This window comes from Ornithorhynchus anatinus, chromosome 7 (genome assembly GCF_004115215.2).
Source record: "Ornithorhynchus anatinus isolate Pmale09 chromosome 7, mOrnAna1.pri.v4, whole genome shotgun sequence".
Classification (NCBI taxonomy): domain Eukaryota; kingdom Metazoa; phylum Chordata; class Mammalia; order Monotremata; family Ornithorhynchidae; genus Ornithorhynchus; species Ornithorhynchus anatinus.
In genome coordinates, this window is record NC_041734.1 from 16,405,654 (window position 1) to 16,477,742 (window position 72,089).

The 72,089-nt window shown below is 42.3% G+C and overlaps 1 protein-coding gene and 2 non-coding genes across 4 annotated transcripts; 2 read left to right on the plus strand and 1 right to left on the minus strand.

Moving 5' to 3' along the window:
• The first annotated feature begins 2,862 nt into the window (after nt 1-2,862).
• On the plus strand, nt 2,863-3,000 carry LOC114813556. The gene has a single exon (XR_003761273.1). It is a non-coding gene; the product is annotated as a small nucleolar RNA SNORA7 (small nucleolar RNA).
• A 14,444-nt stretch (nt 3,001-17,444) lies between these two features.
• Nucleotides 17,445-48,999, plus strand: LOC100084968 (desmocollin-2). Of its 2 annotated transcripts, XM_029069736.2 has the most exons (17): nt 17,445-17,889; nt 20,851-20,935; nt 23,525-23,724; nt 27,007-27,126; nt 27,765-27,920; nt 29,254-29,398; nt 32,492-32,658; nt 34,160-34,294; nt 35,686-35,871; nt 36,924-37,183; nt 38,673-38,815; nt 40,537-40,758; nt 42,467-42,703; nt 44,451-44,575; nt 45,589-45,900; nt 46,490-46,535; nt 46,616-46,706. In XM_029069736.2, exons 1-16 carry the CDS (start codon nt 17,764-17,766, stop codon nt 46,523-46,525), a joined length of 2,655 nt encoding a protein of 884 aa, XP_028925569.1. In that variant the 5' UTR covers nt 17,445-17,763; the 3' UTR covers nt 46,526-46,535; nt 46,616-46,706. The 2 variants fall into 2 exon arrangements, with proteins under 2 accessions (XP_028925569.1, XP_028925568.1); XM_029069735.2 differs by lacking the exon at nt 46,490-46,535 and having other exon boundaries at nt 46,616-48,999.
• Nucleotides 49,000-67,414: 18,415 nt separating this feature from the next.
• LOC114813447 lies at nt 67,415-67,549 on the minus strand. Its single transcript, XR_003761167.1, has one exon. It is a non-coding gene; the product is annotated as a small nucleolar RNA SNORA7 (small nucleolar RNA).
• Nucleotides 67,550-72,089: the final 4,540 nt, after the last annotated feature.

Below are 72,089 nucleotides of genomic sequence, written 5' to 3' on the forward strand. Positions count from 1 at the left end.
GCCCATGCTCTTTCCGCTGCGCCACGCTGCTTCTCTATCTTGACCTTGCAAAATATGGAGAGACAAAGTTAGAGTGCAATCATCCCCATTTTCCAGATGAGGAAACTGAGGTCCAGAGAAGCTAATTGTTTTGCAAAGATCACCCAGGAGGCAGATGGTGCAGTAGGGACTTGACCCTAAGTCCTGTGACTCCAAGACTCCCTTCACACTAATAGTGATGATGGTGTTCGTTAAGTGCTTAGTATGTGCCAAACACTGTTCTAGGTGCTGTTGTAGATACAAGGTAATCAGGTTGTCCCATGTGGGGCTCACAGTCTTAATTCCCATCTTACAGATGAGGTAACTGGGGCACAAAGAAGTTAAGTGACTTGCCCAAAGTCACCCAGCTGACAAGTGGCAGAGCCAAGATTGGAACCCATGACCTCTGACTCCCAAGCCCAAAGTACTGCTTCTCTAGGCCACTTCACTAGACCATGCTTCCTTCCGATCACTAGGCAGATGATGGAATTAGGAAGTGAAGTTTTTTTCAAGTTAATGACTCAGTGGTGTTTAAATTTTTTTCATAAGAGTGCTTAAATGACTAAAACAAAAATTGCACTGAAGTGGCCAGATGCTTCTTGGACCAGTAATGGCAAAAGAAATCTTCTCAAGATGATCATTTTCCTTAATGTGTGTACATATTCAAATGTGAAAAACAGAAATATAATTTTCTAAAATCAGAATGAAAGCCTCATCCTTTTCTACACCGACCTCTGCACTTGATTTGTTCATCAGTGAAGAGTTTTGGAAATCAACTTATAATAATAATAATAATAATAATAATAATGTTGGTATTTGTTAAGCGCTTACTATATGCAAAGCACTGTTCTAAGCGCTGGGGTAGATACAGGGTAATCAGGTTGTCCCATGTGAGGCTCACAGTTAATCCCCTTTTTATAGATGAGGTAACTGAGGCACAGAGAAGTTAAGTGACTTGCCACAGTCACACAGCTGACAAGTGGCGGAGCCTGGAGTCGAACCCATGAACTTATGACATAGGCAGACTCTTACTGATACCATCAATTTGAAAGAACACTTCAGTGTGCAATAAAGTGGATTCTGAAAGAATAAAAATAATTTTGAAAAAGTAATTTATTCTTTAAATTTTAGGGGCAAAAGGAAATAGAGACCAAAGGAAATGGAGGCCCATGGCTTTGTTTGGAGAAGCCTCATGGAATAAAATAATTATTTTACAAGGTTGTTTTATAGGAACACAGCATTTCTTTACCTGGACCCAGATAAACTGCACAGTAATATTGAGTCTTAATTATGAAGTCACAGTTGAATACTGCCTGGAGAATTTAAAGGAAAATATTAATTCTGGGAGCAAGCTGAAGTTTTCATTTTAGGAAGGGGCAGTCCTAACTAGGATTTTCACCAGAAAAGACGTGGCTAGCTAATTCCTACCGGCATTGCCCCAAACTGAATATTCACAGTTCAAAAAAGACATTTTTTGTTTCCTTTCTGCCTCCCCCAAGACCTAAAGAACATTCCTCAGCTGGGGGTGGGGGTCAGGGAGGGTCCAGTCAAGTAGGGGGAATGAGAAATTAGGTCCTAGAAGGACACCACCATGTCACAAGGATTGTGGTGTCAGGAAGCCTCCAGCTAGTTTAGAAAATTGTCACCTTCCCCTTGTCTTCCACTGTGCCGACCAAACCTCAGAAAGCCCTTCATTGCAGTCTGGCTAATCCCTTTTGTAGGTTGGTTGCTTTTTTTGAAGCGTTCTTTTTCCTGGGTGTGTCTCACCGAGGTATCATGGGTGAGGCTGGGACCTGTTACAACCAGCCGCATTCTGTTAGGCAACCAACTTGGCTTTGCTCTGACTGTTTCTGTATTCCCGTGTCAGTTTGGGAAAAAAAGGCGGAAGAGAAGGCAGGCGGACGATTAAATTGCCTTGAAGAAATGTGATTTAAACCCCAAATAATAATCACCTGCTCTGCCAAGACGGTCAGTTTTATCTTTTAGGCTAAACCTGTTTGATAAGTATCACACTTCCCGGAGAGGAGAGAGCCATTAGCTTGTGTACCAAGGCTCCTATCTCTGGATTTTAGTTCCCTTCCATTTGCAGTACCAGAAAGAGAAACTGAGTCCCAAAGCATCAGTGGAAAGGATGGTGATTTATGTCCCTTAGGAACAAGAAAAATGTGAAATCAACCCACTGGCCAAACCAACAACAATCTGTCTCAGGTCCCAGTCTACCTAATTTAAGGTCATATCTCTACCTGTCATTCATTCATTGAATCATACTGATTGAGTGCTTACTATGTATAGAGCACTGTACTGAGTGCTTGGGAGAGTAGGATATAACAATAAACAGACACATTCCCTGCCCACAACGAGCTTACGATCTAGAGGGGGAGGCAGGTATTAACAGAAATAAATTACAGATATGGACACAAGCGCCGTGGGGCTAGTGGGGGGGATGAATAAAGGGAGCAAGTCAGGTGACTCAGAAGAGAGGGGAGAAGAGGGAAGGGGGGCTTAGTTAGGGAAGGCCTCTCGAAGAAGTCGTGCCTGTTAGCTCAACTGATTCCTGACACTTTGTAACGTGCCTTTCTTAAAATAATATTTGAAAGACTCTTTGGCCAGGACTATACTGCCGAGTAGCTTGATAATTGAAGTCAACTTATATTTTGTTTGCTCTCAAATATCCAGGTAATTTACGATATTAAGGTGACCTTAGATTGGTTTAGATTTTTAAGATTTCTTAATAATAAGGATGGTATTTGTTAAGCGCTTACTAAACGCCAAGCACTGTTCTTAAACTGTGAGTCCCTTGAGGGCAAGGACCATGTCTAATTTCCAATGATGTATGCTTTCCCACCCCTCTCAGGGTCACACCTGGAGAGTTTCCAGTACTCTACCAGTCACGACTATAGGTGGGAAAATGAAGCAGAGGCCTATCCATTCCATTCCTGGCTTGGGCAGTGGCTAGTGAGTGGAAGGCAATCTCCTACAAGTCAAAACTCACCTGTGCTGGGCAGCAGCGGCATGGGAGAGAGTCAAAGGCAGAGATTCGTTTCTTGTTGTTACTGCGCGGATGGAAGCAATGGTAAACTAGTTCCGGATTTTTACGGAGAAAACTCTATGGATACGCTACCAAAACAATTGCAGACGGAGAGTGGGTCATTCTGGGAGAGAGAGATCTGTCTACGGAATCACTATGGGTTGTGTACGACTCGACAACATAAGATAACAACAACGCTTTCACAATGCTCAATATAGTACTCTGCACATAGGAGCACTTAATAAATACAATGACGACGATAACAATTATTACTTCTTCTATTACTACTGCATACTGCTACTGCTTAGACAATATGGTTTAGTTTGCTGGACCACTTCTGAATTTTGCCCTGTTCTTGCAGTGAGGAGGGGAGATATGATATCAACTGAAGATAAGGGGAAGAGAAACAACTTGGCCTAGTGGAGAGATAATGGGCCTGGGATTCAGAAGGACCTGGAAAAATAAATAAAAATAAATAAATGATAGTATTTATTAAGCACTTACTATGTTCTAAGCACTGTTCTAAACACTGGCATAGATGCAAGGTAATCAGGTTGCCCCGGGGGGGCTCACAGTCTTAATCCTCATTTTACGGATGAGTAACTGAGGCACAGAGAAGTTGAGTGACTTGCCCAAAGTCACACAGCAGACAAGTGGCAGAGCTGGGATTAGAACCCATGACCTCTGACTCCCAAACTCGGGCTCTTTCCACTAAGCCATGCCTAGAAGTCAGGGTGTCTGGGTTCTAATTCCGGCCCCGCCTCTTGTCTGCTATGTGATCTTGGGCAAATCACTTAATGTCTTTGTGCCTCAGTTCCTCATCTGTAAAATGGGGATTAAATCCTACTCCTTCCTACTTAATCTCTGAACCCCAAGTGGGACAGGGAGTGTTTGATATGAATGTGGTGTAGTTACTGTAGTTTGTTACGATCCTTGGCACATAGTAAGTCCTTAACAAACCCCATCATTATTTTTATCATCCATTATAAATCAAAGATATAATCCCTGCTCTAAAGGAGTTGACAGTCTAATGAGAAGATAAGCAGGGGCTGATTGCCAACATGCAATAGGTAAAAGAATGGGGCAGAAAATACCATAGAGCCTGAATGCAGATGTTAGAACAAAACTGAGTGATCACATAACCAAAGAAATAATTAAAATAAACAGATATTCAGAAGTGCAGAGGAAGCTGATGCAACTATTAGGCCACACAAAGGCTGCTTGGGAGGGGTTATATTAGATGTGCTGGAAGAGAAGCAAATGGCCTAATGGAAAGAGCCCCGACCAAGCAGTCAATAGTTCTAATCACGGCTCCTCCACATGTCTGATGTGAGACTTTGGGCAAGCCACAACTTCTCTGTGTCTCTGTTATCGCATCTATAAAATGGGGATTAAGACTAGAGCCTTATGTGGGACAGGGACTGTATTCAACCTGATTTGCTTGTATCTATCCCAGCGCTTAGTACTGGCAGCATATAATAAGTGAAGCAGTACAGCTCAGTGGAAAGAGCATGGGCTTGGGAGTCAGAGGTCTTGGGTTCTAATTCCCGCTCAGTCACTTGTCAGCTGTGTGACTTTAGGCAAGTTACTTCACTTCTCTGGGCCTCAGTTACCTCATTTGTAAAATGGGGATTAATAAAGTGAGCCCCAGATAGGACAACCTGATCTACCCCAGTGATCAGAGCAGTGCTTGGCCCATAGTAAGCACTTAATAAATATCATTATTATTATTATTAATATGCATTTTAAAACACCAATTTAAAAAACCAAAAAAAGGGACGGAAAAAGGGAGTGTGGGGCTTCAGCTGAACTCATGTACTTTCACCTCAGGTTTCTCTGTGGGGAGGATGGGTTTGAGATAACACACCTGAAGCTGATGCAGGGGTTTTTGCTGGAGATGGAATGGGGGTGTGGGGGAAAAAGGGTGGACTTTTGTGACATCAATAGTGAAAATACACAGTGTTTTCTTTGGAGAAGAAATATGCTTTTAACACCCCTACTCATGGAGGTTTCTCGTGTGGAGCTGAAAGCTACATTTCAGTCACTGTGACAGCCACCAAAGGTGAGTGAACAAAACAATCCTCACTGGCTTTGAAGCCAGAAAGGAATCATATTTCTCCCACAGATGAAACAAAAGATCATTCTTACTGAAATATGCCTGAGGCATATTAAACTTTTGAGAAGTTGTTTAAATTAGTCCTACCCTTATGTAATTTCACACAAATTCAGATAAATATAGTGCAAGAGTCCCTCCTTTAGCAGTCGTTACACATACATTTTTTAAATCATAATTTTAAATAGATCAAAGTATAATATTTTTCAACTTTCTTAAGGGGTCAACTCATCCTGAACAGGAACTGTTCTTCTACACATATTATAGATCATATCAAGTTCCTTTCCCTAATTTTTTTCTAAATTTTATGCACCTTTGAATCAAGCAATCAATCAGTGGTATTTATTGAGCACTTACTATGTGCAGAGCGCATAGTACAACAGAATTAGCGGACACATTCTCTGCCTATAATGATCTTACGGTCTAGCGTCTCAGTCTATGGTCTGATTTTATTGGACTTATTCACTCTTTTTCCTTATTCTTAGATTAATAATGTCTTCCTTATCATTTGATTATGAGCATTAACTGTGAGGTGCCCTACACAGAGTACACAATCAATAAATACAATTGATTGACTGACTGATCCTAAGTCTCTGGCTATTCTCTCTCTAGGCAGGGCTAGTCTGAAATACTGGGAATCTGGAATGAGAGGTAAAGTGTGAAATCAATTGATCAGTGGTATTTATTGAGCATTTGCATTTATAGGACTGTTGAGCTCTTGGGAGGGTACAGTAGAATTAGTCTTGCCTTTAAGGACCTTACGGTTAGTCTAGAGGGGGAGACAAATATTAAAATAAATTACAGGAAGGGGAAGAAATGCGGATAAGGATATGTATGTAAACACTGTGGGGGTTGGGGTGGAGTAAGTATCAAAGTGCTTAGGGGTAAAAAGATGATGCAGAAAGGAGGGAGAATAGGGTAGGGAGAGCAGAGTTTAATCAGGGAAGGCTTCTTGGAGGAGCTATGATTTTAGTAAGGCTTTGAAGATGGGGACAGTGGTCATCTGTCAGATGAAGTGCAGGAGGAGCATCCACTCAAGATGGAGGGCTTAAGTGCAGAGAAGGGGAACAGAACAAGATATATACTCTCATTAGAAACACCATTTCTGGACAGATTACTGTCAGGACCACTTACCTAAAACCCCACTGTAGATTGTAAGCTCCTTGTGGGCAGGGATCACATTTAGTAACTCTACTGTAATGTACCCTTCCAACTGCTTATTACAGTGCTCTGCACACAGTAAACAATAAATGACTGAATTATTCTCTCTCTAACAAGTGTCCCCAAAGCATTCTTACTGCTTGGTTGCCTTTCTTGATATCTTTATGGTTAGGCGTAGCCCTATTTCAATATGTTTATTGTTATATTGCACTCTCCCAAACACTTAGTACAGTGCCCTGCACACAGTAAGCACTCAATAAATATGATTGAATGAGCATTCCATCAATTCTCCTCCAATAACATTTCATAGCTCTCCCAGGCCCATATGTGCCGAACAACCTCTTGTACCTCTGAGAGTTTAGTCCTGAACAAGTTTATGTGGCTACAAATACAACACACTCACCACCCACTGCACGGAAAGGTGTTTTGTTTTATTTTTTTTCCTTCCCACCACCCGCTTTTAAGTTTCAAAAGATCTCCCCTCATCCCACTATTGTGAGATTTGGTGAATAGCCCATGTTTGCCCTCTCCTCATCCTTGATAAAGTATGTAAATTCTTTCATTCAGTCATATTTATTGAGTGCATATTGTGTGCAAAGCTCTGCACTGAGCGATTGGGAGAGTACAATATAACAATAAACACATTCTCTGCCTCAGCCATTTTCTTTCCAGAATGGAGTCAAAATTTTTCAGTCTTTTATCCAACGAAATGAACTCCATCTCTACGAATACTTCAGTTCCCTTCCTCTTTATTCCTACACCAGTTCTCTTATGTCCTCTATAAAAGCGGACTAGTAGAGCACTTAATATGGAAGCTGTGGACTACGTTGATTGAATATACTGGTAAAACAATAGCATTTTTAATGGTATTTGTCAAGTGCTTACTACTGAGCCTGAAACAGTACTAAGCGCTGGGGTAGGAATAAGCCCATCAGGTTGGACACAGTCCCTCTCTCGCTTAGGGCTCTCAGTCTTGATCCCCATTTTACGGCTGAGGTAACTGAGGCACGGAGAAGTGAAGTGACTTGCCCAAGGCTATAAAGCAGACAAGGGGCGGAGCTGGGATTAGAACCTAGGTCCTTCTGACACCTAGGCCTAAACTCTATCCATTAGGCCACTCTTTTGGTTCGTTTTGGTTATCTTTCCTGATGATACCACCAGGGAGCAGTGTGAAGCTGCTGCCTTGCACATGCTCAGACCTATTTTGTGTGTCACCAAAACTCAGCTGTTGAACATTCAGCTAGGATTACATGAGCCAGTGAGGCTTGAGTCAGAAGGACGAAGGGCAGAGGGAAGGGCAGCTTCCCTCGGCGCCCCTCCTTTGGCCTCCACGATCGTCCTTCCCAACAGTGGTGCCACTGAGGTGGTATTAATAGTATTTATTAAGCGTTTTCTGTGTGCAGTGCACTATGCTAAGCGCTTGGAGAGAATACACAGTTGGAATTAAGCATGGTTCCTGTCCCTTGTGAGGTTTATAATCTAAAAGAACTGAAAAACCCTTGGGGAATCCATGCCTAGAGTTGGAGGGTGGTGTGGGGTGTGTGCGTGTGTGCGTGTGTGTGTGTGTGTGCTCATATTCTAGTGAGGGGGAAGCTTTGTCTTGGAATGTTCCATTGTTTCCTAAACCCCATACCCACACCTTAATCTAACCCTGATTTCAACATAAGATTGGTAAATAGTTCTTCTGTGGGATTAATTTCCTTAGTTTCCTTCAGGAAACCTTCCAAACAAAGCTCCAGGAATTTTCATTAGGGAGGAGGAATGGTCAGTTATCTGGCAATAAACAAGAAGCCTGTGATTAGTAAGTGAGTGAGAAAGATAACTAGAAGAAGAGTCATCTGTTACTGATGAGCCTTTCCCCTTACCTCACATTCAGATGAAGCTTTACATCATAAAACCACCATCATAAACAATTAATGAATGAAACTCCTTTGGTGTCCATGTTTGCCGAGGGCCTGCAAATCAGTCAATAAGTCGGTCATATTTATTGGGCATTTACTCTGTGCAGAACACTGTACTAAGCACTTGGAAGAGTATAATATAACAATATTATAGACATATACCCTGCCCACATCAAACTTACAGTTTAGAGGGGGAGACAGACATTAATGTGAATAAATAAATGACAAATATATACATAGTCAATCAATTGTATTTACTGAGCACTTACTGTGTGCAGGGCACGGTACAGCAAAGTAAGGAATCAACAATTTGCAGTCATATTTTATATCACTGAGAGAAAACACATCCATCACAAATGCAATTGCATTGGGTTTCATTTGAAAACAGCCTTATTTTCTTGTTTTGCTACAGGGTCTAATGGAAAGAGCAGAGGCCTGAGAATTAGATCACCTGGATTTTAAGCCCCAGCTTTGCCACTGCTTTAATCTATGATCTTGCACAAACCAAAACTTCTCTAAGCCTCAATCTCCTCATATGAGATGCAAGAAGATAATGAAATCATTGATGGCAAAGTGCTTTATTTATTTATACTAATGTCTGTCTCTCCCTCTAGACTGTAAGCTCCTTGTGGCTAGGGAACATGTCCTTTTATTGTTATATTGTAATCTTCCAAAAGCTCAGTACAGTTCTTTGCACACAGTAAGCACTCAATAAATACAATTGAATGGCCTCTTACTGTGTGCAGAGCACAATACTAAGCACTTGGGAGAGTACAGTGCAATAGAGTTTGTAGATGCTTTAGTAGACATGATCTCTGGCCACAGCGAGTTTACAGTCTAGAGGGCTGTTCACATCTTGAATGCTGTATTTATTACTTCTTATTTGTAATACAGTTCAGTGTTTGGTGCCCCAACTAGATTGAGAGATCTTGCCTACTGTAGTCTACCAAGTGCTTTAGAAGTGCTTGTACCACCTGATGATTTGAAATTTGGAATTTTATCCTTACACAGTATCCCAGTTTTTGGATTATGGTTCCCCACTCTGCACTATATCCATAGTCTTTAATTGACAGTAGTGCTCAATACATAACAACGATTGCTTGATTAGTTAAGTGATGGATCCGGAAGAGAGTATACAGTAGACAAAAGGACAATTTCATACTCCTAACTAGCCCTATAATTTCCCCCAGTCTTCAGATGTGAAACTAATTCCATGTCTGACTCAATAATCTTGAATAGCCCCAAATGACTAAAGACGTGATTAGGAGCTAGTCTCCATGAGGTTTCTGCTGTGTGTCATGTGACGAAGAAGACTGACTCACTGTGTGACATAAGGAAAATTACTTGGCTTCTCTGGGCCTCCATTTTCTCTTCTATAAAACTAGAATTCTATTAATCTACCTTCTCAGTGGTGGGAGGAAGATACCATGGGAATGAAAGAAAGGCATTGCAAGAAACAAAGGATGGCAGGAATGTGTAATACTAATGCTAGGGGACTGGAAGAGCCAGTTAGGAATGCCCAGTAGCAGAACGGTTTCTATGTCTAGCACGTGTTCTATCATGTGGTTGCTGCTGTAATATCCCCCTCTATGCAACAACAAAATCTTTTATCCCCAGGACTGGTGACCCATAGGATATGGAAAATACTAGGCATTAAAAGGATGACTATTCATTCAAGTAAAACTACGCACCTTAGACTTGGGGATGCTTTGGAAAGAAACCTTTATTCTCTATCAGTAGAGAGTGGAACTTGAACATTTTGCCTGAAATACACAGTTTTTTCACATTTGCCATTTATTAGGCTTCTAAATAAGGAATATGTTTAGTAGTAGTAGTAGAATATGTTTAGGAATGAGTGGCACCTGCATGCCTTACAGTGCAGACTGATGAGTTTTGCTCAAAAAAAGATCTAAACATCTGCTAGGCTTTCAAACTCAAATATGAGGGTGCAGCATCACTTCAAAATTAATATGCCCAAAATGTCTAATTTGCTTTCTGCAAATCACCAGTCTTTAATTGGCTTAATCCAGGTGACAGATTTTCCAGAGTAAATCTCACTTGAACTAATATATTTTCCAAATAAAAGCTATGTCTTCCTCTCAGTGAATTTCTACTTTAAAACACACTATGCAAGCATTTTCTGAATACTTTAATTAAACTTCCATTAAAGACTAGGGATAGATTGCAGAGTGGGGCACAGTAATCCAAAAATTGGGATATTGTGTAAGAATAAAATTCCAAATTTCAAATCATCAGATGGCACAAGCACTTCTGAAGAATGATGACAAAGACAGCCATCCGTATGACGCAAGGATGAGTATTCGGAAGTGGAGACACCGAAGAAGATCAAGAAACACTACAGGGTTGTCTAGGCAGGGAATGTGTCTTGTTATATGGTTGTATTTTACTCTCCCCAGTGCTTAGTACAGTGCCCTACACACAGTAAGTGCTCAGTAAATATGATTGATTGATTGCATCCTCTATGCACCAATACTGATGGTCAGCTATTTTTTCCCATCTAAATCAAACTCGTCTGGGCATCGAGATTGGCATATCGATGGCACACTGTCTGTTGTGGTAAGGTGAGCTATCATTTCTGAAGATTATTTTCCTATTGAACATTCTGGTTCTTGCCTGAATCAGCCAAGGGCAAACCTAATGTTAGCAGAGATGGTGATTTACTGATGTCCGTGGAGCCACACACTTCCTAGATACCATTGATGCAATCTCTCAGCCTATCCTTGGACCTCTGGGTCAGCCCATCTGCCTGACTGGTCAATCGATCGATCAATCAATCAATCACATAATAATAATGTTGGTATTTGTTAAGTGCTTACTATGTGCAGAGCACTGTTCTAAGTGCTGGGGGAGATACAGGGTAATCAGGTTGTCCCACGTGAGGCTCACAGTCTTAATCCCCATTTTACAGATGAGGTCACTGAGGCAAAGAGAAGTGAAGTGACTTGCCCACAGTCACACAGCTGACAAGTGGCAGAGCTGGAATTCAAACCCATGACCTCTGACTCTCAAGCCCGAGCTCTTTCCACTGATCCATGCTGCTTCTATTTCTATATTCCTCTGTGTCCTTACATCACCACTGCCCTGCCCTTCTAGACTGTGAGCCCGTTGTTGGATAGGGATTGTCTCTATTTTTTGCCGAATTGTACTTTCCAAATGCTTAGTACAGTGCTCTGCACACAGTAAGTGCTCAATAAATACAACCGACTGAATGAATGAATGAGTGGGAAGTGGAGGATGGGAAGATGGAGCAGTTGAGAGTTACCAGTGTCCCAGACTGAAGCTATCTGATGGAATTCTAGTTATACCCAAACCTCCCAGAAGACAAGTTTTCATGTGATTTCAGCCTTCTCTGGTGAAGTTCTCTTTCCCCCACTCCCTCTCCCTTTTGTGTCATCTATACAGTTGGATCTGTACGCTCTGGACACTTGATATTAACCCCATCCGCAGCTCCATAACACTTCTGAATATATCCATAATTATTTCATTTATTTGAATGTCTTTCTCCCCATCTAGACTGTAAGCTTGTGTGAGCAGGGAACATATCTACCAACTTTATTGTCCTATACTCTCCTAAGTGCTTACTACAGTGCTCTGCACACGGTGAGCACTCAATAACTGTCAATGATAAACGGATTCTTTCGTTTACACATTTTGGATAGAACGCAATACCAGAATTATGGGTAGGGGATGTCTGTTGTTGTATTGTACTCTCCCAAGTGCTTAGTACAGTGGTTTGCACACAGTAAGCGCTCAATAAATACAACTGACTGAACATCTTCCCACAGTGTGTTTTCACCTAGATAGAGAGCAATGCAGTGTGGGAATATAAAGAGTTGTGCAAGTTTCCCTTAAAGAGTCCAGGCCTTGGAATCAGAGAATCTGTGTTCTCATGCTGAATTCCACCACTGCCTGCTGTGTGACTTTGGGAAATTCATCTAACTTCTCTGTGCCTCAGTTGTCTCATCTATAAAATGGGAAAAAAATACGATTCTTCCTCTCCCTCAGACTGTGAGCCTCATGTGGGACCGGGACTGTGTTCAATCGACTTATATTGCATCAATCCCAGCTTGGCATATAATAAGTGCTTAATGCATACTATTATTATTATCATTATTAATGTTGTTAATGGGGAGTTCTGCAAGAATGCAACCTCTGGCTGAATATAGTTTTGAGAATTGTAAAGAATGTTCAGATTACAACCTCAACCTAAAGACACGCTCTTTCATGGTAAATACAGAAAATACCACAGTAATAGCAAATCCTCCTAAACTTCTGCTGATTGAAGAGTGTGATGTCATTAACATCATTAATACCTCAGCAAAAACCATGAATCTTTTAGATTTTCCCTATGCAGATGGAGTCCACATCTGAGTGTCTCCATTTACTGGTTCAAGTTCTGAGAACATCTAACTCCCCAGCAACCATGTCTAATATCATAATCTCCCTGAAAAGTCTTCTGAGATTAGGAAATAAGATAAATAAGAAATAAAGGTAACAAAATTGCTTTTGAGTACAATATAACAATAACCTGACACATTCCCTAACCACATTGAGCTTACAAGTTTGTTGATAATGGCAATGGTGATTATTGTTATTACTAGAAATGACACTGTAATCTCCCTCACAAGTCCATTGTACTTTAGTTTCTGAACACTGCGTTGGAAAATATAAAACATAATCCCTTTGCAGACTACACAAGCTCTGGACTGGTGGGGTCCCCGTGGTACGTGGGCAAGGAATGTGTCTTTCTACTGTTGTATTGTATTCATTCATTCATTCAATAGTATTTATTGAGCGCTTACTATGTGCAGAGCACTGTACTAAGCACTTGGAATGTACAAATGGGTAACAGATAGAGACAGTCCCTGCCCTTTGACGGACTTACAGTCTAATCGGGAGACTGGACAGACAAGAACAATAGCAATAAACAGAATCAAGGGGATGAACATCTCATTAAAACAATAGTAAATAAATAGAATCAAGGCGATTGTACTCTCCCAAGTACTTAGTATGGTGCTTTGCACACAGTAAGTGCTCAATAAATACCATTGAATGAAGGAACAAATAAGTGTAGCAAAGATAAGACTGAAGTTCCATGTGGCTCAACTTGTAATAAAAATCCTTTCACAACCAACAGTGCTCTATACATGATTATGGCCCTAAATTACACTTACTTTGCTGCGTTTCTTATGAGAAGACTGAAGAATAGAGGAGGACTCGGCTCAATTTCATCATCCTGACTCAAGGGAAACTGCTACCTGAAGCCAAGTGGGAGGTTTCCCTGACTAAGGAGCACCTGGGTTTCAATGGTATCTCACAGATCAGTTGCATATCTTTTCAATAGGTAAAGCTAATTACTGAAAGTAGCATTTCCCAAGTTCTTCACATCTTACGGCTATATTCTTTTGAAGGATAACTAAGAGTGCCCATTTTGCCAAATTTTCATCAAAATATTTTAAGTTCAGAGTTTTGAATGAAGACTGACTGAAATACCTGCTTTAGAGAGAAACAAAGCTTTCATTTTCTCTTTTTTTAAAGAAAAAGACTAAGAATCGTTACTGAAGATATTCTGTTTCTTAGAAATAAAAACATTGTGATTGAGGTGTAAACACCGTTTAAATGAATGATTTCCTTTAAACATAACTACAGAACTTTAAAGTAGCCACTTCAAGAAGTTCTTTGTGAAATCATTTTCCACTGGAATGTAACTTTGATGCATTCAGCATTCAGCAGCTTAGTTGATTTTAATGGCCTGTCCTGTGAGAACTTAAAAAAAATTACTTCAGTGGAAGACAAATGGGAAAACAGGGAAAAAAATAGTCTTGAATTAAATTTTGAGGAGATTATGTTGCTCCTATAATTTCTTTAGAATCTCATTATTTCAAGTAAAAGCAAAAAATGGTAAATTTTAGTTTTCAAAATGTGGTTCCTCACTAACATTTCCCATTAGATCATTCTGCTAAATTGAAACTTTGCACAAGATTCTTGGAAAGATCTAAACCAGTGTGCAAGCTTCATACTCAAAAGATTACAGATTGTTCTGTAATCAATCAATCCTTTAAAAGTATTTAATAAGCACTTACTGTGTGCATAGTACTATAGTAAGCACTTGGTAAAGTACAATATAACAACATATTACAATTATAAAAAATATATTATATTATAATCATTATAATATTCACTATCATTACTAACAGTGCAATATTATAACAAGCACTTAACAAATACCAATATTATTAAAGTGTTTAATAAAAGTTTCTCCTTTTACCACCTAAGCCATCTCTCTCTTGCTCCAGTCAACCAATCTATATTTGAGTGCTTACCACTATTACTACTACTACTACTAATAATAATAATAATTGTGGTATTTGTGCCAGACATTGTACTAAGTGCTGGTGTGGATACAAGCAAATTGGGTTGGACACAGTCCCTGTCTCACGTGGGGCAGTATGGCTAGAGAGGAATGGGCAGATTCTAGAGATGCTGTGAAGGGAGAATTGACAGGATTTAGTGAGACTGAATAAGGTGGTTGAATGTGAGAAACAAGCCTGGACAATTTGTTCCTCTAAGAGTTTCTCTACATCTGCTTCAACTGCAGTGACAATCCTAGTGGCTTAATTGCACACCTAACTCTTTAAAAAGCTGATCATTTCAGGACAGAAGGAAGCGGACTGCATCTTCTTAATTCACTGCCATGTTTTGGAGATGAAACTGGACACCAGAGATAGATTGCCTCTCCCCACCCTTTCCTGGAATGAGGAAAAACATGAAACATCATTTAGAGACACTGAAGGAGGCTGAGATCAAGCAGGAGGCTCTTCGGTCCCATTGTCAGGGAGATGTGACTAAAGTCTGAGCATGTTTACCCAACTCTGGGACTGCAAGTAACTGGCCTGGCTACCTTTCTGGTCTATGTTGTGCGGTTACTGTGGAGTTCATGATGTCATTGTTAGTCGGGTGAGGTGTGCCTGGGAGAGGAGTTCAAACTTTGCAAACAAGAACACTGCACTTTCCTTGAAAATGGGAGAAGCAAAATGAACCAAATGGAATGACCTCAGGAATCACTTCATGGTAGAAACCACTGCTGTCAAGAAAAGGTTCTCTGCTCTCAGAACTAAAGGGTTATCTATTCTGTGACTTTTCCACAAGCTTAAAGGGAGAAAAATAATGGGAAACTGGAGGGGTTGTGTAGCAGTTTTATATTTGATTGAAATGTGGGAATTTTAAAGAAATGTTTGTGGCTAGAACCAATGGAATGAGCCTTTAAGGGTGTGTTAAATGTTTCCAGATGTTGGGAAAGCCCCAGATTCACAGGTTGTGGGTAGGGAACACGTCAGTTAATTTTTGTAGTGTATTCTCTTAAGCACTTAGTTCAGTGTTTTGCACACAGTAAGAACTCAATATATATGACTGAATGAACAAACTGTCCCAAGAATAGGGTCAGAGAAAATCAGCATATCTCAGGTGTGACCAGATTGGTTTCAGGCAGCACTTGATCACCTACAAAACAATAAATGTCATTGCCAAAGATTTAATTCCTCCTGATTGTATTAAATTCTTACTCATTTAGAGCCTGTCGATGCAAAACCATTTATCATTAGAATCCTAATTTTTTTTTTTAAAGTGCAGTTCCAAAATGGGGTGTTGGTGGCCAGAGCAGCCACAGTAAAATATTCTTTGGGAGAAACTGGCCCAGCACCAATCTGAAAACTTCATCGCCTTAGTCGGGTGAGATCTGGGAGCCCACAGTCTCAGAGCAGATCCAAGAGGGGAAGCAAACTGCCCTGCTGCTAGGAACCGTTAGGACGAGGGTTGTTCTCAGGGTAGGGCAACATCTGGTTTCCAGGACTTCCCGCACTGCTAAACCAAAGAGGGGCTGTTCAGATTCCAATCCTCGCTCCCAAAGGAAAACCAGAACTCAGTCCGGCCTGTGCTTTCAAGTCCACAACCTGGACCAGGTGGGCCTGGGTGCTATAAGGGGTAGGGTCGCCTTCAGTCAACTCCCAGGATGGGGAAAGAGAAGAGGTTGATCAAGAACACCTCTGCCTCCACCTCCTCCAGTTGACAGAGGAAAGAGAAAGACAGAGAAAGAGAAAAAGGGAGAGGGAGAAGGGCCTGAGCAAGAGCATCCCTGCCTCCACCTCCAGCAGATGGCAGAGGAAAGAAACAGAGGGAGAGAAAGAGAAAAAGAGAGAGGGAGAGAGAAGGGTCTGATCAAGTGCACCTCTGCTTCCACCTCCTACAGTTGGAAGAAGAGAGAGAGAGAGAAAGAGAGAGGGAGAAGGGCCTGATCAAGAGCACCCCTGCTTTTGCCTCCAGCAGTTGGCAGAGGAAAGAAAGAAAGATATAAAGAGAGAGAGAGAAGGGTGTGATTAAGAGCACCCCTGCCTCCACTTCCAACAGTTGGCAGAGGAAAGAAAGTGGAGAGGGAAAAAGAGAGAGAGGGAGAGAGAAGGAGGGTCTGATCAAAAGCACTCCTGCCTCCACCTCCTACAGTTGGCAGAGGAAAGAAAGTGAGAAAGAGAAAAAGAGAGAGGGAGAGAGAAGGGTCTGAACAAGAGCACCCCTGCCTCTACCTCCTACAGTTGGCAGAGGAAAGAAAGTGAGAAAGAGAAAAAGGGAGAGGGAGAGAGAAGGGTCTGATCAAGAGCACCCCTGCCTCCACCTCCTTCAGTTGGCAGAGGAAAGAAAGAGAGAGAGAGAAAAGAGAGGGGGGGAAAAGAGAAGGGGGAGGGAGAGAGAGAAGAGAGGGAGGAGAAACAGGGAGAGAGAGAGAGAAAAGAGAGAGGGGAGAGAGAAAAAAGAGAGGGACTGGGGGGGAAGAGAGAGAGAAAAGAGGGAGCGGGAGAGAGAGAAGAGAGAGAAAAGAGAGGGGGGAGAGAGAAAAAAGAGAGGGACTGGGGGGGAAGAGAGAGAGAAAAGAGGGAAGGGGAGAGAAAAGAGAGAGATAGAGGAGGGAGGAGGGCAGCGGGAGGGAGGAGAGGGCTAGTGAGGGCCCGGAAGAGGGTGAGCCACTGCCCCGAGGGAGGGGCGTCTTTGCCCTCCCGGGCCCGTGAGTCGGCGGGGGCGGGGCCCGGTGTCCTGGGTTCGGGTTTCGGGGTCGGGGTTTTGGGGTGGGGGTCTCGGGGCGTCCCGGGGCCGCGGCCGCCTTGCTCCGCTGCCCAGGAGGGGAGTGGGCAGGCTCCGCCCCCCGGCCCAGGGAAAAGCCCCTCCGGCCGCCGCAGCCCGCAGAGCAGAGGGCGCCCGGGAGGGTCGGAGAAGAAAAAGCCAGGCTCCGGCTGCTCCTCCTCTTCCTCCTCCCTCCTCCCTCCTCCCTCCTCCTGCTCCTGCTCCTCCTCCTCCTCCTCCTCCTCGCTGCACCGCTCCCTGCATTCTCACCTGGGCAGGAGCGGCGGCAGGACCGGCAGCGGCAGCGGGACCCTGCACCCGGGCGGGACAGCGGCCAACGTGTCCAGCCGGCCCGGTGGGGTCACCCCCTGCTCCTCCTCGCCCCCCGAGCCTCCCCGGCTGCTCCGGACCCGATGGCCACCTCCTCCTCCTCCTCCTCCTCCTCCTCCTCCTCCTCCTCGGCCGGCCGGGGCCGCCTCCTGCGAGGAGCCCTCCGTCCACTCCCGCCGCCCCTGCTGCCGATCCTCCTCTGCCTCGGGGTGAGTCCCCCATCCCCACCCCGGGAGGGGGCCCGGGACGCCGGCTCTGTCCCGTAGCCGAATCCTACTGTCCCAACGCCTAGCACAGCGCTCTGCACACACTAAGCGCTCAGTCAATGCGACCGAATGAGTGCGGTCAGCAGCCGCCCCAAGGACCGGCCAGGGAAAGGTGGTTTTCCCGGGGGAGCTGGGCTGGACAGCAGGAGAAGCGAGGGGGGTCAGCCCGCTTGGGCCGGACCACGCTAATGAAGAGTCTCAGGGGATTTCTGAAGCGCTTACTATGCGCCAGGCACCGTACTGAGCGCTGGGTGGATACCAGCAAAGCGGGGTGGACACAGTCCCTGTCCCACGTGGGGCTCACGGTCTCCATCCCCATTTTAGAGGGGAGGTCACTCAGAGAAGTGAAGTGACTTGCCCAAGGTCACACAGCAGGCGAGTGGAGGAGCGGGATTAGAACCCGTGACTTTCTGACCCCCAGGCCCGGGCTCTAGCCACTGAGCCATCGGGACAGGACAGCCGGCCGCCCCGCACCCCTTTGGTGGGGGTCACCTGGTGGACGTATGGAGCTCCCCACCGGGTGAATTTGGGCCAAATGAACCCCTGAACCCCTTCACTGCAAAGGATCTGGGACCGGGGGGGGGGGAGGTGGGGGTGGGGGGAGGCGGGGGGGAAATCTTCCTTTGTTTTTTTTTGTTTGTTTGTTTGTTTTTCCACCTAAAAAAGTCAGAAAACTGGCTCTCCTGTCCACTCCATTTTGCCCCTTGCCAGCTGAGCTTCGGTGTTGGGCCCGGAGCAAGAAATTTTATGGATCCCGGACCAGTTCCACCAGCCTCTAGGAAGCCATCCACTCCCCAATCCCTCACCCCGTTCCGGGGATAGGGTGCTTGGGCAGAGGTCGTTTCCCTTGGGAATTACCAACCTGGAATTTACAGCTTCCAAGTGGGAATTCCATCCATCGATCAGGGGTCCTCGCTGCCTTCGACTTCGAGATTAGCCGGGACGGTGCTCCTAGTTCCCCTTGCGGCTGGCGAGAAACGAGGGTGCATATTTAGTAACTCGTATTTACTGAGCGCTTCCTAGGTGAACAGCAATGATTGGGAGAGTACAGTAGAGCGAATTTGGGAGATAACGTTCCTCGCCCACAGTGAGTTTATCGATGCTGCTCATCTATTCCCTGGATTAATGTTTTAAATGCTTCTTCTTTATCCCTCCGGGATACCAGTACATCCTTGCTGATAACAGCGATACGATTCTTTTTTTAATTCAAGGAGACAGGGCTTAATAGGATACGGAGGTGAATTTGGCAGAGATTAGAACAGAAGAGCCTCCTCTTTTTTTTAAAAAAGCCCCATCCTTAGTCAATCAAATGGTATTTATTGAATGGTCACTCTGTGTAGAGCACTGTACTCAGCACTTGGGAGAGTCGAGTACAGAGTTGGCAGACACGTCTCCCGCCCACAAGAAGTTTGCGATGTCTGGCAAATGACTGGTTATGGAACTGAGAGTTGTCATGAGATTGCATTGTTATATTCCTGATTACGTACATGAAATACATAGGCATGAAATAAATTTGTATCTGTTGCAGATTTAAGAGACTCTTACTGTATCGAAACTTTCGAGAACTGCATATATATGGCATTATTTTCAGTCTAAACTCGATTTTTTTTTTTTTTTTTTGGAAAAATCAGTACTAGTGTGAAAAGTCTCTCAATAAGGCACAGTCTTGAAATTTTACTGTTGGGAGTGTTCGGGTAAAGTTTAGTACTAATTGTGAGGGAGGAGGCTCTGGGACTCGATGGATTCAAAGAATTATTGTTCTTCAAAGAAATAAGAGCAACTTGTTTAGCCAAAATGAATAGCAATCAGGATTACTTCAAACTTGTAGAGTGCCTTTCCCTTAAGAACTCAAAGCACTTCACAGGCTTAATTAATCCTCACAGTTACACCGGTAGGGTAGGTTGGGATAGTTGTTATTTCCTCTTTTAGAAATGAAGAAGTGAAGTGCCAAGTGGTTTTGTGACGGGATCTTTATTTGTGGAGCAAGATTTTCTGATTATGGAATCTATGAACAAACTTAGACCCACCCTAAAACATTCTCTAAACCTTCATATGTTTGAATGAATACGACTGAATGAATATGTCTTTAGGTTATACTCTGCTCTGGATTCTATCATGGCTTGTAGCTAAAGAACCCGTCACTTAATTGATACAATTAAAATATGCTAGAACTAGAATCGCCGAGGACTGTTTATGGTTTAACAAGTTCAGCCTTAGGTGAAGAACTGACGGAAATAAATTTCTCTTTTCTGGCTCTCGACTTTTACGTCATTAATGACTTCATATGAAATATTGGGGATGGTACAAAAATGATGAAATGAGAAAACTTGCACTGACTTGTCATTTTTGAGTTGTGCACCAGCATTCTCAATGGCTTCTTTTGGATGCAGAGGACTTTTTCATGTTGTTAGATATGTTTTACTCTTGATGCTGTTGAATGCTCATGTGCACAGTAGTTGCTTATACCTAAATGCTTGTTAAACATTGATCCAAATTGTTCCCTATCTCCCCAGAAAATCTTTCCCAGGAGGTAATCTAGTTGTTTAGAGAGATTCATTAATATTTTTAACTCACCCAAAGCAATCTTTTGCATCATATCACCCAGAGTAATCTGGGTTTAGGCAACAGATAGGATCAAGCTCATTGGAAACGAAGCTAACTGTGAATAGACTTTAGAGGTGCAGTTGTGAATAAATATATTAAAACACTTTTGTTGCCAGTTCTTCAGAACGGGAATTTTACCGTATTGATTTCAAAGTCCATTTACTGAACAGTTGATATGTCTTTAAATATTCAGGATTATTTCTTCCCAATATAGTGTCTCTTGTGCTTTACAAATTAATTTGTCAAAAGTATATTTTTCCCCCAATGATCAAAAACAATCATTTTGTTCTTTTATTCTAGTTTCTGAGTTTTGCCTGTGAGGCATGCAAAACAGTGACCCTCAATGTTCCTTCTAAACTAGAAGCTGAGCAATTTGTTGGCAGAGGTGAGAAATTTCAGAAGACTATATGACTTGTAATTTGTTTCAAAGTTGCCCTCAAAAGGGGAGAGTAACTATTATCTGTTTACTATGGGTGCCAATTAAGGATGGGTGGAAGAGAAGATAATCTTTAAGATGGGTTGATAGGGGGAAGTTCTGTATCAAAATCAAGCTAATCTTATGGTGGTTTACGTTTCTGCTCTCCTTACTATTGTGTCTAGGCTAGTATCATATTCATTTATGCTACTTTATAATATAAGAAGTTAATTCTTCCAGAAAAAACAGTGAACTCACAGCATCACTGATAGTTGATAGCCAATTTGACAGAGAAATGTGGGAATAAGGGGGTGTAGAAATGTGGGTAATTAATTTTTGGAACCTCCTGGCATCACTGGTTGGCAAATCTGCTCACAGTATGCAAATGATTACCAATGACTCCCTGAAAGTTCCCCAAGTAGATAATTACTATCATTGATGACAAATGTCTAGTTGAAAAGTCAATCAACTCGTGATATTTATATAGTGCTTACTGTGTGCAGAGTGCTGCAGTAAGCACTTGGTAGTGTACAATACCACGGATACAATCCCTGCCCACAAGGAGTTTACAGTCTAAAGGAGAATATAGACATGAAAAGAAATTGTTGATAGGGGAAATGTAGAGTTTAAGAATATATAGTTGATTGAGAAAGGGCTTAATTTTTAAGAAGATTAATATCCTTCTAATGCTGTCTTTCATATAGAACTACTGTGGAAAAACAGTGTTAAAAATTCTGGAATGTAATAACAGATTTATTGATGCTCTATTCCTACCATTAACTGAAGCTACATTTAGAGGTTTCTGCTCCTAGAGGTTTTTGGATATTTGGAAATATTCCACTTAGAGGGGTTTCAAGCATATATGCACCTCAGACAACTTAAATGAGAAAAAATTATCAACTAAAATATTGTATTTGATTATTTGGCTTGGTGACAGCTTTTTGTGAAGCACGTGACCAAACTTTATATAACCAAACTTTGTTCTGCAGATGTAGTCTGAAAAGAGTTCCATTATGGGCAAGTCACTCAACTTCTCAGTTTCCTCATCTGCATAATGAGGATTCAATGCCTGTCCTCCCTCCTTCTTAGATTTAAAGCCCCAAAGTGGTGGGAGGGGGGGCAAAGGCAGTGTTTGATCTGATTATCATATATCTGCCCCAGTGCATAGTACAGCATCTAATAAGTATCATTATATTTATTACAAAACATTATTGTGCTGTGTATGCAGCCCTGAAGGGAATTCTGCTATGCTCTTTGAAAACAGACTCTTAATACTGAAGCAGAACCTAAATAGGATGAATGTGTATTCTAGCATTATGCCCTCCAAAGCTGGATAGTATGTCACTGAAGGAATAGGGAAAATAATTATTGTGGTACTGCCATAACTCTAAGCTTGTTTTTTTGACTTTTGATTTAGAAAGAGTTTGGAAATTTAATATTCACTTTTGTTTCCCTTCAGTTTATTCTTTAGACTCTTTCATGTTTGCCATGTACTTTTTAGTTACATTTAACAAACAAACATGGCCGATATCATTGCTGGATTAGCCAGTGGTTGAACAGCTCGTGTTTCTGTGACAATGGCCACAGGAGGCTACTATGCAAATGACGGTTGCTGTCTTTAATATCCACCTTCATGGCTATGCCATCTAATATCCCCAACTTTTCTCCTTTAATAGCTTGTAATGGACCACTATGTCCAAACTCTGCTTGAATTTACTGAATTTTTTGGCCTGGAGAATGCCTAAGTAAAGCCAAACATCCTGGGCAAAGGATTTAAAAATGTTAGAAATTCAGTGTGGAAATTGGCACCATTTTGCTGTGATCCTTAGTTTTTATCTCATTCTCTGGCAGAGTCCATATGTCCTTCCTTAGGTAATGGCAAATAGAGCGGAAACCTTTGTGACACTTGTGAGACAACTTATTTTAGAATGAAAATGTGTCTCAATAAACATAGTAAAAGGACTGATTGGTCACTGCAAGCAGGGGATTTGGGTAGGAGCTCTACCAGTGGTAAGCACCCAGTTGTTACTTAATAAATTTTAATAGTCAGAAATAAAGGAGGCAAAGGATTCAGGGCATACTGAAGGAAAAAGATTGGTGGGGCAAGGGAGGGAGGGAGGAAAATTGCACTGAAGCTACTCTGTCACTAGAAATAGCTATTTTATAGCTTTATTAGCTCAGATCTCCAAGGCCAAAATGATTTTCCAACCTAACCTGGCCCCTCCTAATGTCACAGCCAGATTTGGACACAGAAGTCAAGGGTACTGGATCCTTTTTTTTTTTTTGTAGAACCAAAGAAGTTTAAATTAATAGAATTCTTAGACTAATTTTCCCTTGAAAAATGCATCTTTCGAAAAATGAAAGAGAAACATCAGTGGTGAAATTCAATTCAGATTAAAGGGAACCGACTGTTTGTAAGATCAGTCCAAACTGCAGGATGGACTTATCCATCCCTGCTCTATCGTGTTCCAGCAAGTCACAGCGATTCCTGTGAAAACATGTTCAACTTCTCTTTTTTAATTTCCATCCGGGAATTCTTATGACATTTCTCCCATACAGTCAATCTGGAAGAGTGCCTCAAGACTGCCAACCTCATCCACTCGGTTGATCCTGACTTTAGAGTTCTAGAAGACGGCTCAGTGTACACAACAAATGCCATCGTGTTGTCATCTGAGGAAAAGACCTTTACCATAGAACTCACAGACACTCAGAAACAAGACCAAAAGAAGATAGTTGTTCTTTTGGCACCTCAAATACAGGTAAGGAGCTCAATATCCTAAACTCTTTTTAAAAGTCATTTTACATGGTTCTCTCACTGGGAATAAAAAAAAAAAATCTGCTGAGCCGTCTAACCATTTGTTGTAAAATCATACACTACACTGAAGTCCCTCTTAGATGGTAATCTTATTTACCATTCTGTAGGAAAGGGGTGAACTGAACCTCTTGAGGTCCTTGCCTTCTCTAGGATTCCTTTTTCTCCATACATCTCCTAGAGAGAGTGTGTGGAAACAAGGGGTCTTCCAATTCTGCTCTTTGGAGAATCCTTCCTCTCCTCTTGCCAATCATCCCTTGGGGTGCAGGGGAAGAGGAGAAGGTGAAGACCTCCTTAGGGAAGCAGTGGCTATTTTCCTGCTTCCTCTTGCTGGTGGAAGCCTCCAGAGGGGCTCATCAGTAGCTCCACAACAAACGATTGTCACTGCTCTGAGACTTGATGATGATGATGATGGTATTTGCTAAGCGCTTACTATGTGTCAAGCAACGTTCTAAACACTGGGTAGATTCAAGGTAATCAAGTTGGACACAGTCCCTGTTCTAATGAGGCTCACAGTCTTAACCCCCATTTTACAGATGAGGGAACTGAGGCACAGAGCAGTTAAGTGACTTATCCAAGATCACATAGCAGACAAGTGGCAGAGGTGGGATTAGAATCCAGTTCCTTCTGACTTCCAAGCCTGCCACTTCTGGGCAATACCATTGGTGCCTCTTCACCCCAACCCCCTTCATAAATTTTGGAGTGGCTTCGGGGTCCAGTCCTGAGCAGCCTACCCTTTCCACCTTGGAGAAACTCTGGGAAGGCTAAAATGATGCTCACCCAACGACACACCACCCAGAATTAAAGTTCTCCATTTTGAGACAGTTTCAGGGGACGAATCTTCATTTCTGGTCTGTGGTAACTGGGCAAGATTTTGGTACCACTGATTTAATGGCCTCCAAAAATTTTCTTAGCAGTGGCTCATTGTCAATTGGAGGACTTCAACTGAGAAGGGGTAAGGGGTAAACCCCCCTTTCCTCTTCTCCCATTCCCTTCTGCATTGCCCTGACTTGCTCCCTTTATTCATAGTATAGTAGATAGACCACGGGCCTGAGAGTCAGTAGGAAATGGGCTCTAATTCCGGCTCCGCTGCTTGTCTGCCGAGTGACCTTGGGCAAGTCACTTCACTTCTCTGGGTCTCAGTTACCTCATCTGTAAAATGGGGATGAGATTGTGAGCCCCATGTGAAACAGGGACTATTTCCAAACTGATACACTTGTATCTGCCCCAGTGCTTAGTAGAGAGCCTGGTACCCAGTAAGTGCTTAACAAATACCATAATAATAATAATTATCATTATTACACCCCTCTCAGCCCTACAGTACTAATGTGCGAATCTGTAATTTACTTATTTATACTGATGTCCGTCTCCCCCTCTAGACTAAGCTCGTGGTGGGCAGGGAATGTGCCTGTAATAATGTTGCAGTTGTACTCTACTAAGCACTTAGTATAATGCTTTGCACACAGTAAGCACTCAACACGATTGACTGACATTAAGTATGATTGACTTGATTGGCTGACATGACAACGGAGACCCACTGGGGTGGATCTTTAAATAGGACAATTGGCTGCTCGTACTGAAGCATCCCCACTCAATTTGCAGATGGCCTCAAGCTAGGGGAGTGGGAGGACTGAGAGGGTGAAATTTGAAGGCAAAAGTGACTTTTGTCAATTAAAGAAGTGGATCAAAATAAGCTGGAGTGAGAGAGTACGTAGTTCAGGGTGGAACACTTAAGAGGCCCAAATTCAAGCTAATTAATGGATTAGTGACAAAGATTAGTAGTAATAATAATGATTATGGCATTTGTTAAGTGCTTACTATATGTCAACCTCCATTCTAAGCACTTGGGTAGATACGAGTTAATCAGGTCGGACACAGTCTTGCCTCACATGGGGCTCACAGTAAGAAGGAGGGATATCAGGTAATGAATTTCCACTTTACAGGTCAGAAAACTGAGGCCCAGAGAGGTTAAGTGACTGGCGAAAGGTCACACAGCAGGCAGCTGGCAGAGCTGGGATTAGAACCCTGGTCCTTCAACTTCTAGGCCCAGGCTCTTTCTACACAGCCAGTGGAAAGAGATCTAAGAATTCTACTCGTAGATATAATCTGAAGAGAAGCCAGCAATAGAGTGGTGTTAGACCAGGTAAGATAAGTATGAGCAGGGGTTGTGAGGTTTTCCTTCCGTTGGACTCAGTCTTGATAACATCTTTACCAGAGTTGTGTCTCCAGTTCTGAGGACTGGAGGGAACTTCTATTGAGCTCTGAGGAAAACTGTAAAAATAAATAAAGGTTTGGAAAATACCACCAATGAGGAAAGAGTCAAGAGCTAGGTTTGTTTAGTTTGTAGGGGAAAAAGAACTAGATAAACAAAACAAAAATCCCAAGGAGGGTTGTAAAAGCCTTACTGAAGGCACATCTCCTCCAAGAGGCCTTCCCTGACTAAGCCTTCCTTTCCTCTTCTTCCACTCCCTCCTGCATTGCCCTGACTTGCTGTTTTTATTCATCCCCTCTCCCAGCCCCAAAGCACTTATTTTCATATCTGTAAATTATTCATTGATTTGTATTTATTGTCATCTCCCCCTCTAGGCTGTAGGCTCACTGTGGGCAGGGAATGTGTCTATTTGTACTCTCCTAAGTGCTTAGTACAGCACTCTGCACACAGTAAGCGCTCAAAAAATTCGATTGACTGACCAACTGAATATCTTAAAGTGCTGTTGTGCAGAGGGTAATACTAAGCTGTTTTCTGTGTTGGCACAAGAGGAAATCAATTAGAGCTGCAGCAGGAGGGATGTAAATTGGGTGTAAGAATTTCCTGATGGAAAAAGTGGTTTGATTTGGGGATCGGTGACCAAGGAAGTCATTCCATCTCCAATTATGAAGAACCTTATGGTTTAGCTGTGGTCCAGTATGAAGATGGGGGGATCGACAAAGTGATCTTTTAGGGTCTCTGCCAACCCCACCAATATAAGACTTGCTCTCACCCTTCCCTTCAAGGGTAATGGTCAGAAAAGGCCTGCTGGGAGTGAAAATTAGGTAGGTAAGTCCTCGGGGCCCTGCTTTTGGTCTGGATGATCTAACTGATTAAAGCTCCAACACTGTCATGTTATCCAGTGGCTTGCCATTCTCACACTTGATTCTCAGTGCAGGGTTCAGACTCATTCATGGTCCTGATTTTGAGGTTCAGATGGCCACTGACTTTGCTTATTTTCTTTCCGGTTTGGAAATACAGACTCCGAAGAAGAGACACGCCAAAGAAAAAGCCCTCAAAAGAGCCAAGAGAAGATGGGCCCCTATTCCTTGTTCTATCACGGAGAACTCCCTAGGACCTTTCCCTATGTTTCTTCAGCAGGTAATGTTTTTCTTCTCCTGTAGAGGAGGTGAGCAGTTGTCATGACTTGTTCCCTACATATCATACATAGCAGACATGGACACATATATGCACTGTTTCCATCATCCACACCAATATGCTTGCATAGCAGAAACGTATCTTTTACTTATTTCAGTATGTGCCAATTCCTCAATTTTATTCTCTCCTCCTCTCTCTTTTTTTAATGGTATTTAAGTGCTTAGTATGTGTCAGGCACTGTACTAAGTGCTGGGGTAGAAGCAAGCAAATCAGGCTGGACACAGGCCATGTAAATGTTCCTCACAGGGCTGACAGTCCTATGACCCCATTTTACAGATGAGGCAATGGAGGCACAGAGAAGTTAAATGACTTGCCCAAGGTCATGCAGCAGATAAGTGGTGGAACAAGCATTAGAACCCAAGTCCTTCTGACTCCCAGGACCGTGGTCTGTCCACTAGGCCACACTGGTCTCCCTCAAAAATCCAATGTGTAATTACTTTAGTAAAATTTTCTGTCCCCAAGCCCAAAGACTCTAAATGCACATTGGGTTTCACAATAAATAAAATGATCCCAAACCAAATCAAATGCTAAATGTAGTTTTTCACAGTCTCAGCTTCTTTCTCTTAACCTTTCCTTTACAGGTCCAGTCCGATACCCAGCAGAACTACACTATCTTCTATTCAATAAGTGGACCAGGGGTGGATAGAGAGCCTATTAATTTGTTTCACATAGAGAGAGACACTGGAAATTTGTACTGTAATCGCCCTGTGGATCGTGAGCAGTATGAATGCTTTGAGGTAGGCATTGCAGTCATTTATAGAGCTTTATTGATTTTGTTGAACTACCTGGAGCTTCTAAGAGCAACGAATGTTTTCCTTTGGGGTGAGTGACTAAGGGAGAGCTGGTTAGGAGGGAAGAAAAGCTGTCTCATTTCTCTCTTATCCTGTGTTTGCAGGAGGTAAAATAGTAATTGTGGATTGGGTCTTTCATTCATTAATACTTATTGAGTGCTTTCCATATGCAAAGCTCAGGAGCTGAGGAAGAGAACAATGCAGGATAAATAAGAGGTGATCTTTTGCCTTCAGGGGGCTCACACTAAAATCTGGGCCTGGGAGGAAGGGCTCCAGCCTTTGAACACAGAATAACATAGGAACGCAAGGACAATAATAATGATGGTATTTGTTAAGCACTTACTATATGTCAAGCATTGTTCTAAGTGCTGGGACAGATACAAGCTAATCAGGTTAGACACAATCCCTGTCCCACATGGGGCTCACAGTCTTACTCCCCATTTTACAGATGAGGTAACTGAGGCACAGAGAAGTGAAGTGACTTGCCCGAGATCACACAGCAGAGAAGTGGCAGAGCCGGGATTAGAACCCAGCTCCTCCTCCTCTTCCCATGCCCGTGCTCTATGCAGTAGGCCACACTGCTTCAAGGCCAATCACAAACAACTTCAGGTCATCACAGTTCAAGAGGCTCTTTTCCAGTTCTATTCTCCTCAGAGTCCAGCACAATCAAAAACAACACAGTCAAAGCCTTCCCAATGTTCTAAAATTTGTGAAGCTTTTAGTACAGCCCCACTTTCTTTCCACTTTGCTCTGGCAAGGCAGTTGGGGTTCCCCATGGCTTGTGTTGGGGAAGTGCTGGGTGTCCTACCTGTAGGTCTCACTGGTTTCAGGCTCACCCACACTCACCACCCCACCTTTTTCTCCCTCTCCTCTGCAATCTCACACTCCCCTCACATCCCCCTGCCACTTTCAGTGAGGATTCTGGTTTGCTGTCTGGCCATTGTAAAGATGGCAACACCAGTGGGGTAAAAATAAACCAGCCTCTTCATGTGAAGAGGGGGAGATGACAGTAGTTTAAAGTGTGCAGGGGCATTGACAGTAGGCATTGTCACCCAGAATCCCCCAGGGGACACATGGCAGAACTTCTCATGAAATCTAACGGTCTCTAACTCTTTTTCTTCAACCTGAAATTTACCTGAAGTGTAAGCCTTCTCTAAGAGCTTGGTGGATGCCCTAAATCCCTCTCTCTCTGTCTCTTGCACATCAAGTCACCCAGACAGGGATTGACTGTTTTGATTTTGTTGTAGTGTATCACTTCCATTCTCTTTTTCTGTCGCAGTTAACTGCCTATGCCACAACCTCAGATGGATATTCTCCAGAACTGCCTCTGCCCCTTCTGATCAAGGTTGAGGATGAAAATGATAACACCCCAGTTTTCACGCAACTCATATATAATTTTAATGTTACAGAACATTCCAGGCCTGGTAAGTACATATTTTAGGGTAAGTTGTGTTGAATTGGGGGCGATTAAAAAGTTTTTTTAACAGTAAAATTGAATATTGTATGGTTATTTAGATATTAATCAGCACTTAGTAGTAATAATGTTTATTAAACACTTACTGTGTTCTTAGCACTGTATTAAGATCTGGGAAAGAATGCATAGGTGGGAATTAGACCCTCTCCCTGTCTCTTGGGGGGACTCACACTTGAAAGGCTTTTCCAAGCAGGTTAAGGATTAATAGCATAATTAATATGCTATTAGCATATTTTAGGGTAGCATTAATTCTTTGTAAAATCCAGAGTCAGTCTGAATAAGGCAGCTAGTTATAGCCACTGCTAATTTGTCTAGTTTCTGGATAATCCAGTTACTTTCTTGTCCTCTTCCCTATAGCCGGGTGCCTGTTTGCTCTTTCACAGCATGTTAGCACTTCCACCAGAACATGGGCAGGGATGGGTCATTTCTCTGGGTTCTGATTCATTTGGAATGAGAAAAAAGGAATGGGAGTCAAAGGGTCTGGGACTGATGTGAGTTTGAATTCTGCATCTCAAAACATACAGAAATCACCAATACTATGTCAGTCAGTCAGTGGTATTTATTGAGTGCTTACTGTGTGCACAGCACTGTACTAGGCACTTGGGAGAGTACAGTACAACAATAAAGAGACAATAAAGAGACCTACCCACAACAAGCTTACAGTTTAGAGAGGATTATATATCTTCAAGAGGCATTATACTCTCTGAGAGCCTACTGTAGAGAAGCAGCATGGCTCAGTGGAAAGAGTCCGGGCTTGGGAGTCAGAGTTCATGGGTTCGAATCCCGGCTCTGCTACTTGTCAGCTGTGTGACTGTGGGCAATTCACTTAACTTCTCTGTGCCTCAATTCCCTCATCTGTAAAATGGGGATTAACTGTGAGCCTCACGTGGGACAATCTGATTACCCTGTATCTACCCCAGTGCTTAGAACAGTGCTCTGCACATAGTAAGCACTTAACAAATACCAACATTATTACTGTATACAGAGCTTTGTTCTAAACAGTTGGGAGAGTACAATAGAGTTCTGTAGTGGACATGATCCTTATCATTGCGAAGTTTACAATCTAGGGAAGGAGGCAGTCACTAAAATAATTTATAGTTTGGAGGAAGTAGGAAAATGGAGTATGTTCATGAATTAGTGCTTAAGTATTAGGGAAAATAAAGTATAAACGTAGTTTCTGTGGGAGGTTGTCAATTGCCAAATGTTTAGGTCGCATAAAAGAGCTGAAGTGAGGGTTATGGGTACATAATCTGGGAGGTTAGAGATTATTTTGAGAAAGTCGTGTGGAAGAGAAATGATTTCAGAAGGGCTTTGAAGATAGGGAGAGGTCTGGTGGGAGATTTACAGTGGGAGGGGGCTCCAAGCAAAGGTGAGTGGTGGGAGAGATGAGAGTAAGGCACAGGGGGTTGCTTAGCTTTAAGAAGAATGAAGAAGGAATAGTCAATGGAGGTTTTTGAAGATTAAGGAGATGTGTGTGGAATGATTTAGAAAAATAATCTGGGTAGCGAAATGAGGTTTGGCCTGGAGAGGGTAGAGATTGGTGGCAGGGAAGCAAATGAAGAGACTGATGTAGTAGTCAAGTGGGCTATGACATACCTGAACTAGTATGGCAGCTTTTTTGTTGGAGAGGAAAGGACAGATTCTAGAAATGTTATGGAAAGCAGCGTGGCCTATTGGAAAAAACAGGGGTCTGGGAGTCAGAGTACCTGGGTTCTAATCCTGGCTCTATACTTGCTTGCTATGTGACCTTGGGCAAGTCGCTTACATTTTCTGTGCCTCAGTTTCCTCAACTGTAAAATGGGGATTCAATACCTGTTCTTTCTCCTACTCAGACTGTGAGCCCCATTCAGGACAGGGACTGTGTCCAACCTGATTAACCTATAATCTTATCCCAGTTGCTTAGAACAATGCTTGACAAGTAGTAAGCATTTAAGAAATACCATAATTATTATAAGTAAGAAACAAGATGATTTAATGACAGATTGAATATGAGGGGATTAAAGGGAGGATGACATCAAAAATAATTCCAAGATTGAAAGTTCCAGAGACTGGGAGGATGGTGCTGTCATCCGCTGTGATGGGAAAACTAGGTGGAGGAGAAGATTTGGGAGGGAAGATGAGGAGTTCAGTCTTGAACACACTGAGTTCATTCAGGTCATCTGTAGAGAGCTATCTTGTTGGCAGGAGCAAATGCAAGATTACAGAAAAGGAGAGAGGTCAGATCTAGTAGGTAGATAGGGAAGCCATCTGCTCAGAGTGGCATGAAAGACTTTTCAGGCTGAAATATATTTGAGAAATTTCTCAACTTTAAGGATAGACTGACATCATGATTTGATATGTCCTGGGATGTAACTACTACACAAAATTTAAGCAAATTTCGTAAACTGTACCAGATCAGTTCTTCCTACCTTCACCACTCAGCCATCCTAGGGGAGTTTTTGCCTTGAATTGAATCTCTGTAATGTACACACGCTGCTTATCAGTACTTTTTTTCTATTTAATTGCCTCTGTACTGTCCTTGCTATTCGATGGGGCGTTCCTTGCAGACAGCATTACTTGTGTATAAAGCAGTATTCTAGGGGTGGGCTAAATTTAAAGGATTTATATTTTATTTTCAATTTTCCCCAGTAACAAGGATTATGAGTTGTACCCAGATACCACTATGAAATGATATTACCTTTGTAGCATTAGCATACCAAGATCTTAAAGAAAGAATGGGCTATGTATCTTATTGAACTAAATGGTATCTTTGAATCTTGCATTATTCAATCATGTTATTCTGAATCAAGTTAGTACTGACCCCCAAATATAAAATGTTTGTCATATGAATCCATATAATGTAAAAATAGTCTGAGACATATAGTTTTCATTGAAAAATTTTTTTCATCAAAATAATTCATTCATCAAAACAAGGTGGGTAAACAGGATCTGTTATACCAGAATCTTGCTAACTTTCATTTTGTTTTGGAAGAACATTTCAAGCAGAATGTGATTAGAACATGTAGAGAAAATGAAAGGAAATTCATTTTTTCAAACCATATAGGTACCATAGTGGGACAGGTCTGTGCTACAGATGCGGATGAACCTGATACTTTACACACGCGCCTGAAGTACCAGATTCTAGAACAGTATCCTTCATCACCTAGGCTATTTTCAATCAACACAAAGACTGGAGTAATCACAACTGCATCATCTCAGCTGGATCGTGAGGTAATTTTCTGCTAATTTTAGCCTCTAATTTCCCTCTACAGTTGTAGAATTGGAAGACACCGATTCAGAGAAATGCAGAGAAGCAGCACAATGTAGTGGATAGACTGAGGGCCCGGGAGTCAGAAGGTTATGGGTTCTAATCCCCCTTCTAGACTGTGAACCTGTTGTTGGGTAGGGATTACCTCTATCTGTTGCTGAATTGTTCTTCCCAAGCGCTTAGTACAGTGTTCTGAACACAGTAAGCGCTCAATAAAAACGGGGAATGAATGAATAAATAATCCCAGCTTGGTTTCTTGTCGGCTGTGTGACCTTGGGAAAGTCACTTATTGTCTCTTTGCCTCAATCACCTCATCTGTAAAATGGGGATTGAGACTGTGAGCCTCACATGGGACAGGGACTGTGGGCAACCTGATTTGCTTGTATCCCCCTTGATCAATTTCTCAGTCCTGTTTTGAAATATAGAACCCTTTATCATTGAACCCCATGTAAAAAGTAACTTGGGTTTTTTTGGCTAATACTCCAATGTTGGAATAATAGCAATAATAATGCTTGTGGTATTGATTAAGAGCTTATTACCAATCAGGGGTATTCAGTGTGCTGAGCACTGTAGTACATGCTTGGGAGAGTATGATACTGTAGAGTTGGTATGTGCCAAGCACTGTGAGAAGTAGCGTGGCCAAGTGGAAAGAGCAAGAACCTGGGAGTCAGAAGGACCTCGGTTCTAATCCCAGCTTTGCCACTTGTCTGCCGTGTGACCTTGGGGAAGTCACTTAACTACTCTGTGCTTCAGTAAGCTCATCTGCAAAATGGGGATTGAGACTGTGAACCCTATGTGGGACTTGGATTGTGTCCAATTTGACTGCCCTCTATCTACCCCAGTGCTTAGTTCAGTGCCTGGCATATAGTAAGTGCTTAACAAAAACAATTTGAAAAAAACAAAAATACTAGAGTAGATATAGTATAAGCAGATCAGACACTCCCTGCCCCATGTGGGGTTCATAGTCTAAAGAGCATGTACAGATACTTATCCTCATTTGCAGATAAGGGAAACGAGACACAGAGAAGTTGTGACTTGCTCCAACTCACGCTGTGTAAGTGGCAGAGTCATGGTTAGAACCCAGGTCTCTTGACTTCTAGTCCTGTGCTCATTCTACTAGGCCATGATTCTCATTTTTGAGGTCCAAGATGATCATTTTCCTCCTTGAGAAACTATATAACCTATTCTAAGTTAATACATGGAGGGGGAAAAGTTCTCCAGATCACTGGACAAGGGATCGGGTCTAATTTTTACCTGTTTATTAATTCCCAGCACTTAAATACAGTCTCTGCAAACAGTAAGCATTTAATAATGTGATTTCTACAACAAGGAAAATGAGCTTGATTTAAAGCGACTCAGGCTAACAGGGAAACACAAATATGAAGTTGTTTAGAAGAAGTTTCAGCCTTCAGATCAAAGGCTGCCTTCTTCAGGTCCACTATCAACTCTTCACTCTGTTTTCAGAGGCTAGACAAATACACAATGATACTGAAAGTGCAAGATATGGATGGCCAGCATTTCGGTCGGTGGAGCACGGCAACTACCGTTGTTTGTATTGGCGACGTGAATGACAATCCACCAGTTTTCACCAAATCATCTGTAAGTATGGGACCTGGCTAACTGTAAAGTGAAACTCTTACATCCATCTTTCATGTTTTCTGGGTTGAATCCAATATTCTGATTGGCAGTGGACTTTAAAGTTCATATTAATTTGACCCTTCCCTTGATTTCTAATCTTCCCTTCCAGATAAGATTTAAAACCTAAAATAATTCTGAACAAAAGGATGATCCTTTATAATTTCATACATTTCATTTTGAAATAATAAGGATTTTAGAGTTTATGAGATCTGTGCAGACTGATTGGGTCCAGAGAGATTTCTTCAATAATTCTTACTTTCATCTAGAAAAATACTATATGCAATTTGAACACTTTCTATATAACTTAGCTTTAATAATCTTGTGGGCAGGAAATGTATCTGTTTATTGTTTTATTGTTCTTTCCCAAATGCTTAGTACAGTGTGCTGCACACAGTATGCTGTCAATAAATAAGATCGAATGAATGAATACAATCTTTAAAGTGAAGATGGAAGCATTTGATAAATTAAAAACTTCAATTGTGTTGTATTGCTTTCAAAAGAAAGGAGAGTTCAAAAGATAAATTTACAAAAATACTCGTCTTTTTCAAAAATAATTAAAATAATTTGAGATGGAAGAGGATATTTAATATTTTTCTGGTTCTGCCTCCAATTCTTTAGTCAATCCTCATTTCATTGGCTCATTGCATATTCCTTACTTTGTCATTATCTATTTGCACCTGGGCACTCCGTAAAATGGAGGTTTTCCCTAAAAACTGAAAAAAAACCCTTAATGCCACCCTTGGGTTGTGGTGAATCAATTTGGATTTTGAGAACAGTAGTCTCCATTTCATTCTAATTTGGGAAAGTGTTTTACCATGCAGATTGGAAGTAACTTTTTTAAAAAACAACCTAACTCCCAGATCCCAGAACTAGATTTTCTTGGTGGTTAGAAGGGAGTTATGCATTTAGGGAGAAAAGAATGCACAAGTAGATTATTGTGCAGTATTAATGGTGCCATCCAAACAGTATCTGTAACTCAACTCTGTAGATCTCTTCTTGAAAAGTACACAATACATGGTTAACCTATTGATTTCAATATCCATTTCCAGCTATATCAAGTAATGCTGAAGCAATTATCCATTAATTTAGAAAGGAAAGATTCACTTCTATAGCATTTTGATTAAAACTTCTCCCCAGCACACTTCCTATACAAGTGATATGATTTTAGGTCCTCCATTCTGCCTTTCTTAGAGTTCAGTGTCAAGAAACGAATTTGGACTCATGCTTTTAAATTATCTTTGAACATAATGAATGGAAGAGCCACTGGTTTGGGAGTGGGGGAAAAAAGAACATGCCCATCTTTAATGCAGCAAGCATGCCATGATTTTAAAGAAAACATTTATTTGTTTCAGTATACTGCCTCGGTAGAAGAAAACACAGTCAATGTGGAAATTTTGAGAATGACCGTCGAGGATAAAGATTTAATTAACACTGCCAATTGGAGGGCTAATTACACTATTGTAAAGGGAAATGAAAATGGAAATTTCAGAATTGTGACAGATCCCAAAACCAATGAAGGAGTTCTAGGTGTTGTTAAGGTAAGGAAAACGAATTCAGAATTTGTAAAGTCAACAATTTGGTATACTACAAACAGTATTTTTGTAGCCCAACCCTGTAGACTCTTCTTGAAGAATACTAATACATGGTTAGCCTATTGATTTCAGTAGACATTTGCGGGTGTATTAATACTGAAACAATTATCCATTGATTTTGAAGGAAAAGATCACGTCCATAGCATTCGATGAACACTTTGAATATATTTGATGAATATATGGTCCAGTCCATGGAACGAAAAAAGAATATGAATGTTTGGACTAATTGGGAAAATGATATTTTCCATGAGTATGGATGGCTTCTGTTTTGTAATCAAAAAGTCACTCCAAAGAGGACACAGTGGTAGATATAAAGCCTTCCTGAGATTGAGGATTAGGGTGGGTGAACAGACATTATGACACAACGGAGGTTCACATTTGCAATTTTGTGATTCTTCTTCTTCCATCCCTCTATGAATGCGGCAATGTTAGGTTGCTTTTGGAACACAAGCCCACAAGTAGGCTGACTGTCCTAGATGAGGCGGGATCATTGCAGATTTCTGTAGACTTTCTGGAGTTTTAAAACAGAAGTCCCGGAACTAGAATTCTGGCTAAAAACGTCAGCATAAAATAGGGTATCTTGCTGTGACCTTCAGCCACTCTTGTTCAATTCAAATCATTGGGATTGTGGCATCCAAGCTAGAGTGAGCTCAGTAGATACTTGGTCGGTGTCCCATGGAATTCTGGGACTTGTAGTACAGCCATCACAGAGCGCTTTTTCATTTTACTCCCCAAATGCTTACTAGATATTTTCCCCTCTCCTTTTATGGTGATCAAGGATGAGGCTGTTCCCCACCTCTGACCCTCCTAGTGAAGGTGAACACATTTTGCCAGTTGTACAGGGATGTACAGGAATGAATCCGGAAGAACAGCTCTTATTTCTCATCCCTACAGACCATCTTGTCTTTGCACTAGTTTCTCCTATCCGGGAATGATAACGCGCTTGGTCCCTAGAAAAATGTCTTTACGTCATCTGAGAGATACCCTTGATTTTACAGTCACTGAACTATGAAGAAACCCGCCAGGTACTCCTGCAAGTTGGTGCCTGCAATGAAGCACCATTTTTCAGAGATGGCACCTCTAAAACAGTATCTATGGCCACTGCTGCGGTGACTGTCAATGTCCTAAATCAGGATGAAGGACCCGAATGCGTCCCTGCAGTGCAGTTTACTCGAGTGAAAGAAAATGTGCCAGTGGGAACTCGAATCAATGGGTATTCCGCTAAGGACCCGGAAAGCAAAGCCAGCACTGGTATAAGGTACAAGTGATTTGATGTTTACTTATTAGAAATGATCCAGTTCTTAGTATGGTTCCTGGAATATAGCAAGCGCTTAACAAATACCATGATTATTAATTATTACAAGAGGCCTCTGAGTCTGTCCTGAGCACTGACTGGTTCAGATCCAACTCCGAATTGTTGCTTGATGGGAGAGGCTGGAAAGATGGGGAAAAGAAAGAAGGAAATTGGGAAGGTAGAAGGGCTGAGCTTTAGAACTGAATGACATTTTGATTTTTTTTGTTGGGTTTATTTTATTTTATTATTTGTAAAGCCCTTACTACGTGCCAGGAACTGAACTAAGCGCCGGAGTAGTTACAAGCCAATCCCCCCTACCCTCCCCTTCTCACTGTAAACTCATTGTGGACAGGGAATGTTTCTGCTTATTGTTTTATTGCCCTCTCTCAAGTGCTTAGTACAGTGCTCTGCACACAGTAAGTGCTCAGTAAATACGATTGAATGAATGATGAATGAATGAATAATCAGGTTGGATAAAATCCATGTCCCATATGATGCTCACAGTCTTAATCCCCATTTTACAGATAAGGTAATCGAAGCACGGAGAGCTGGTATTAGAACTCTGTACCTTCTAACTCCAGGCCCATGCTTTTCCCACTTGGCCACGTGGCTTCTCATGTTAGAAGAAGCAATCAATCACTTAATCAATCAGTGGTATTCACTGAGCACTTACTGTTCAGGTAACACAGCAGCATGGCCTAGTGAAAAGCCTATTGAAAAGAGCATGGGAGACAGAGGACCTGGGTTCTAATCCCAGGCCTCTCAGTTGCCTGCTGTGTGAGTTTAAGGAAATCACTTAACCCCTCTGTGCCCCAGTTTCTTCATCTGCTCTATCTTCTCTCTAGACTGAGCTCCATGTGGGACAGGGACTGTGTCTGATCTGATTGTATGGTATCTATCCTAGTGCTTGGCACATCGTAAGCGCTTAATGAATACTACATTTATTATTATTAGGGGAGAGAAGGGGAAATGCATTTTTGGCCTCTGGAATTAGGGTCAGAGGCAGTGATAGGGAGGTGGATTGGGCCAGGGATTAGAGCAGGGAGGTAGGAGAAGCAGTGTGGCCTAGCGGAAAGAGCATTGGCCTGGGAGTCAGAGCACCTGTGTTCTAAACTCAGCTCTGCCACTTACTGCTGTGTGACCTTGGGCAAGTCACTTAACTTCTCCGTCCCTCAGTTACCTCATCTGTAAAATGGGAATTAAGACTGTTAGCCCTTTGTGGGACAGGGACTGTGTCCAACCCGATTATCTTGTATCTACCCTGGTGCTTAGTATAGTACCTGGCACACAGCAAGTGTTTAACAAATACCATTTTTAAAACAATGGGTATAGACCAGAATTTAAGTGTATTTCATGTATTTATAACACTGGAGGCTTTATGCACTAACAAAATTTGTTTTGGCATATTCTATTTTATCGGTTTCTAAATTCAAATTTGATTTGTAATGAACAGGTATCAAGGATTAAGTGACCCTAAACATTGGTTCACGGTTGATGAAAACACAGGCTCAATTACCACTACTAAATTACTGGACAGAGAAGCACCGGGAATCGTAAACAATCTATACAATATTACAGTTCTTTCTAAAGACCAAAGTGAGTAACAAGTAAAAAAATGACGGTATAGTCGTTTATTAAGGAATGTGCAAAATAAATGATGTAGTACATTATTTAACCACCCATTTATTTTTCCCCTTTAAAGGCTTGCAGGATAATTAATCAGCATATCAGAAAGGTATCGCTCCTTGTCCCTATATTTATGGTTTTTGTGACCCGAAACACTGTCCAGTCTACCCAAGTTACATCTCCCAGCCTTTTGCTTAACGTTTCAGATAGCCACAGTCACTCATTTATTTTAAAAACAGTATTTCAGTCACTTGGTAACATATAAGGAAATTCCTGTCACTAGTAAAACTAGTTCTTAGAAGGTCTATTAAATAACTTGGGTGATTTTAGTGTTTTATCTTATTTTAGCAGCATGGCCTAGTGGATAGACCACGGGCCTGGGACTCCTAAGGACCTAAATTCTAACCCCAGCTCCAACACATTTCTTTTGTGTAACCTAAGGCAGGTCACTTCATTTCTCTTTGCCTCAGTCTCATCAACTGTAAAATGGGGATTGAATACCTGTTCTGCTTCCTTCTTAGACTGGGAGCCCCATGTGGGGCAGGGACTGCGTCCTACCTAATTAATTTGTACCTACCCCAGAGTTTAGAATGGTGTTGGACACATAATAATCGCTTAACAAATACCATAAAAAGTGCGAAGTGGATCAGTGTAAAGTGAATCTACAAAAAAAGAGGAAAGAATAAGGTTTCAGATATCTCCTGGGCATTAGAAGAGCCCATTTTTTGGTGCAAAATTGGGTTCACTTTTACACTCATGCACTTCCCTTTGGGCTAGGCCCACATGCAAGGGAGAAGGAGAAGAGAAACTTCTCTAGACCCCTGGCAGAAGAAGCTGCCTAGAATGTGGTGGGAAGGGGAAATCCTGGTTGAACCACAAAATCTGGCAACAGGGTGAGTGTTTTGGGGAAAACTATGCAGTCCTGAAATCAGAAAAGGAGAAGAGTGGGCAATATCAGCATCTCCTTTTTCTTCACACACAATTGTGAGCACAGCAGGAAAGGTGGAACTGCGACCGTGTTTCTGATTTAATACTTGAAAGAAATTCCTGTCTTCTCAAGGTTGTCCCAGCTCTGCTACAGGCCTCTAACACTGTCACTGCCCTTATGAGAACTCCTGTGTCCTCGGCACTCCCTTTCCCTGTCTCCTTCCTTCCTTGTTCCCTTTTTCAGATGTCCTCTTTCCTCCTGTTTCCCTATTTCCTTACCCGTCTAAGCCAGTCTTGTGAGCAGGGAAAGTACAGTTCTGTTGTACTCTCCTAAGCGCTTCATAAAATGATCTACTCCTCAGCCTTTCTTCTCTCTTTCTGTTGTAGCTTCTGCTCCTGTTTCTCTCACCAGTCACCACCTGGAATCCATAACTCTGTGCCAGTCAGAATCGTTGGCAGTTGCCTAAGCTAAGGCAACCTCTATAATAGCAACAACAAAAGATAGTATGAATGAACCCGGGTAGAAAGAACGTGAAATCAGACTGGATATTTGTTTGAGGGGCTGGAGAGAGATTTGGACAAAAATAAACTCGGAAATCCTGGATTTCATGTACTTGTTAGATTGTTTCCCTAATGATCATACAATAAGTGACCAATTGCTATGGAGGCAGAATTAGCCTAAAGGACAATTTGATTTCCACTCAATGCATATGCTACAGTTAAATGGCAAAGGTTGACTGAAAACTCACGTTCTTATTTTCTAGGTGGCAGAAGCTGCACAGGAACTTTGGCCGTCATCCTTGAAGATGTGAATGACAATGCTCCCATTATCCCTACAACTTATGCCACTATCTGCAAAACAAGCTTAGGATCTGCTGAGATTTGGGCTATTGACCCTGATGAACCGAACAATGGTCCTCCTTTCGAATTCACTCTGGGGAGTGGTTCAGATGTCCAGAAAATGTGGTCTTTAACAAGAATTAATGGTATGTAGTCACACGGCTTCGTGTGGGCAGGTAACGTGTCTATCACCTCTGTCATATTGAATGGTACTCTGCACACAGTAAGTGCTCAATAAATACGATTGACTGATTGATTAATCAATCAGTGCAGCACATGCTACAGGGCCCAATTGGTGGACTTGATCCAACCAGGCGACCTGCTGTAATGGACCAGCTCAATCAATGAGTTATATTTGCTGAGTGCTTACCATGTGCCGAGCACTGTACTCAGTGCTTGGGAGAATACAGCATAACAGAGTAGGTAGACACATTCCCAGTCCACAACAAGTTTAGTCTAAAAGGGGAGACAGACTTTAAAATAAACAAACTATGGATATGTACATAAGTACTTGTGGAGCTGAGGGAGGAGTGAATAAAGGGTAATAATGTATTTGTTAAGCGCTTACTATGTGCCGAGCACTGTTCTAAGCGCTGGGGTAGACACAGGGGAATCAGGTTATCCCACGTGGGGCTCACAGTCTTAATCCCCATTTTACAGATGAGGTAACTGAGGCACCGAGAAGTTAAGTGACTTGCCCAAAGTCACACAGCTGACAAGTGGCAGAGCCGGGGTTCGAACCCATAACCTCTGATTCCAAAGCCCGGGCTCTTTCCAGTGAGCCACGCTAAAGGGTGCAAATCCAAGTGCTGTGGTAACACAGAAGAGAGAGGGAGAAGGGGAAATAAGGGCTAGGCAGGAAGGTCTCTTGGAGGGCTGGACACCCCTGAGTCCAGTTCCCATGGACTCCCCTCAAGGGGGCCTGATCCTGCCCTCAGTAGCCCAGAATCAAAATTTCCCTAAAGTTCAAAGCCAGAGTTAGAGAGGGATGGTCAGGAAAGCTATCTCCCAGCTAAACCTGATGACTGATTTTCCTCCCCAAACTCAGAACGTAGGAACTGATCTAACAGCCCAGTGGTATTACTGAAAGGTCTGTGAGGTGAAGAAAAGGGAAAAAAATTCCCTTTGACCCACAAAGCCAGCCAAATAAAGTCTCTGCCAACCAGCAAGCAGGCAGAATTTTGAACTTCCAATCAAAATTTTTTAAAAGCATTTCTGCAGGATGTGGGGTTTTTTTGGTACGACCAAGTGTGGCAATACAATGGAGGAAAAAATAAAAATTGTTTTTATGAAACCAGCATCATTTTACAGGCAGACATAAATAGTACTAGATAAAGGAGTACTTAGAATGATAAGGACAATAATAATAGTACCTAGATTCCTTGAATTTAAACAGTGGTTTTATTTTTCTATAGTGCTTTCTAATGGGAAAGAAAAGTTATAATCTGGGAAAATAAGAGTTAAAAGAGGCTGAGTAGATGGAACCTGGTAGACATGTATAAGACAATCACTAATAAATAAACAAGTGCATAAGAGGGCTAAGAGAATTCCATACCCAGAAAGGTAAGGGGATTAATCAGGGAATATTTCCTGGATCACTTCCTCAGCTCCCAAGAGATTAATCTAGTGAATTACAGCCAGTGAGCATTCAATAAATACTATTTCTATGACTACTGGAGAAGGAGGCTTGTGAAGGACAGAGATGAAATAAATAGGCAGGGGGGAAGAGCCCCTGATTGGAGTTTTTAGACCATTTCAATATGAGTTACATGAGATACGGTATCAGGCTGAGGCCTCAGATTGAGGATTGGGAAAGTGCAATGGAAACTTACTTTGGCGCTTGATTGTTTTCAGACACGGCTGCCCGTCTCAGACATCGGAACGATCCTCCATTCGGATCTTACATCGTGCCCATAGTTGTCAAGGACAGGCTCGGGCTGGCGTCAACCAACACCATCAAAGTTAATCTGTGTAACTGTGTGACTGTGGGCGAATGTACAGACCGTGACATCAATACAGGGAACGGCGTAGTTGCAAAACTCGGAAAATGGGCCATTCTTGCCATGATCCTGGGAGCAGCCCTGTTAGGCTGTGAGTCTGTTTGTTTCCTTAAAGTTCAGCTGCTGCCTTTCAGTGTAACATACAGGAATTAGTCAGAAAATCATGTATCTGAACATAGGTCTGACTTGGTTGATGAGGCGAAATACCCTCACCTGCTTCTATCCCTGTCACAGTTTTTTTCCCTTCTTCCTGGCTTTCTCCTCAGAGACTGGCACAATCAATCATTCAATCAGTCATTTAGACTGAGTGCTCGCTCTGTGCACAGAGCACAGGCCGCTTGAAAGAGTACAATAAGGTTAGCCCTTCCCTTGAGCTTACACTCTAGCTCTGCTGCTCTTCTCTCTCAGAGCTGTCCTGATAATAATAATTAATAGTAATTGTGGTATTTGTCAAGGTTTTACTATGTGCCAAGCACTGTAGTGTATTGAACCCCTATTTTACAGATGAGGAAACTGAAGCACAGTTAAATGACTGCCCAAGGTTACATACCAGGCAGGCAGTAGGGAAGCAGTGTGGATAGAGCATGGGCCTGGGAATTAGAAGGACCTGGATTCTAATCCTGACTCCACTACTTATCTGCTGTGTGACCTTAGGTAAGTCAGTTAACTTCTCTGTGCCTCAGTTACCTCATCTGTAAAATGGGGCTTAAGACTGTGAGCCCAGTGTGGGACAGGGACTATGTCTAACTCAATTACTGTGTATCTACACCAGTGCTTAGTACAGTGCCTGTAACAAAGTAAGCACCCAACCACAATTATTATTATTCTTATTCTTATTAGAAACCAGATCCTTTGCCTCCCAAACCCAGGCTCTTTCCATCAGGCCACAAGATTTGTGAGCAGAATCTACACAAGACAAAACAAGAGAAGCAGTGTGGCCTAGGGGCTAGAGCATGGGCCTGGGAGTCAGAAGAGTCTGGGTTCTAATCCCAGCCGTGCCACCTGTCCACTGTGTAACCTTTAGGCAAGTTACTTCCCTTCTCTGTGTCCCAGTTACCTCATCTATAGAATGGGAATGAAGACTGTGAGCCCCATGTGGGCTCACCTGATTAACTTGTATCTACCCCAGTGCTTAGAACAATGTCTGGCACACTGTAAGTGCTTAACAAATACCATATAAGAAAAAACAAAACTCCAATGCCATACAAATATCTGTGAGGATTGCCCTGTGCAGACAAGTCCGAGAGTTTGGAGACCCATGACACTTGTCCCACTTCAGTGCCTGATTGGCAGCCTGCTTATCCAGCTTTCCTTACGTGCTCCAGTGTTGTTCCGGTATCCCACTCCTGCCCAGAAAAACAGAAAAATCAAGGGCCCCATTTATCAATCTGATAATCCAAATCCTAATTACAGGAGGTGTGTCTAATTACAGTTTTAAAAATCAAAAAGGCCTGTATCCTACTAGGGAACAGCAACATACTATCAACAGGTCAGAAATAGGAGCAGATGGGGTAACTCACTTTGTACCTTTCCCAACAGCAAAATCAGAGAGTCATCTAGCCCAGTCAACCATGCCTGACATCACAGTCTCTTGGGGAACAATGATGACTTTGGGTGTCTGAAACATCGCAACTTGATTCAAAGTACAGAACTCCTCTCCACTGACTGAAAGCAAGATTGTTTCAGCTGGGGCTAAATAAGTGGGGGTTCAAGGTTTTTTAACAGGAATATATTTGCTTTGCTCGGTAACTGAGAAGGAAGACATCAACAGGCATGTGAGCCAACTCACAAGCATACACATTTTTTGTTAAACTCCAACTGGTCTTTTTCTTCTTCAGGCATCCTGTTCACATTAATCTGTGGGGCTGCTGGCTCAAAAAAAGATGTCAAAACTTTCCCTGATGACTTAGCTCAGCAGAATTTGATCATATCCAATACCGAAGCTCCTGGAGATGATAGAGTGGTAAGTAGCTTGTCATATGAAAAATTAACTTCTCCATGTAACTAGCCATATTGGCACTGCCTTTCATGGACTTTCAAATGTCTCCAAATGTTGCCACGCCAGTAGAAGATGGCAAGCAGTATCCAGGTATTCATTCATTCAATAGTATTTATTGAGCGCTTACTATGTGCAGAGCACTGTACTAAGTGCTTGAAGAGAGTCTGTGATCATCAACCTAGAATCTATTACATAAGAGGTCCCCTAACCTCTTGCCCATGTCCTGCCTCTGGCCTTGAATGCCCTCACTCTTCATATCCGACAATTACTCTCCTCCCCTTCAAAACCTTATTGAAGGCACATCTCTTCCAGGAGGGTTTCCCTGACTAAGCCCTCCTTTCCTCTTTTCCCACTCCCTTTTGCATCGCCCTGGCTTGCTCCTTTATTTCATCCTCTTGCCCAGCCCCCTAGCACTTACATCCATATCTGTAACTTAATTATTTCTATTAATGTCTCTCCCCATCTACACTGTAAGCACATTGTGGGCAGGGAATATGTCTGTTTATTGTTATATTGTACTCCCCAAGTGCTCAATAAATATGATTGACTGACTGAGTGTCAGGGAGCCAGTCAGATTTCTCACTGATGGTGGGTCCACTAGCTTGATCTGCAGCAAGAACATTTTGGGCTTTCTGAAGGCTGTGAGTTACCATCCTCTAGAATGCCTTCCCACTGCTCGTTGTGGAGCCTCCTCTAGAGATTTGAGAGATGCGTGGCTGATGCTGTTTTGGAGGATGTTTTTCATCTCATACTCCCTCTAAATGGAGCACTTTTTGCTCCAAAAGCAACAGGGGTCCCTTCCAGTTCCCTCTTTTGGATTTCTGAGCCACCATATGGGCCACAGGCAAATGTTCTCCCAGTTTAAGTCCTAAGGGTAGAGATGAAATATGAAGAAGGAAGGGGGGAGCAAAATAAAATGGTTTCTTGTATCAACTGTTTCTCTGGTCTCCCCTGCCTCCTGCTCTGTCTTCTCTCAGTGTTCCACAAATGGATTTTCCACCCAAGCCACGAACACCTGTGGACATGTCTGTGGGGGTACCCTGGGACCAGCTGTGAAGAACGGGGGACAGGAGTGCTTCGAGATGGTGAAAGGAGGTCACCAGACCCTGGATTCATGCCGGGGGTGTCACCAGACCCTGGATTCGTGCCGGGGAGGGCACCAGACCCTGGATTCATGCCAGGGTGGTCATCACACCTTGGATTCATGCCGGGGAGGACAGGTTGAGACGGACAACTGCAGATACACCTATTCGGATTGGCAGAGTTACACACAGCCACGATTGGGTGAAGTAAGTTTCCTGGATGGAGCCCAGGCGGATAGCACAATGCCATTTTCAAAACAAATTTAAACCATGTGAATTGGATTTGTAAGCCATAAGTTCAAACCACGTAGCCTTTTCTAAAACTGTTACTCCATGCTCTCCACTGAGTAGTTGTGTTCTTTTTTGAGCAGCTTTAGGTTTAAATCAGCATATTTAGTTGAAGTGAAAATTAACTCAGCCAACATAGTTTTCTTTGCCCTGGAGTCCCCTCATTTTGGTTTCCCTCATTTGGTTGCCGTTACTGCACTGGTTATATGTAAGTTACTCTCTCTGTTTTTCTGACGTTATCCTGTTGCTCAGTTTGGCTGCTTGTGCTCTGGTATTCACTCATAATATGCTAATCTCAGCTCAGATCCCTCCTAGGTGTATGTATAAATTTATGGATAGATCCCATTATGATTTTCTGGGGGAAACTGAATTTTTAAAATGATGTTATCTGTGAATGTATATACCCATAATATGTATATGTTTTATTTCATGTGTCATTACTAGAAATGTGCTAAGTACTTCTGTAGTATGATGATATAGACCAATCATGTGCATTTTTTGTATGTAGGAATCCATTAGAGGACACACTCTGATTAAAAATTAAACAATGAAAGGTAAATCAAAGAAATTATTTTCCTGTTAATATGTTTGGTGTTTTAAAAAAAATAATACAGTGTGTTCTTTTCCTCTGCAGAAGGTGAATCTGTGTAATCAGGACGAGGAACATAAGCATGCTCAAGACTACGTCCTTTCATATAACTATGAAGGAAAAGGAAGCGCCGCTGGTTCTGTAGGCTGTTGCAGTGATCGTCCGGAAGAGGAGGGGCTTGAGTTTTTAGACCATCTGGAACCCAAATTTAGGACATTAGCAGAAGCATGCATAAAGAGATAACCATGACCATGGTGGTGCTAAAACTGTAAATGGCTTTGTCAGATTTTTTTTGGAGGTTTCTAAGCTGGGGGGGACTCTTTATAAGCTGGAACATGGCCTGTTCTTTCATCTTTTTTGTAAGGGGAGCGGTTTTGTGGAAATACACGTTAATACGGGAGCAATAAGTGTGGTTTATCAGCCTACCCTTCCCTGGAATGTCTCAAGTAGGGAAATGAGTGATGATCTATCTTTCACTACTCACCTAGGAAAAACTATTTGCCCTTGGTGAGTGGTTGTTTCTAAGGCTGCATTAGGGGGATTATGACCCTAAACAATATTGCACTGAAACTACATTTTGCCTTTTGGCCAACTTTGGTATTAAAATGTAGGCTTCCAAAGCACATGTTTAGAAATACTTCTTTTTTGTACTTGGTGGTTTTCATATAAATATCCTTACATGCCAAGCGCTGTCCTATTTTACTTAAACTATTCGGTCCAAATGGCATCTACTCTTTCACCATGAAAGGCTGAATTCTGAAGAAAAAATAACCTATTTTTTTATTTGAATTTTGTTTTTCTGTTTTATGAAAAAGTATTTGTCACTGTGGAAATTAATGTAATTTTGCAATTGTGCTTCTTATGCCTTGGTGGCTGTTTTGTTATATGAGTTGGGAATTAAGAGCCTTTAATTTTGCTATGAAAATTACAGAAATAAAGTTACTCAATGCTTTCATTAGAGTTAGCTTTATATATTGGTTAAAAATCACATTATAAAAAAGGAGTTGGGATTGGGGAACAAAACCCAAGATGTGTATATAGCTATAAATATAGTGGAGAATATCATTTTCTTAGTTTTTATCTCTTCTTTCTGGATATTAGCTTCCAAACACACCAGATTCAAAGATGTAGTTTATAAATACTACATTTAAGAAGAGCTAAGAATTAAACTTAGATGTCAAGAGTTGATGAGATCTTTTGAATTCAAATTCTGTTGTTTCTGTTGTGTATATGTTTGCCCTCTGCTAAAGGGAAAGTTGGGTTTCTGATGGGTTAGTTTAAGAAATGTAGAAATTTGTCAAGTTTTCCAATTAGAAGAAAAGTTTAGGGTTGGCTGTGGGTTTAGGCACTTCTCCTGCAGTGAAAAATTCAGACTGGGCATGAAAGCAAATCCTTGGATTGGATGAAGAGCATGAACTTATTTTTCCATCATTTTGTGCTCCAGTTAATCAATGATTGTGTCATGCCTGCTTTCGTCAGTTCATCCAAAAATTTTCTTCTCTAGGCACTCACCATTCTGACCATTTTAAAGAGTATCATCCCTGTCCCTGGGAAAAGATTCTTGTGTCTGTCCTGTACTGAGGGAAGAATAGCAACAAATAAGTTGAATAAAAGCAAACAGCCCTAAAGCATTTTCTAAATGGAGTATTTTTATCATCTCCTCTTGGGGTTTTGCTCAGGTACAAGTAAAGCTCATTTAGTTTTCATTTCTTGTAAATGTTAGTATTGTAGACTATGTAATGACTGTATGTTCAGGTGTGTGTTATGTAAATCACCTTCCATATCTTAATGGGGGGGGACTATTTGTCTCCTGTCTGTTTCAGGGAAAGTTGCAAGAGACCAGAACCAAAAACAAATGTTAAAAAAGTCATAGTTTTGTCTTTTTTTTGAAACTGTTTGAAAACAAAATACTTCCATATACTTAAAGAAGCTATATATTTTTCTTTCACCAGACTTAACAGTGTTTCTCTATATTTTCCTGTCTTTAATCTGTAGTTATATTATTTTCAACAGCATTTGATTGTAAGCTCCTTGAGGGTGGGAACTGTATTTTCTACTTATGCTGTATGTTCCCAGGCACCTTCCACACAGTATGTGCTCGATCAATTGGAAGTCTGTTCCATTCAAAACCAGAATATGGCCAATAATTTCTGCTTAATCTACCCAAATTATAGACTGAAGGAGTGCATTCCTCCTTCCATTGTAAAACAAGAGTAATAACCTTTATTGAGTAGAATCTTTAGGTAGGAGACAATCTATTATCTCTGTAAAATAATCTTCAATTCTTTTACTGGTTCAATATGGACTGAATACAGTATCATCCTTGTGGTCGCAGACCTCTGTAATATTCAAAATATTCTAAATGTGGATTTAGTCAAGTGAATACAAAATGTTTATGGCACTAGTATTAATAAAAATGCCCAAATGTCTTTTGGAGTTTATTTTTCTCGACCATTGATATTTGAATTGAGAAGTTTCTTTTAACTTTTTTCTCATATTTTCAGAAGACTTTTTAAGGTAAATGGAAGACCTTAAGAAAAAGAAAAAATCAAGAAAATGCCATCAGACCTATGGACCTTTCCAAATTGGCAATTCCCACTGAATACTTCCAACACCCAAATCTCTTGTCTGTCAGGGAGTTTGATTCCCTGGAGGCTAGAACAGAAGAAAGCAGAAGAGATTTTGGTTGAACATAAAATCCATTTTTTTTCTTCAAGGTGATGAAACCTCAAAATAGACTATTTTCTTATGGTATTTGTCAAGTGCTTACTATGTGCCAGGCACTGTTCTGAGCGCTGGGTAGAAACAAGATAATCAGGTTGCACCCAGTCCGTGTCCCACATGGGACACACATCTTTAATCCCCATTTTACAGATGAGGTAATTGAGGCAGAAAGAAGTTAAATGACTTACCCAAGGTCACACATCAGACAAGTGGTGGATCAGGATCAGAACGCAGGTCCTCTGGTTCCCAGGCCTATGCTCCAGATAGTTGAATCTCCATCCCTGGGGTTGCTTGTCGAAAGGATAGTCACTCCTCTGTCTTCGGAGTGAGGGGTTTCATCATTTACTTGCCTGAAGACAGGGCCTGGATCAGAAGATCTCTCAAGGTTCTTTCAAGATTTTGGAATCTACGAGTGTGTTCTTAGAAAACTTAAAGCAGTTGCATTTCATTGGCTCCAATGGAGTCCATTAATATTAGGGAAGCAGCGTGGCTCAGTGGAAAGAGCACGGGCTTGGGAGTCAGAGGTCATGGGTTTGAATCCCAGCTCTGCTACTTGTCAGCTGTGTGACTGTGGGCAAGTCACTTAACTTCTCTGTGCCTCAGTTCCCTCATCTGTAAAATGGGGTTTAAGACTGTGAGCCTCACGTGGGACAACCTGATTAACCTGTATCTATGCCAGCGCTTAGAACAGTGCTCTGCATATAGTAAGCGCTTAACAAGTACCAACATCATTATTATTATTATGCTTGAAAATATGTATATTTTGAAAACATACAGCAATTCAAAATATGCATTTCACTTCAGTGACTAGGCAAAGTTAGGCAAATTAGTTCCAGGTGGTGTGAGTTGTGAAAACAAGTCTTCAATGTAAAATTTTTGAGCCCTTTGATTCAAGCATAATGTCACTACCTAGGTATGGGCAATCAGCACTCAATTGATCAGTGGTATTTACTGAACACTTACTGTGTGCAGAGCAGTGTACTAAGTGCTTGGGTGAGTGTAAAACAATAGAGTTGGTAGATATGTTCTGTACCCTCAAGGAGCCTACAGTCTATAAGGGGAGATAGGCGTTAAAATGCATTATAAATAGGAAAAGTCCCAGTGGATAAAGATATTGTATGTAACTGCTGTAAGACTGCAGCGAAATGTGTCGAAGTGCTTAAGGGGCTCAGATCCAAGTACAGTGGCGACACAGAAGGGAGGATGAATGTTGTGGGGGTGGATGAAAATGAGAGATTATTCAGGGAAGGCTTCCTGGAGGAGATAAGAATTTAGGGCTTTGAAGATGTGGAGAGTGGTGGTCTTTTGGATATGAAGTGGGCAGATGAGTTGCCAGCCAGAGGGAGGATGAGAACAAGGGGTCAAAGCCATGAGACACAAGATCAGGGTACGGTAAGCACCAAAGGCCAATGGCATCCAGCTGGCTTGCTCTTCTAGACACCTCCTCTTTGGGATTTAGCTGCCTCACCAAAGAGTTGCCACCGACATATTATCCACTGACATTATGGTCACCGAAAATTCACTCATTCCAAATGGCCTGATCTCTGCTCTTCTCCAACTCCATCTCTTTCTTCCTTTCTAGGAGTTCAAAGGTCTTCGTGCTTGTGAGTCATAGATGCCTTCCTCACTCGTTTGGACAGAGGACGGCAACCATCAGATTCAGTCAATCGATGGAATTTACCAAGTGCTTACTGTGTGCAGAGCACTGTGCTAAAGCTTCTGTTGACATTGCAGTGGGCTGGGTGGGTGATTGGTTGACCCAGTAATGGAATTAGTCACTGTCTAGAGCAGTGCTTGTGTGGATTTTTTTTTATTCTGACTATATCACTTCAGTGCTATGAGGTTCTGATACTACCTCACTGGTTAAAAAAAACTTGCATTTCCCTGCCCTGTTGAGCAGACTTTGAGGAAGTGGGTTAGACAGTAGCTGAATCCAGAAGGGAGAATTTAACCAACATTCTGGAGACTCTACTGCTGATATATGTGCCACTTGTTGAAAAGTATTGCCTCGTCTTGAATCGCCTAACCTCTTCCAGTAATAATGATGGCATTTTTTTAGGGCTTATCATATGCCAAGTACTCTACTAAGCAGTGGGTAAGTACATTGTATGCTGATTAAAAACAATCCCTGTCCCATATGAGGCTTTCAGTCTAATGGGAGGAAGAAGAGGTATTTAATCCCCATTTTACAGATGTGGAAACTGAGGCACAGAAAACAGAAGTGCCTTGTCCAAGGTCACAAAGCAGGCAAGTGGCAGAGCCAGGATTAAAACTCAGATCTCCTGACTTCCAGGCACGTGAGCTGCATCTTTTCTAGTTTGTGATTCCAGAACTGAATTCTTCATTTTTTTTTCCAACTTCCAAATCATTCTGGGTCACCCGCCTACTGTAATGTGGTGTGTAGTTTTTGGATGCAGGTTTTGTCTTCGGGATCAGAAATATGAGAATGAGTAGGGCTCTGGAGTTGGTAGAAAGATACAAAATAATGATAGTATTTATTAAGTGCTACTCTGTGCCAAGCACTGGGGAAGATTGGACACTGGGGTATGAGATTGGACACAGTTCCTGTCTCACACTGGCCTCACAGTCTATTTTTACTGATAGGGAAACTGAGTGAGCTTCAGTGACTAGTCCCAAAACATTCCTGTGACAGATGTGCTATGTGGACCCGGCTCTAATGCCGAGGCCTGTACTCTTTCCATTAGGCCACACTGCCTCCTCGCTGGTGTACAGCTTATCCCAAGGAGAACTGTTTGGGTCATATGCCACCAGAAGGCATCTAAAGCCAGGAAGGAGTTGTGCAGCCATGGGAAATGGCAGCATGTAATCCCTTACTCATCTCTCTCTGGAACTTGGCTGAAATCCTGTTAGATCTCTGATTCCATACCTATATACCTGAAAAATACCTCCAAATGATGCCACATTTCATGAAAGGAGGGGTGTGTTTGAAATGAGGCCAATTCTACATTATCTTGTCATCTAAGGAAAACTGTGAGGATTATTCATGATTTATTGAATACCAGGAGTGATTTACAAGGTTCAATATGGCCTACTGGAAAGATCTTGGACCTGGAAGTCAGAGGACCAGAGTTCTAATTCCAGCTCTACCAATTGCCTCTCAGGCAAGTCACTGAACTTCTCTGTGCCTCAGTTAACTCATCTACAAAATAGGGATTAAATCTTTCTCCCTCCAACTGAGACTGCAAGCTCCATGTAGGAAAGGGACTGTGTCCAACCTGGCAAACTTGTATCTTTCCCAGTGATTAGAAGCATGTTTGACACACAGTGAGCACTTAACAAGTACTAAAAAAGTTGCTCTTGTTCAAGTAAAATTTATTGCCATCTTTAACAATCGGTTTTCCCTTCTCTGATAAAGAGTAAATCCATGAATCCATGGAGAGGTCCCTGGATTATGCATGCACTTAACTGGACTTTAGAGCCAATTTGTCAATACACACATCCACAGGGGAGGATGAAGGTGAGAAGATGAGACCTTATTGAGGGAAGCCCAGTTGGAGAAGATATGATTTCAGAAGGTCTTTGACGATGGGAAAAGTAGTGGTCCTTCAGATTTGAAGGTGTAGAAGGTTTCGGTCAGGAAGGATGGTGTGAATAAGAGGTTGGGGGTGAGAGAAAGGAGAAGAGTCCCAGTGAGTAGGTGGAGAGGAGTGGTGCCTGTGAGCTAGGGTGGTGTGAGAGAGGAGCAAAGATAAGTACAGAGGATTAAGTGCCTTGAAGTGAAATCAATCAATCATATTTATTGAGGGCTTACTGTACTAAGCTGTACTAAGCACCTGGGGGAGTACAACACAATAAAGCAGACATATTCCCTGCCCACAATGAGCTTTCAGTCTAGAGAAGGAGGCAGATATTAGTATAAATAACTAAATTAATTATGCATATGTATTTAAGTGCTTTGGGGAAAGATCAGAAGTTTTTCTTGAGGTGGGAAGAATGGGCAACCATTGGAAGGTTTTGAGAAGATGGCCACAAAATGTTTTAGAAAAATTATCCAATCAGAGTAAATTAATAATAATAATAATAATATTGGTATTTGTTAAGCGCTATGTGCAGAACACTGTTCTAAGCGCTGGGGTAGATACAGGGTAATCAGGTCATCCCACGTGAGGCCCACAGTTAATCCCCATTTTACAGATGAGGTAACTGAGGCACAGAGAAGTTAAGTGACTTGCCCACAGTCACACAGCTGACAAGTGGCAGAGCCGGAAGTCGAACCCATGACCTCTGACTCTGAAACCCAGGCTCTTTCTACTGAGCCACGTTGCTTCCCCAAATTATGTACTGGAAAATGAAAAGAACAGGCAGGGAGGTCAGAAAGGAGACTGATGTAGGAAAGTTGGGATATAACAAGTGTTTGGAGGATACTACACACAGGTAAATCCCCAAAACAGTCAGGAAGTGCTGAAACTGGAAGCAGCAGTGGAATCTGACTTGTATAGAGTTGAAAACAGATCAATAAACTCATTATCTGTTGAATAAAATCTCTTCTGCCTAACCATTAGGGAAGAAACTTCAGGACTGATTACTGGATAGACAGGATGGCTAGTTTCTTGAAACGGGACATAAACCTTCCAGAAAAAAAGGTTGTAGAACTGGTAGTTCTTCAATGTCAGACGATTTGAGCCATTACAACTGATAATAGATTTATTCGGTGATTGCCCAAGCCAGAATTTAGTGTCTGGCTTGAAAGGATTAATTAGGGCTTTCTGCTGATTTTATTCCTCATAAGATATATGTTTGTGGCACTCATATTTGACAGTTCCACTACCTCCACCAGACTGAGAAGCAATTATACAGTAGATTGTCATCCTGAACCTTACTTGCGAAGTATTTTACACTGCAGTGCTTCAGTGGTGTGTCAACCTTCCAAATGGTTTGTGCCAATGATCAGTCTTTAATCAATCAGTGGTATTTATTGAGCACTTACTGTGTGCAGAGCACTTGAACTTAGTGCTTGGGAGAGTACAGTACAACAGAGATGGAACGCGACTACCATACTTACCTACAATGATTTTTCATAATACAATGAATTACCATTTGGCTGGCTAAATGGCGGAGCTCTCACCCACCTTGTCATCCTTATTTTATGGATACATACACATTATAGTGATAGTAATAATGGTATGTGTTAAGTGCTTGCTATGTGCCAGGTACAGTACTAAGCGCTGAGGTGGATACAAGCAAATTAGGTTGGACATAGTCCCTGTCCCACAGAGGGCTCACAGTCTTAATCCCCATTTTACAGATGAGATAAACTAGGCACAGAGAAGGCAAGAGTCTTGCCTGAGGCCACAAAACAGACAAGTGGCAGAGCTGGGATTCGAACTCATGACCTTCTGACTCCCAGGCCCGTGGTCTATCCACTATACCACGCTGATTCCCTAGTAATGTTATTACCACATTAGTAATGGTGGTATTTTGTTAAGTGCTTTCTATGTAAGTGCTGGGGTAGATGCAAAATAATCAGATTGGACACAGTCCCTTCCCTACATGGGACTCACAGCCTAAGGGAAGGAAGAACAGGTCAAGTGCTCATTTTACAGATGAGGAAACTGAAGCAGAGAGTAGCTTGCCCAAGGTTACACAGTAGGCAAGTGGCAAGGAGGGATTACAAATCAGGTCTCATTTTTGTGTTCTTTCCACTAACCTTTACTGCTTCTCATGCTATTTGTTTAAAGGGTGTCTGTGGATGTGCAATTTTCCTTTGGATTTAAAGATGGTAACACTAATAAGAGTCTATTGGTGCAAGTGGATTGTGGCTGAGATGATCCACTCTTGACTGATCCTCCATAGGTCACACAGCAGACAAGTGGCAGAGCGGGGATTAGAACTCCGGTGCTTCTGACTCCCAGGCCCGTGCTCCATCCACTAGACAAGGCTGCTTCTCCCCCAGCTCTGCCAATTCCTTGCTTTGTGACCTCGGGCTAATCAATTAACATTTCTATGCTTCAGTTAAAATGGTGATTAAGACTGTGATCCCCATGAGGGACATGGACAACGTCCAACCTGATTTAGCTTGTATCTACCCCAGTGCTTAGTTCAGTGCCTAGCACTTAATAAGGGCTTAACAAATACCATTTAAAAAAGACATAAGGTAACTTAATTCTAGTCTATAATTTTAATAATTAGGGCACTTATTAAGTGCTAATCATATGTGCAAAGTGCTGAGGTAGATACCAGACATCAGACAAGACAAAATGCCTGACCCATCCAGGGTTAACAATTTACCTTATCCCCATATTAAGCTCATTATGGGCAGGGAATGTACCTGCCAACTCTGTTGTACCGTACTCTCCCAAGCACTATTACAATGTTCTGCACACAGTATATGCTCAACCAAAACCATAGGTTGGTTGATTACAGATTAGAAAACTGAGGAACTTGGCAAAGTTCACTCCACAGACTAGTGACAGAGCCAGATCTAGAACTCAGGTCTTCTGACCCTCAGTCCAGTGTCCCTTTCCACTGGGCAACCGGGCCTCCCTATTAGGCTTTAGAAAAGATTGCTGATTAGACTCACTTAAAGACAGATGGGTTTGAGGCTTTGTCAATTCCAGATGTGAAATGGGAAGGATTACTGCCGATGGACCTGTTTTCCTAAATAATTCGGGGTATGAAGGACAAAAAGCCACCAGTAGGACTGGTAAATTACTTGGAGTCTTCCCTGTACTTAGTAAAAAGAATCATCTTCATCAAGCACACACCTGCTCAGTAGGCAAAGTAGATCCACATTGACTCATGGATCAAATTAAAATTTGACTTAAGGCTCACACTGACCTAGTGCCACTTCTAATTTTCCCTCATCTCCCTCTTTTCCACCAGCTCACTCCATTTATTCAACCTATGCAATGACCCCCTTAGTCCTCTCCTCCCAAGTTGCTTCTAATATTAACTTTATTGCCTGAGATGCTGTCTTTTTTGTGGTATTTGTTAAATGCTTACTATGTGCCAGGCACTGTTCTAAGCACTGAGGTAGATGCAAGCTAATCAGTTTGGATACTGTCCATGTCCCATATGGAGCTCACAGTTACTTCATTTTACAGCTGAGGTAACAACGGCACAGAGAAGTGAAGTGACCTAACTGAGGTCACACAGCAGGCAAGTGGCAGAGTCAAGATTAGAACCCAGTCCTTCTGACTGCCAGGTCTGTGCTCTAACCATTAGACCACACTGCTTCTCTAAGAGGCCAGGAAGTGGAGGGTCACTGTCAACTTCCCAGGATTAACCTAGGGGAAGCATCTTGACCTAATGGGCCTAGGTTTGGGAGAGGACCAGGATTCTAATCCTGGCTCTGCCACCTGCCTGCTGTGGGATTGGGGGCAAGTCACTTAACTTCTCTGTGTCTCAGTTTCCTCATCTGTAAAGTGAGGATTTAATACCTGTTCTCACTCCTACTTTGTCTGTGGGGAAGGGACTGTGTCCGAGCTGATTATCTTTTATTTACCACAGTGCTTGGTGCATAGTAAGTTCCTTACAAATACTAACATTATTATTACCAATTGCTTTGAGAACAACAGACACCTCTCCAGTTCCAATTTCCCAGATAGTCTAGAATGTCTGGATCCTATCTTGGTCAGAATGGGAAGCCCAGTGAAAATCTGGTCTAAACTGGCCTATCCATGCTGAGGTAGCCTCACAACTGATTTAGGGGAGGGCCACCCAGATGCGATGCCAAACTGATTCAAGTGACTTTTTTGCTCTCCTGAGTTGGCTTTAGAAGCCTAAACCCTAGGAACTTGTCTGCTGTGTGATCTTGGGCAAGTCACTTAACTTCTCTTTGCCTCAGTTATCTCATCAGTAAAATGGGGATTACGACTGTAAGCCCTAGGTGAGGTATGGACCTTGTCCAAGCTGTTTATTTTATATCTACCCAGTGTTTAGTACAGTGACTGGCACATTATAAGTTCTTAACAAATACCATAAAAAAAATTCTCCTGCCTCAGTGAGAAATGCCTTCAACCTTAGCCTCAGAATAAATGTTCCTGCTTTTAACCCGATTTGTAAGCAAGAACCCACAATTGTCTTGTATTGGGTGTGCTTAGCATCCACACCCAGTTAGGGCTTGAACACACCCAGGGTGTGAGGAGTCTGGCTTCCCAAAGCACACCCTGAGGTGAGTTAGCTTCTTGCTGGAAAATGTAGGCACCACATTTCCAAATCTAAAATGCAAGAACAGGAAGAATCATTTAATTGCCTGATCAAATGGTTCCTTCTGCCTATCCCTCCAAAACATTTTGGGACCACAGGAAGATTAACTTGAGAAGCAGTGGGGTCTAGTGGAAGGAGCACTGCTCTGGGTGTCAGAGGGTCTGGATTCTAGTCCCAAACTGCCACCTCCCTGCTTTGTGTCCTTGAGCAGGTCATTTAACTTCACTGTGCTTCAATTTCTTTATCTGTAAAAAGAGGGTTCAATAGCAGTTAATCCTCCTTCTTTTATTTGGCTCAGTGGAAAGAGCAGAGGTTTGGGAGTCAGAGGTCATGGGTTCTAATCCCGGCTCCGGCACTTGTCAGCTGTGTGACTTTGGGCAAGTAACTTAACTTCTCTGTACCTCAGTTACCTCATCTGTAAAATGGGGATTAAGACTGTGAGCCTCACGTGGGTCGACCTGATCACCTTGTATCCCCGCCCCCAGTGCTTAGAACAGTGCTTTGCACATAGTAAGCACGTAAATGGCATTATTATTATTATTATTCTGAAACTGTTTTCAACCTGATTATCTTGTATCTACCCCAGTGCTGAGTACAGTGCTCAGCACTTAAGTGTTTTGGCAAATACCTACCTTTTCAAATCACCTTAAAAACCAGGGTAAATCATTTTCTTTGTTCTCTTTCCCTCAGAAATGGGCTGGAAGCTAGTGGTGATGAGAAGGTGGGGAAAAGATGGTGAGAAAGGAGGAAGAAATGGCTCAGGGACTGCTCAATTTGAGATTTGACTTAAGAAAGGGTGACTTCAGTAAAGATAAACCACGGACCACTTTTACCCCATCCACCAAATTCAAACCTCTGTCAAAAGAGTCAAGAGACCTCAGAGTATTGGATTCCTTTTAGAGAAGCAGCGTGGCTCAGTGGAAAGAGCACGGGCTTTGGAGTCAGAGGTCATGGGTTCGAATCCTGGCTCGGCCGCTTGTCAGCTGTGTGACTTTGGGCAAGTCACTTAACTTCTCGGTGCCTCAGTTACCTCATCTGTAAAATGAGGATTAAGACTGTGAGCCCCACGTGGGACAACCTGATTCCCCTGTGTCTAACCCAGTGCTTAGAACAGTGCTCAGCACATAGTAAGCGTTTAACAAATACCAACATTATTATTATTGTTATTATTATTATTCAGAGCATTTCAGCATATTCCTTGGATAAGAAGAGAAGCTAATTCATGCACTACTGGGAACCCCATGTGGGACAGGGACTGTATCCAACCTGATTATCTTGTATCTTCCCTAGCGCATAATACAGTACTTGACACAGACTAAGCGTTTGATAAATGACACTATTATTATTATAATCCAGTCCTGGAAATACTTTCCTCATAAAATGTGGGTGGGAATGGGGTGGCGCCATAAACTGGTGATCCAAGACGAATCATCAACTCACTGGGAAATCATTTCATGGCTTGCAAGCCTGTTTGCTAGATTAAAGTCTCAGCTTCTCCCCAGGCATTACATAATCTGTAATCCCACTGGACAAACCGTCTTCCTCATTTTGCAACTACAACCGTGCTTGAGACCAAATAGCAGAGAGATCAGAGCAGGGCAACAATAGCTATCAATCAGGAGAGATGCCTAAACACACAATCACATGGCCAAAATTCCATATCTACACAGCTCAAGAATGCTTCACTTCCCTGTAGTTTTGCGGATCCAACCATTCTGTACTCCTCTGTGGCATTTAAGTGCTTACTATGTGTCAAACACTGTTCTAAGCACTGGGATAGATACAAGCTAATTAGGCCAGACACAGGCCCTGTCCCAGATGGGGTGCACAATCTAGGTCAGAGAGAGAGCAGATCCTGAATCCCCATTTTACAATTGAGGAAACTAAAGAACAGAGAAGTGAAGTGATTTGCCTAAGGTCACACAGCAAGTAATTGGCAGAGGCAGGATTAGAACTCAGATTCCCTCTAGACTGTGAGCTCATTGTGGGCAGGGAATGTGTCTGTTCATTTTTACATTGTACTCTCCCAAGTGTTTAGTACAGTGCTCAGCACACAGTAAGGGCTCAATCAATACAACTGAATGAATGAATGGTCCTCTGACTCCTTGCTATTTCCATTAGACCACGATGCTTCCCAATGCATTTCACTGGGAATAACAAATACGTTACTTTAATGATCTAAGCCTCGAGTTCAATTTGTTTTAAAGCCATTTCGGGCAGATGAATATAATGCAGACCCTCATTACCATCAGGATAAATCTCTCTTAATTTTAATCCAATAATAATAAATGGACTGACACGGGAACGTTAATTTTATATGAAACACTTATGGCTTATAACAGCAGTGAAATGATGAAATATTTCTTCACAAAAGGGAAGAGAGGAATAGGAACATTGTTGGGATATTAGTAGGCATAACCACGACCGATTTTGACTACTGTCATCATCAGACTATTTCAGGAATTCATCCCCATGTCGAGTGACTGGGATGAAGTGCCCAATTAGTTTAGACATGGATTTTGTTTTATAGGAAACTGTAATTTATAATGTGGTGAGAATTTGGCTATTAGCCATCATCTTAGAGTGTGGAGAACTTTAGAACACGATTTTAAGAAAGCCAGTGGTGGAAGGAAAAAACCTTAAAGAGGAATTGAAGCAGGACATAGTAAAAAGAAGACACTGGCTGAGTAGGCTTAGGGCAAAGCCCTGTCCCTCACTCATTCCCAAACTCAAATATTTCTTGGAACAAACTCACTCTACCACCACCACTAGATTGTGCTTGACGGTGTTGGGAGCCAAGAGATGTTATTTCTGCTTTAACCCAGAGTTTCTGAGTCTTTACTGACTCAACATCGGCTCAGCATCCCAAAATAAATGCACCAAAATTTGAAGATACAAAGGAAGTAAATCTACATGAGTTGAAAATTGAGGTGTGAGAGGGGAAGTAAACATGACTCCAAGATTGAATATTTGAGAGAGAGAGAGAGAGAGAGAGAGAGAGAGAGAACAAACAAGGAGATGGGGAAAAGACCCACAGAAAATTGTGAAAATATTTGATTGTGTTCATGTGGCATTAGAAACTATGATGACAAGAAAATATCAAAGGCAGTTACACTATATATACTCACCCAGAAGAAATAACCAAAGGCAGGAAAGGGGATGAAAAATAGCAGTAACAGAATGGTGAGGAAAGAAAGAGGTCAAGACCTCAGCTTTAAATTTATTTCATTCACACACAGTGGGAGAGAGTTGAAGGAAACAGGACATTTTGCTACAGGTCTTGGAAAGTACCTAATTGGCAGTCAGTTCTCTCCACCAGGAGGAAAAAGCTGTGGTAGAGGTAGGAGGAACAGCAGAACATGGCCTAGTGGGTAAAGCATGGGCTTGGGGACCAGAGGACCTGGGTTTTAATTCCAATTCCACCACTTGCCTGCCATGAGACCTTTGGCAAGTCACTTCTCTATGTATCAGTTTCCTCAGCTGCAAAATGGGGATTCAATTTCTGTTCTCCCTCCTACTTGGACTGTGAGCTCCATGTGTGACAGCGATGGTATTCAGCCCGATTAACTTGTATCTACTCCAGAGTTCAGAACAGTGCTTGATACATAGTAAGTGCTGAACAAATACCATAAAAAACCTGTTTTTGAAGCCAGTATTTGAAGCCAACAGAGCTATCATCGACCTTATGAAACCACTTCCCACTGGGCCCATGTCAGCTGTACTAATTTCCTGCTTTAGATTATCTTCTAAGCGAGTTAACATACGTGTGAAGCCAAACTACTGGGCGTGTGTTGTTTAGTGGATTCTCTAACGTTCTACCCTCTGTATGCTCATGATACAGAAGCATAGTTGCCTAGAGGTTAAAGCTTGGGCCTGAGAGTCAGAAGGACCTGATTCTAATCCCAGCTCTGCCACTTGTCTGCTGTGTGATCTTGAGCAAGTCATTTCACTTCTGTGTGCCTCAGTTACCTCATCTGTAAAATGGGGATTAAGACGGTAAGCCTTATGTGAGGCAGGGACTCTGAATTACCTTTATCTACCCCAGTGCTTAGAACAGTGCCTGGCACATAGCAAATGCTTAACAAATACCATTGAAAAAAGATACTATGTAGAGCACTCTAATATTTTCCAAAATGTTTTCATAACAATTATCCTATTTTCTCCACCCAACATCCCTTTGACGTAGGGAGAGGCAGACGCTATTGTTCTTATCTGCAGACGTCAAATGTGTGCCAGCCAGTTAAATGATTTACTTAAGGTCACTCAGCTAGTGAGTGGCGGAGCCAAGATTAGAACCCAGGTTTCCTGGCTCACAGAGTTCCCCTCAGGGATTCTGAAACTGTTGTCTTCTCTGGCTCCTTCCTTGCTCCTCTCTGGTTCCCCACCTCCATCTAGTTCCCCTCTAGACTATGAATGGGGGCCGTACCTCACTGCTTGTGCCCAGAACAGCATCCTCTGTGCCAAAGCTGAAAGTGGGGAAGGGATAGACAAAAATCTTTCTTTCCTGACCTCATGCCAGTCATCAGTTAGTCATATTTATTGAGGACCTACTGTTTGCAGAGTACTGTACTTGGGAGAGGACAATATAACAATGAACAAACACAATCCCTGCCCACAATGATTTTACAATCTAGAAGGAGTTTACAATCCAGAGGGGCTTGGTTTGTAGCTTTTTCCATGAGTTTAATGCCCCTTGCCACTGCAAGGGAGAGAACCGAGTCAGTTCTTGGGATTTTCCTGAATAAATGACAGTCAGAGATTAGAAAATATCAGTGTTTCATCTTATAGAGCATAGAGCTCTGGAAGAAAGCAGCATTTCCAGATAATAATAATAATAATGATGTTGGTATTTGTTAAGCGCTCACTATGTGCCGAGCACTGTTCTAAGCACTAGGGTAGACACAGGGGAATCAGGTTGTCCCATGTGGGGCTCACAGTCTTAATCCCCATTTTACAGATGAGGTAACTGAGGCACCAAGAAGTTAAGTGACTTGCCCAAAGTCACACAGCTGACAAGTGGCAGAGCCGGGGTTCGAACCCATGACTTCTGACTCCAAAAAGCCCGTGCTCTTTCCAGTGAGCCACGCTGTTTCCCATAACACAGTCTAGTGATAACACAGTCTAGTGTAGCCTAGAGAAAAGCTCACAGGGCTGGGAACCAGAGGACCTAAGTTCTAGTCCTGACTCTGGTCCTGATTGGCTGTGTGGACCTTGGGTAAATTACTTGTCTTCTCTGGGCCTCATTTTCCACAACTGGAACCACGCCAACCTATTTTGCCACAACCTGGTGGGAAAGGGAGAAGCAGCCATACTATGTCGCCTCTACAAAATTTGGGGAAGCCTAGGTCAGCTGCAGCTGTACGATCATCACTGGGGCTGTGGTCATGATTGTGGACTCTGAGCTGCAAAGAGCCTGAAATTCTGTTCCCCAAATTACAGTACTATATTATTCTCCCCACTTACATTTTCAGATTTTGAACCACCTGAGGACCAGGGGCTATGTCTAATTTCCACCTGTTTATTTTTCCCCCATGCTGAGTACAGTACTATAATAATGATAATGGTATTTGTTAAGCGCTTACTATGCGCCAAGCACTGGTCTAAGCGCTGGGGAAGATACAAGGTAATCAGGTTGTCCCACGAGGGGCTCACAGTCTTTATCCCCATTTTACAGATGAGGTAACTGAGGCACAGAGAAGTGAAGTGACTTGCCCAAAGTCGTGCAGCTGATAAGTGGCGGAGCCGGGATTAGAACCCACGACCTCTGACTCCCAAGCCTGTGCTCTTTCCACTAAGTCACGCTGCGTAAGAGCTTAAAAAATAGTATTACTACTGCTATGGCAACCCCGACTACAATTACCACTGCTAAAATAACAATAAGATACTTGTTTCCCTATATCTCAGGTTCTGAGCCCTGTGTGGCACAGGGACTGTGTCCAATCTGATTGTCCTGTACCTCTATAAATCAATAAATACCATTGATTGACCTCTACCCCAGCATTTAGGACATAGTAAGTGCTTAATAAACACCACTAAAACAAAAAGAACTTAGTGTAAGCTCTTAAGGATACCCTGAATAAATACTTAGTTACTCAAGAATCGAAAAAAAACATCTGACTGCTTTCAGAATCCAGGTTTGAAGTCCCTCCTTTGCCCAAAACACACACGAGGTTTATTGACGCATTATTAAAAGTTCCTGAAACGATTTAGAGGATTGACTTCTGGACTGCTTTGTTCCGCCTTCACATTCTTAGGCACTAGAAAGGAAAGACAGATTTCCTCAAGTTATGCTCCCCCCGCCGCCCCTCCCCCCCCCAACACCATCAGCATTCCAGTCTCTCACTCTTGCAAAAGCTGGTTTGAGATTTAAACATCAGCAACTTCATTGCATCTTCCGCTAAAATCGTGTGACTCAAAGGCAGTTAGACATGACTGACTGAAAAGAGAGTTAGGCTTTGACACTGAAGCCACGATTCACTGTCCAGGAGACTTCTCCTGACATGATATAACTAGTTCCCGTCCGAGAGGTTCTTTCACTGAAAGGCCTAATGAATTGCAATTGCTTAAAGTCTTTTCAGTGTGAATCATTCACTGACAAGTTGGAGCAGAAATGGAATCCGGTAAATGGAAGTGTCTAAGGTGAGTAATTGTTCTGCGTCCTCATAGGAGATCCTCCAGGAGGGCTTGATCATGGACAAATGATGGACTGGTAGCCACCTCACACCCTCTGAAATGGGCAACAGGGAGGGGTTGAACAAAGAAGAACTATAAATTTCAATGAAATAGAATTAGATAGGATCCAAAGTAGTTCTGTTGGTTGGAAAATGGTGGGCCATTTTTGACATCCTCATAGGTTAATCAATTAAATAATTTTTATTTGGTATTTGTTCAGTGCTTTTTGAAATGGTATTTGTTAAGCACTTACTATGAGCCAGGTACTGTACTAAATGCTGGGGTAGATCAAGTTAATTGGGATGGATACAATCCCTGTCCCTCATGGGGTTCACAGTCTTAATCCTCATTTTACAGATGAGGTAACTGAGGCACAGAAAAGTGAAGTGACTTGCCCAAGGTCACACAGCAGACAAGTGGCAGAGCCAGGATTAGAACCCTGGTCATTCTGACTTCCAAGCCTATGCTTTATCCACTGGGCCATGCTGCTTCTCACTAGGCTATGCTGCTTCTTGATATATTCAATAATATTTGTCAATTTGCCTATTGTATGCAGATCACTTTACGAAGCACTTAATACAATAGAGCAAAAAGACATGATCCCTGCCCTCAAAGAGTTTGCGATCTAGTGGGGGGTGACAAATACTAAATTAATTTACAGTCAGGAGGAAGAAGGAAATGGGGACATACAGGTCAATCAATCTGTGGTATTTATCAAGGGCTTACTGTGTATAGAGCACTGCTCTAAACACTTGGGAGAATACAATCCAACAGAATTGACAGACACAACCCCTGCTCACAACAAGCTTACAGCCTAGGGGAGAAACATAAATAATTCATAATATAGAATTTATAGATATGAACATAGTTGCTGTGGGATTGAGTGATGGGTATGTAAATGCCCATAGGTCACATATCCAAGTACATCTCATGTACATGAGTTAGTGTTTAAGTGACAGAATATGTAAGATATGTGTGTAAGAGCTATCGGTGGTTGTGATTACACCCGCGTTTGGATGATGCAGAAAGGCTAAAGTAGCAGCTGGGGGGACATTACCTGGGGAGAGTAGAAACTGTGGCCTAGCGGATACAGCACGGCCTTGAGGGTCAGAGGACCTGGCTTCTAATCCTGGCTCTGCCACTTGTCTGCTGTGTGACCTTGGGCAAGTCACTTCACTTTTCTGTGCCTCAGTTACCTCATCTGTAAAATGGGGGATTAGAACTTTAAGTCCCATGTGGGACATGGATTGTGTCCAAACTGATTACTCTGTAGTTACTCCAGCAAATGGAACTTTGTGCCAGGCACATAGTAAGCATTTAAAAAAATACCAAAAAAAAATAAAAGGAAGGCTTCTTGGAGTTGTGAATCCTGGTGGATGTAAAAGGGAAAGGAGTTCCAGGTAGAGGGAAAGGAAGAGGGAGGTGGAAGGCACAGTGGCTAGATTAGTCAGGCAGTCAGTCAGTCGTATTTATTGATCACTTACTTTGTGCAAAGCACTGTACTAAGCACTTGGAGAGTACAATATAACAATAAACAGACACTTTCCCTGCCCACAACAAGCTTACAGTCTAGGTTAGTTTAAGAGGAATAAGGAATGTGAAATGGGTGGTAGTGGGAGAAGAGTGAACAGGTAGGAGGGATTAAAACTGATGGAGCACCTTCAACTCAGTGATGCCTCGGTTTCCACCAATCATGTTTGCAACACAAGAGTAGGTAGGGTGGAGGCCTGTTCTATGGGGACCTGGGTCTGGGGATTGGTGGTATAAGAATGACAGAGGAACAACGAGGCTGAGGGAGTTAACTTCAGCAGGGAGCATGGGGTTGAAACCTTAGATGGTTTATCAATAGGAGGGAGATAAGGTAGGGAATCCAAGAGTATAATGATAATAATATTTCTTAAGTGCTTAAGTACTTGTGTTGGGCACTGTACTAAGCGCTGGGTTGGATACAAACAAATCGGATTGGACACAGTCCTTAACCCACATGGGGCCTCACAGACTCAATCGCCATTTCACAGTTGAGGTAACTGAGGCCCAGAGAAGTGAAGTGACTTGTCCAAGGTCATACAGCAGACAAATGACAGAGCTGGGATTAGGGCCCATGACCTTCTCTTTCCCAGGTCCCGGCTCTATCCACTAGGCTAAACTGCTAGCATGGGATAAGTGGAAGAGGTTAACGGACCTGAAGTCACTGCTGGGGGCTTCGGGGGAAGGAGAACAGTTTTTCAGGGGGAAGTGGCATGTGTGAGAAGGAAGGCTAGGAGGGTGTGGTCTGAGAATGGGATTTCAGAGTTGTTGATTTTAGAAATGAAATCCATGATTAGTAGTGATGAGATCCAGCCTGTGACAAAGAGGGTGTGTGGGGGAAGTGGGGTGAAGCAGGAGGTCGTAGGGTGGAGGAGTGGGAGGAAGGGGATAATGGAGGCACTGTGGGAAACAACCGCATTAATATTGAAGCTGAGGATCAGTTTCTATTGGACTCTCCCACGTGCTGATTAAAGTGCTCTGCACACAGTAGGTGCCCAGTAAATTCTTTTAATGCTAAATGATGAACGCTACCATAAAGCTGTGCTGAAAAACTTAGCAAGGTTAAGGAAGTATTTGGATAATTCTGTGGACCAGAAATCCACAGTGGATTATAAGGGGAAAAATCAATAATGTAGGGAGAAATGCTCTGGGCGTTAGGTAATAATTATGGTATTTGTTAAACGCTTACTATGTGCCAGGCATACTACTAAGGGCTGGGCACTGTACTAAGTGTTGGATGGGCAAACCCTAAACATTAGGATAGATAGTCAATAGAGTAAGGTTCAAGCATCTATTGCCCCTACTGGTGACAGGTTACTCACCTGGGCAGACCATTGGTCTGACCCAGTAATCAATCAATGGTATTTAGTGAACACTTGTGTGCAGAACAGTGTACTAAGCACTTGGAAGAGTTCAATACAGTAAGTTGGTAGACATGATCCCTGCCCTTCAGGAGCTTATAATGATGGGGGAACAGATATTAAAATAAATTACAGAGAGGGGAGGCAGCAATTCAGCACACTGCCTTGTTACATTTTATGCTCTGAGTCATGTCCCATACATAGAGACTCTGTGGACACATCTCTCCCAGAACAACCCACCACCATCTGCAATTGTACTGGAAGTGTAACCATTGAGTTTTCTTGGTAAAAATACACAAGTGGTTACCACTGCCTTCTTCAGCACAATAAACCTGAGTCTCCACCCTTGACTCTCTCCCATGCCCCTGTTGCCCAGAACAAGTGAGTTTTGACTTGTAGCAGATTGCCTTCCACTCACTAGCCACTCTCCAAGCTAGGAATGGAATGGAGCCTCTGCTTGACTCTCCCTCCCATAGCCGAGACTGGTAGAATACTGGAAATTCTCTAAGTGCCACCCTGAGAGGAGTTCTTCAGCATCTGGGAGGGAACAGCACATAAACAGCGAGGCTTAGTGGAAAGAGCCTGGGCTTGGGAGTCAGAGGTTGTGGGTTCTAATTCCGGCTCCCCCACTTATCAGCTGTGTGACTTTGGGCAAATCACTTAACTTCTCTGTGTCTCAGTTACCTCATCTATAAAATGGGGATTAAGACTATGAGCCCAACGTGAGACAACCTGATTACCTAGTATCTACCTCAGCGCTTAGAACAGTGTTTGGTACATACAAAATACCTAATAAATACCATCATTATTATTATTATGTACAATAACTGAGGTATTTGTTAAGCCCTATGTGCCAAGCACTGTACTGTACTAACAGCTGGTGTAGATACAAGATAATCAGATCCCACATGGAGTTCACGGTTTAAGTAAGAGGGAGAACGGGGATTGAATTCCCATTTTGCAGGTGAGGGAACTGAGGCACTGAGAAGTTACACAGCAAGCAATTGACAGAGCTGAGATTAGAACCCAGGTCCTCTGACTCCCAGGCCCATGGTCTTTCCATGAGGCCACACTGTTTCCCCCTATCATTGTACTCTACTACTCCATCTGTAATTTATTTTAATGTCTGTCTCCCCCTGTAGGCGGTAAACTCCTTGTGGGCAGGAATCATGGCTGCTCATTCTATTGTTTTTTCATTTTTTTATGGTATTTGTTAAGCACTTACTATGTGTCAAGCACTGTTCTAAGCCCTGGGGTAGATACAAGGAAATACGCGGTCCCTGTCCCAAATACAACTCACAGGCTAAGTCAGAAGGAGCAGGATTTAATCTCCATTTTACGAATGAAGTAACTGAGGCACAGATAAATTAAGTACCGTGCCCATGGTCACATAGCAAACAAGTGGCTGGGTTGGAATTAGAACCCAGGCCTTCTGACTTCCAGGCCCATACTCTTGCCACTAGGCCACAGTGCTTAGCATGGTGCCTTGCACACAGTAAGCACTTAATAAATACCATTGATTGATTATGCTCTTCTGTTTTTAAGTTTTAAACTATATTATTTTGAATCAAATGGCAAAATGACATCTTAAACAATAATAATAATAATAACATTGGTATTTGTTTAGTGCTTACTATGTGCAGATCACTGTTCTAAGTGCTAGGGTAGATACAGGGTAATCAGGTTGTCCCACGTGGGGTTCATCGCCATTTTACAGATGAGGTAACTGAGGCATAGAGAAGTAAAATGACTTGCCCACAGTTGCACAACTGACAAGTGGCAGAGCCGGGACTCAAACCCATGACCTCTGACTCCCATGCCTGTGCTCTCTCCACCGGGCCACGCTGCTTCTCTACAAAGTCCTAGAATCATCAGTCTCCTAGATTAAAGCTATGCTCACTATTACTCTGGGTGGGACATATAAAGGGAATGGACGGTATATAAGCAGGGAGCTAAAATTAGGAAACTGAAAACAGAGGAGAGAGGAAACATTTTAGGCAGAAATGCTTATCAATCAATCAATCAATCAATCAACCAACAGCATCAGACATTGCAAATCCTAAATATGTCAGCACAACAAGGGTCAATCTTTGTATGTCCATATATATTTGGGAATATGGGCTCCATAATGAGCTTTTTGGGCTCTCATGTACTCTAAGGGAATTTCACAGTCAGTGGCGTTTTCTTTAAGTATGAAGGACAACTATTTATCTATTTTTCACCTATCCATCATCTACATATCTACCTATCCATCCATCCATCCCTCCATCCATCATCTATCTATCCATCTATTTAACCATCTATCTATTTATCTATCTAAATTATGAATGACAAGCCAGAGTGGACAACAAAACTAAGTGGATTATGTTCAAGCAGTCTCTTTCTCTCTCCCTTAAGAATGGCATCACCTCCCTGACCCAACAATCAGTATATTGAAAGATGCAATTTTGTCTTGAAGAAAAGTTTACTTCAATGCACAGCCAAGTCCTTGCCAACACCTAAGTCACGCCAGCCTTAGGATAGACAGGGTGGTGCCAAGCCAATCTGCTTACTGTCGTTTGCATTTGGGATGGTCAAGTGTTCAGCTGGCTTACAGTGCTGAGTGGTGTTGTCTTCAAGTAATTTTACTTTTCTCAGCTGAGTCTGCAGATTGAGGGCAATTTGAAAGGCTAAATCCATTGGGCAAGAGGATTTGTCATTCAAGGATTTGTCATCTGGCATTTGGGTGCAGAGCACTGTATTAAGCGCTTAATTTCTAGATACCTGGCTTGCACTCCTTGTGATATAACCAACATTCAGGCCATAAATTAAAAATTGGTGCATTTCTAAATGCTTTCATGGAAGTAAGATTAAGTATATTGTTTTGGAGCACCAAAATCTTGTAGGAGAAGGGTAATTATATAGTAATTGCCCAATCTGGTTCATTTGGCTGACTTGGCCTATTAAAGCCATGCTTCCAACTCAATTCTATCGGCACCTGACTTGGAATGGATTAAGCATCAGAGAGGCCCACTGGATGCAATCAATAATAACTGTGGTATTTATTAAGTGCTTACTCTTTGCCAAGCCCTAGGGTCTAATGAGTTCAGACACAGTTCACATTCCACTAAGGTGGAACGACAATTGAATCCCCATTTTATAAACGAGGAGGATGATATAGATGAGGAGGATAAATACCACAATTATAATGAGGCACGGAGAAGTCAAATGACTTGCCCAAGGTCACACAGCAGACACATAGCAGAGGCGGGTTTAGAACCCACATCCCTTGGCTTTCGGTCCTATGTTCTTACTTCTAGACCATGCTGCTTCTCCAATCAATAGTATTTACGAAGTGTTGATTCTGTGCAGAGATACTGAACTAAGCTGCTGAGAGAGAAGGACAGAGTTAGTAGACATATGCTCTCTGTCCTCAAGTATCTTATAATGTAATGGGGGAGACAGACTTGAAAATAAATTAGAGTTTAAAGATATGTACATAAATATTGGATAGGTACATAAATAATGTTGGGAGTGAGGGAGTGGGGTGAAAATCTATGCTTCTAGTGGGTGAAGACTCAAGTACAAAAATGGAAGTATGGGGGGGAAATGGAGCAGACAAATTAATCAGGGAAGGCTACCTGGAGATGTCATTTGAATAGGGTTTTGAAGATAGGGAGAATGGTGGTCTGACCGACACAAACCCTAAGGAGTTCCAGACAGGAGGGATGAGCAATCCTCTAGATTCTCATCTCGTTGAGGACAGGGAATGTGTCTGCTTATAGTTGTATCATATTCTCCCAAGAGCTTAGTACGTTACTCTGCACACAGTAAGCTCTCGATAAATATGACTGACTGATGGCAAGAGGTATGAGAGCGAGGTTCAGTAGTAGGCTGGCAGTAGAGGAGTGATACCCTCCTCCTCAGAAACCACTGGAAACTTTGGCAACTACCAGACACTGCTCAGCATCACATTCTGAGTTTTAGCAAGCTCGGCTTTGTTCAAGAGTTTGCCCTGGAAGAAGGCTTTCTTTGAGATGGTCAAGTCACAGCATCTGTGATCTGTGAGAAGCAGTGTGGCTCAGTGGGAAGAGCCCAGGCTTGGGAGTCAGAAGCCATGAGTTCGAATCCCGGCTCTGCCACTTGTCAGCTGTGTGACTGTGGGCAAGTCACTTTAACTTCTCTGTGCCTCAGTTACCTCCTCTGTAAAATGGGGATTAAGACTGTGAGCCTCACCTGGGACAACCTGATTACCCTGTATCTACCCCAGTGCTTAGAACAGTGCTGTGCACATAGTAAGCACTTAAAAAATACCAACATTATTATTATTATTATCTGTGTCTCCAATTGCCCCTCCAATGCGCCATTACTTTTTTTTAAATGGTATTTCTTAAGTGCTTACTATGTGCCAGGCACTGTACTAAGCGCTGGGGTAGATACAAGTTAATCAGGTTGGACACAGTTCCTGTCCCACAGGGGGATCATAGTTTTAATCCCCATTTTACTGATGAGGGAACTGAGGCCCAGAGAAGTGAAGTTACTTGCCCAAGGTCACGCAGCAGACAAATGGTGGAGCTGGGTTTAGAACCCAGGTAGGTTGACCAGATCCAGGTATAGTGGAACTCAGACAACCCCATCTGTCAGTGTTTGAGTTTGCCCAAGTTGCCGCAGCGCTTATCTCAGGTTCCTTACCTGGAAAATGGAGAAAATTGTATTTGCCAAAAGGTAAACAGTTGCAGAATGTGTTAAGATCCTTGGCTAGATAGTACTCCACACATAGAAATTCAGTTATGTTCAGAGCCTATGAAAAGAGTTGCAACTCTATATCCAATATTTAGCATTCCATTCCACTTCACTAGAATTTTGCTTCAAGGAAAGAAATGATTTGTCTTCAATTTTACAAGAATGAACACGTTTCTACTTCTTGAATACCAATTAAATATGCCGTTGATTTTTCCATATTTAAAACATTTTTTCTGTCTTTATGGATTCTGTTCATTATTTCCTCTTCTAAAGAACACGACTTTTATTGGTTGAGCTCAATAGGACTTTCTTTTCAGGCTGTAATATTTATGTATGGAAAGGTC

Excerpts from the sequence above, each read along its gene's own strand:
- LOC100084968 (XM_029069735.2), top strand. The coding sequence starts at position 17,764 with ATGGCCACCTCCTCCTCCTCCTCCTCCTCCTCCTCCTCCTCCTCCTCG. Across the intron at positions 23,725-27,006 it reads TTTTGGCACCTCAAATACAG|ACTCCGAAGAAGAGACACGC; the intron begins GTAAGGAGCTCA and ends TTGGAAATACAG. Across the intron at positions 44,576-45,588 it reads CTCCTGGAGATGATAGAGTG|TGTTCCACAAATGGATTTTC; the intron begins GTAAGTAGCTTG and ends GTCTTCTCTCAG.